This window comes from Pangasianodon hypophthalmus, chromosome 27 (assembly GCF_027358585.1).
Source record: "Pangasianodon hypophthalmus isolate fPanHyp1 chromosome 27, fPanHyp1.pri, whole genome shotgun sequence".
Lineage (NCBI taxonomy): Eukaryota > Metazoa > Chordata > Actinopteri > Siluriformes > Pangasiidae > Pangasianodon > Pangasianodon hypophthalmus.
Window position 1 is genome coordinate 5187832 of NC_069736.1, and position 72089 is coordinate 5259920.

Below are 72089 nucleotides of genomic sequence, written 5' to 3' on the forward strand. Positions count from 1 at the left end.
TGTGTATGGTGTCCTGCAATAGACTGACATTGCATCCAGGGTGTATTCCTGCCTCACGCCCGGTGCTTCTGGGATAGGCTCCGGATCCACCGTGACCCTGACCAGGATAAAGTACTTACTGAAAGTGAATGAGTGAGAGTATATATGCCATATAGTATATAGGAGTATGATTATTCCATGTTCATATACATAAAAAGTCAGAGGTGGTTAATGAAATCCAAAGTTAATTTAGCAAAAAGAGAGTTAGAAAGAAAGTTAGAGAAGAATGTGACTCGCTATTGTTCTATTTCAGGAAATACTTTAAATTTCAGACTCAGCATTGTCTCATAACCTGGACAGTGACCTACAAAAGCTGCACAATCCCCATGCAATAACATTTTATGTGCGTTTGTCATACATATGTATATCTTTCATTTCAGTCTTCTTGTTTGGAGTACACATCAGCACCAGTTTCTGAGTGATGGAGATGGTTAATGACACCAGTAACCCCCTGGTTCTTAACGGAAATGTCTCCGTGGTTGAAAAGACGGTGTACGAGTTGTGCAGCCACAAACCCGAGATCATCCTCTTCTACCTGGGCATGCAGTTTATTAACATGTTCATGGGGATCCCGGCCAACCTCATGGTTCTGTGGCTGATCCACCGCAACCGGAGCGACTCGTCGACGTCGGACATCTTCATCTGGCACCTGGCTGTGCTGGACACCTTCTTCTGCCTGATCCCGCCGCTTGAGCTGGTCAACCTGCTGTACCTGACCGCCAGCAGCACCTGGTACGTGCTGCGCTTCTTCTACGGCATCAAAGACTCGTCGCCGCTCTTCCTGGCGTGCATCTGCATGGACCGCTACATGGCTGTGCGCCATCCCATCATCTTCTCCAACCTGAAGGACCGGAGACATCGTCCCGTGTGCGCCGGCGTCGTGTGGTTCATTACGCTGGTGTATGCCGCATTGAAGTGCGTGGGCACCATCCCCAAATTCGAGAAAGTGTTCACAGTCATGATCCTGGCCACGTTTGCGTTCATGCTCTTCTGCAACATCTCCATCCTGTTGGCGCTGAGCCAGTCAGGTCCAGGCAGGGACGACATGCATCCGGTCAAGAAAAGAGCTTTTAAGATGGTGCTCATCATTTTAGCCATCATAGTCTTTAATTACTTCCCTCCCGTAGCTCTCTTCCCATTTCAGTCCTATTTCGCTCCCGATGTGTTTAAATGTTATATCCATTACATAGCTTTCGGTTTCATGGACATCAGCAGCAGCATTCAGCCCGTCCTGTACCTGTCCAATAAGAAACCGCAATGTCCAGCATGGTGCTGTGAGTGCTGCAACACTAAAGACACTGAGACTGCAAATACAACCGAGTCGTCCACGGTGCACACCACTAATGGGTAGATGGCCCTTAAGGAGAAAACAAAAAAAAAAAATCACATTTTACATATGATCAAAAGGTTTTTCTTATTTGAAACAAAAAAACTTTCAAACTGAACATGTGAACTCATCATGTAAATACTACTTGATCACATGTGAAAAATAATAGAAAAAAAACATACATTAACATGTGTATCACAAAAAAATGGACTCATTGAACTTGTGTAAACATGTGACATGTAAATAATGCTATCATATGGGAAAAAGAATTATTTATGTAAGCTAAAATATGTGTAAAAATGTGAAAATAAATGAGTTATGAGTAAAAGTCACATCTGAAAGTGCATTTCTGAATTCAGACAAACTAAACAAGAGTAAAATGAACCTGTTTAAACAAAATCATTCATGGAAAAAAAAAAATGAAAATGAATCACGGAAAAAAAATAAAAATAAAAAAATCGCATGTGAAAATTTATGTAAAAACCACATGAAAAATCAGTCGTGAAAAAAATCACATGGAAAAATGAACAAATCGTGAAAAAAAAAAATCTGACATGAAAGTAAATAAATCACATTTTTAAATCACATGTGAAAAGAAATGAATCAGTTGCAAAAATCATGTGTAAGTAAATGAATCATGTGTAAAAATCACATGTGAAAAGAAATGAATCGCTATTATTCATGTAAAAATAAAGGTCCATTTTTAGTTTCTGAAAGAACCTTTTGGTCCATTATTCATGAACTGTTTTTTTGTTGCTGCCATAACAGACTGAATAACTTTTTATACCACAAAAATTCTACATAGTAATATTTATGGTGGAAGTTTTTTAGTTCTGTGTGGCACCAACAAAAATAGTTTGATTTCTGTCAGTCAAACCATGTTTAGGTGAAAAAAACTTACTAAAGGACTTTTTGTAGGGATGGGTGATATAACCAAAAATATCATATGATTCTTGAGGGCAATTCTATGATACATTATACATAGGTTTGCTCAAAACATTATGATGTATTATGATACATAGGTTTGCTCACAGACTGCCTGCAAAACAGTAGTGCTGCATTAAAAAATGATCAAGGTCTACAAAAATACATTTAAATAAAAAAAAAATAAATAAATAAAAATAAAATATATATATATATATATATATATATATATATATATATATATATATATATATATATATATATATATATATATATATATATATACATACACACAATGTTACATATAAAATATATATAAGACTATAAAGGAGAAAAAAATTATCTGTAAAAATTAACAATTTTAAAGACTATGTTTAACATTATCTCAGCTTCTACAAACCATATTTATTAAAAAAAAAAAAAAAATCTCGATATCCACATCTCAGATTTGACAATTCATCATGCTATCGCTAGTCGCTTTGAAATCACTGGAAATAATGTATTTCTTGAGAAAACTTTTTTGTTCTTACTTAATTTTAGTCTATACTTTCACTTCTAGCTAAAACATAATGGTTTGATTGCTCCACCAGTCGCAGTCTAGAAATACATACACATACATTAAAAACAATTCTGGTAATATAAATGTTATTAATTAAGCACACGTTCAGTGATGAGCAAAAAAACATTTGATTTTTCATTTCATTTATTATGACGGAATGACAATTGCAAGAATGGCTTCATTTCCACTACATTTCCACTAAGTAAACAATATTAATCATTATAATGTGTACATACTTTTAGTTAACATTACCATCTAACCTTTCTTGTCAAGGGGAATTTGCAGTTAAAAGCACAGTATAATGTGTGCACTTTAAATTGTTACTGCACTGTGTTTGGTCACAAAGCTAAGCTTGTCAATACCATTAGCAAGTCTACAGTCATTTTCACAAGTATGGATTTTGAAAATCAGTTTAGCTCAAGACTGTAATTTAGTTTACATGGTTCCTTTACGCAGACTGATAGAGAAGGAGCACGAACAGGAACGGTGAGGAAAATACTCAATAATGCATGCCCTAAAATGCATAAAAGATGTGACAGAATTAAAACACAAAAAAAAAAAGAAAAAAAAAAAAAAGAAAGAAAAAACATATCTATGGAAATATATGCAATGTTTCATACATTTGCACTCTTAAAAGTGTGGAGAAATCAGTCGACCTGAACGGAAATCACTAGTCCTGGCGTACGCAAACATCGAAAAAAAAAAGTGTTGGCTAATATAAAAATCACACAGTCATTAAGATACACGAACAAAAATAAATTCAGCATCTTTGATCAGTACATTACAATTAGTCACCATTTGAAAAACCACTAGTCCTTCTATTAAGATTAATGACAGTTAATGATAGCATAACACTGCTTAGGTGAGTCCTTAGAAAGCAAATAGATTCCATTCAAAACAAGGAATTCAGTTTCCAGTGAGAAGAAGGTGCCGGGATCAGGGCCTCAGCAGGGAATCAAGGATCAATTTAAAGTCCCAATGAAAGGGGAGACAAATATCAGACAAATTTTCCATCTCGAAAACATCAGAAATAAAAAGGAATAATGAGAAAGTACCTCATATTCTACATTGTATTATTAAACAACATTTTCATGATACCATTTTCATTATATTCACTGTACTTACGGTTCTAATTGGCCAGTATGTGTGGTGGTTTGGGAAACCCCATTGGATGTCACTGTGGTAGACTGCTTGCAAACAGCCAAAAAAAAAAAAAAAAAAAAAAAAAAAAAAAAAAAGGCTGAAAAATCAGGTTTGATGATGTTGTTGGACAGTTACATGCTGTAGCGATAGGGAGATAACCTTTATCAATTCTGTTTGTAATCAGATACCAGCTGTCGAAATGTCCGCGATGTTCCTGCGCCGCAGTTGGAATGCAATCTTTAAACATGCTTTTCTCCCTTTTCACTTTTGCAGGTGATCTGACATTTAAACTTTACTTGTGACTGAGATATTTGCAAAAGAGAAACATTTAAGTTCAGAAAAGCCTATAGACTTTAGAACTAATTATATTATATATTATATATATATATATATATATATATATATATATAGTAGAAAGTGTCAAGATTTCACCACACGAAGGGTTTTCCCAGCCTGCCACATGTATATGTAAATGTATTTGATACCACTTCCAGTTTATTAAATAGTTTTTCTTTTTAAAGCCATTGCAGGAAACCGATTAAAGCAGTACTTAATCCAAATGGTGATCTCTTATAAGCCTCCTGCATTCAATTTATATGAGCTAATAATTAATTTTAGGGAGTGTCAAGATTTATGATCAAACCCTACTGAATGGTAATTTAACCCATCTTTGGTTATGTCCCATCTCAATGACCATTCATTCACTGACCTTCAGTAACCGCTTCATCTTGGTCAGGTTCGTAGTGGATCTGGAGCTTACACCAGGAACACTCAGCATGGAGGGGGCACCAGTCCACCTCAGAACACCATGCACACACTCATACACTTAATCACACCTAGAGGCAATTTAGTGTATCCAATTCACCTACAGGAAGGTTTTTCATTTTTTTGGAGGTGGAAGAAAACCGAAGAACCCAGAGGAACCTTAATGACTAGAGGAGAAGAAATGTAAGGTGCATGGATCAGGCAATTTCTATTATATGTCATTTACTTTAACCTGAAAACTATGCAAACCACTATTTTAATTCTAACTTTCTTCCATATGTCCACCATAATAACTTTTAGGTAAATTAAGCCTCATTACTCAAACTGTCATGCTTGGCAAACAAATATTTGGATTTTTTTTTTAAATAGATTTTTTTTTCTTGACTGTGCAATAAAGGGTTGTAAAGCAAAATGAAATGTATGTATATCACACATGGTGCCAATTCATTGGGTACAGCTACCTGCACTCACTGGCTATTGTAGCATGTAGACCTACCATATAGGTCACTTTGTAGGTGTACGATTAGTGACTGCAGTCAAGCCTTCCACACCTGCCCATCGCTGAAAGCGAGCAACATAAGTCTATTTGGGTGCTGGATCATTTTCAGCACAGTGACCAGTGCTCGGACATGAATGTATCAGATACAGAAGTGTTTCTCCCTGCTCCCTCATTCTTTACCAAGTTGGTAGACTTTTTCTGAACCAAAAATGTCCAGCCAACAGCAGTGTTACGCTCAGATAAAACATGAGCTTTGGTCTCCAGCTATACACCTACAAGATGAATCAACAAGATAGGCTTGTGCAATAAAGTAACCGGTAAGTCTTTAAAACCTCTAAAAGCTCTCAGGGGATCGTGAGTTGGAATGCCGATGATGCCACAGCTATCCATGGCCGAGAGCCAAGGGAGTAAAATTGTCCGTGCTCTCTGGGTGGGAGGGATGGAATAGTACAGACACTAGCAAATCACGCAGGTCTGCGAGCTTGTGTATGAGGAAGATGGTAGATAGCACTTTCCTGATGTGCCTGATACAATCTGCAGTACCACACACTACCATGTCAGTGTCACTGCTGTACTGAGAATGGACGACCATCTAAATAACATTTGCCCATCTGCGATCCCCTTCCATTGGATTAGTGGATGGGGTAGTGGGGGCGTTGATAAAGTGATAATACAAAGTGGCCTAAATGGAAGGTTTGCCCAACAGTTAACAAGTACACCCTTAAAAATAAAGGTTTAAAGTGGCCACTGTGTGTGAGGATGGAGTCTTCATTCACTCCATCCCTTCCAAATTTTGTACTTCATCTCCACCATGAAGCTTTTGGTCTTCCATCGACAACGACTGATCAGCACCCATCAGTACGGTTTCTTCTTTGGCGTGGAGCTGCTCGTGTCTTTTCAGATGGCTGGCCCTGCTGAAGCTTTTCTCACAGCGTACACAGGTGTGCAGCTTCTCTCCAGTGTGGGTGAGCTGATGGAGCTTGAGGCTGCTAGCCACAGTGAAGGTGCGTCCACATATTCCGCATTCGTACGGCCTCTCACCCGTGTGCATGCGCATGTGGATGCTCAGATGGCCGGCCTGGCTGAATGTCTTTTCGCAGAGATCGCAGTGGTACGGGCGCTCGCCTGTGTGCACACGCAGATGTGTTTTAAGGTCGCCTTGGCTGTTGAACCTCTTCCCGCACTGGCTACAACAATGAGGTTTTTCTCCACTATGAATCCGCAGATGGATCCTCAGGTTGCCAGCGCTGGCGAAGGTCTTAGCGCAGACGCTGCACGAGTATGGTCGCTCGCCCGTGTGCGTCCGGAGGTGCACTTTGAGCTGGTTGTGTTCAGTAAAGCGCTTAGCGCAATGGGGGCAGGCGTAGGGTTTCTCACCCGTGTGGGTTCGTTTGTGGATCCGGAGCTGGCCCTGATGACCATAACTCTTTCCGCACAGGTTACAGGAATATGGTCTCTCGCCCGTATGGGTGCGTTGATGGTTCTTCAGAAGGTCAGCTCTGCTAAAACCCTTTCCACAGTAGCTGCAGACGTGAGCTCTTTCCGAGCTATGAGTCCTCATGTGTATGTTAAGTGATGCCATGCGACTGAAGCTCTTCTCGCAAAGTGCGCAGTGGAAGGTTTTGCTGTCTTTCGGCTCTTTCGAGTTTGGTGATTCCGTCGATTGAAAAATTTCTATAAATCCCTTGTCTGGTTCTAAAGCCAATCCAACATCACCATCAAAACAGACACCAAGAACAGTGTCGTCAGTTGGATCTTCAATATCTTCCTCAGATACGCTGTGTGATGACTTCTCTGATTCATGGTGCCCCATATCGCTGGCTTCATCTTCACTCATAGTACTGCTCATATGCTTATTAGACACCATGGTTACTTGAATCTCGTCATCGCTGGCTCTGGAGTGGTCTGCTGGAGACCCAATGTAACATTCTGAAAAATTCTCCTCAGACCCTTCTACTTTAATGATCTTAGTTGTAAGGTTAACAGGGGATTGATGCTTTAACAGGCTGCTGTCATCTTCAAAGTCTGGGTCAATCTTTACGTAAGGTACTGTGGTACTTGGCACTTCTTCATCTAACTGATGTGTTTCGCTGTTGGTTGGAAGGGGGCTTGGTTTCAGTAATGCAAGCCTCGAGCTTCCTGCTCTCTTTCTCCAATCTTCCCTCTGTTTCTGAGAGGCTTTCCCTGGACCCTTATGTCCAGGTAAAGTTGGATGATGATGAAAAGTCGGTCTCAAGTCCCCATCAGCAACAACAAGATCATCATGCACTGCAAAGCAAAAAAAAAAACTGAGTTTGAAACAGTTGACATGTCAGTAGTCTTGCAAGCTATCGCTAGAGAACTTAATCTCATGTCAATGAATGTGGTGAAAAACCATTACTTTACTTCCATTACAGGAAGAGGTTACCTGACTGAAAGTGAGAATGACCAATCACAATCTTTTACCATAGCTTTCTAACAAATAATGTGATTATCTTTTTTACTGGCTATTAACACAACTATTAAGTAAAACTCTATAATAACTTAATGACAAGATGATGCAAATGTTTCTTTTCCTAGCTCAGTGAATATATTGTTCATTGGAAAAACTCACTGTGTCATGGTGTTCAAAGATCTGTTCTCCTGTTGGAAACCGGTGCATAGAAGTTTGCATATGTGGAAGTGCAAACAGTCAATCAAATTGCAGCCTTCAAGATTTGGAAGATTGTGGCCAGTGGAACGTCTAATGCTGATGACCCTTTTTTACTGAGATCTATGCTGCCACCTAGCAGCTTGAGTGTACCAAGTACACTGTACAAAGTAAAAACTAATTCAAAAGAGTACTTTGAACAGAAACTGCATTGCAATTTCTTCCCAACCATCTCTCCCCATCACATGACAGCTACCACCCGGGGAGGGTGAAGACTAACACGTGCTGTCTCTGAGACATGTGAAGCCAGCCAGCCACATCTTTTCGAACTGCTGCTTATGCTGCATCACAGGGCAGAGTTACACACCTGGAGGAAGCCGCTATCTGCCCTCTTCCGCATACATGAGCTCACAGACGTCCACGATTGGCTAGAGATTGACAGAGGAGAGAAAGTACGCCATCCTTCCCACCCAGAGAGCACGGCCAATTTTGCTCCCTTGTCTCCCGGCCACAGATAAGTTTTTAAGTAAGTGACTGTTTGTTTGCACATTTCCATATGCACTGATATAATCTAAGACTAATAATAAATAGATGTTTGTTGTTTGTTTAACAAAACCATATGATCATTCATATAATCATTCATATGAAGCATTCTCTAAGGAGATGTTTGTTTAACATTTATGGAAGGAGTCTCCAGTGTCAGTGCTTTGTAACAGCTCATAAGTTTTCCAACACAAGATTTTTCAGGACAGAGGACTTTCTGAATTCTGTATCTTTTTTTGTCTTATTCATTTTAAAAGCATGAAAAAAGAGACTGGTGAGGGAAAGAGTGCTATAACATAGCTGATATAACGCAAGTGATTACAGGAGCCAATCCCACAACATTAAATGTTAAATATAAATGGACAAAAAACATGACATGTGGGTCATTAATAAATAATAATAAAAAATTTAACCACTGGGAAGTTACTGTGGTAAAAGAGGAATAAACCACTTGAGGACATCCTGTTACTGGAAAATAATCAACAACAGGGGTTCACATCTGGCTTTTACCACCTTGCAGTTAATTATTATCCAAGAGCAGGTCTTGCTTTTTATTTATTATGAACTATGATCTACTTGTCATGCTTTTTATCGATTTATAGTTACATTTAATGTTGTGTTTCATTCCATACTTATCTTATCTTTTTTTATGAGTGAATGTTACATGTAAAGGCAATAAATACTTTTTTTCCTGTGCATTGTTTGTTTGTTTGTTTGTTTGTTTGTTTTAGGCATATTTAACTACTTACTCTTGTGAAGCATTTCACATACCTGTTTTGACCTGGCATGTAATAGCCTCTTGAGCACGCAGTTTTTCTCTCAGAGTCTCATTTTCAGATGTAATCCGCCGAATTTGTCCCTGATACTCAGCCAGAGTCTGATCTACAGAGTCCAGGATGTTACCCACAGTCGCCTTGAAGATCTCGTTCAGAGAGGACTCCAGGAAAGCCTTCAGGTTCTTCGAGTTCATTGTTGCAACTTAAACAAAAGTCCTAAACAAACGGAAAAGATAAACCGTTATGTTATGTACGACTCCTAAACACACACACACACACACACACACACACACACACACACACACACTTCCAGTGCTCTCTGGTCTCACTGGCTAGCTGGCTAAGCTAAACGTTTGCGGCTCGGTGACGCAGAAAGAAAGACGGCTGTGCAAAAACCGCAACAACAATCTAACGTTAAACTTGGCAAAGTTTCGGACATAAATACTGTAACTGTTTGGATTATTTTCCTTTTACCTTAGCTTGTGGAATAAAGGGGAACAAATCTGATAAACTGCAGGCGTCTCTGAAGCCTGACTAGTTCTGTGGTTGTCGGCTATATAAACGAGCTCCACTCACACTGACGCCCCCTGCGGCGCGGAGGACTTACTGCACTGTGTTTCTCCTTAATCACAATAACTGTCACACTGATGACTTTATAATGTCACACACAATAAACCCAAACCTAAATTAATACATTAGATAAAACAAGAAACATACAACTTAATTATTCCAATAGGCAAGAGAAAAAAATTCAACCTAAATGAATACATTAAGCAAAAACAACAACAACAACAAAAAACAACCTCAATTAATACATTAGGTAAAAAAAAAAAAAAAAAAAAAAAAAAAAAAACAAACAACAACAACAAAAAAAACCCCAACCTAATTAATACATTAGATAAAAAATCTAAACTTAAATTAATACATTAGATAAAATAAGAAACATACAACTTAATTATTCCAATAGGCAAGAGAAAAAAATACAAACTAATGAATACATTAAGCAAAAACAACAACAACAACAACAACAACAACAACAACAACAAAACAAAACAAAAAAACTAACTAAACTTAAATTAATAGATTAGATAGATCGATTAGATAAATAGATTAGATAAAACAAGAAACATACAACATAATTATTGCATCAGGCAAAAGAAAAAAACAGCATAATGAACACATTAGATAAAAATACAAGCTGAATTAATACATTAGATAAAAAATACAACCTGAATTAATACATTAGGTAAACACATAGGATAAGGTGTACGTTCACTCTATACCCATGGGTATCGAAGTGTGGTGCAATTTTATATGTTCTTTTATGAATGAGACAAGCACTATGAACTACTATTATCATAGTATCATAGTTGCCACGTCAATTTTTTAAGTATTATAGATATAAGCCTAATTGACCCATTGACCACTTGAGCACTTGGTGCTGATTTGTTTTTGTTTAAAAATTCCTACATAAATAAAGTCAAGTTGATTCCATCTGCTGTTTTAGTAAATCTTTGCCTTTTTGGTGAATTTAGAATCTCACACAAAAGTACAACGTAATTAACACATTAGATAATATATAGGATAAGGTGGGCATTATAATGTTGTTCTAAAACTGGGGTCACAGGGTGCCAATTTTTTATTATTATTCTTTTTGAATGAGGCAAACACTATCGGTTACTCTCATCAGAGTTGTTCTAATACTTAGATATTAAAATAAATATTATATAGTAACGTATATTAAATGTAGATTAAGATTAATAAAAAGGCAACTAAGTCTCCAGTGAAGTATGTTTATATTTTATAGTCTACTATAAAATTTTAATCTCATACCAAAATTGCTCAAATGAATAAATATGATGAATAAATATTTGCCTAAAATGCCAGTTGAAAAATTGAGTCCACTAAACTTAGGTACATGTGTAACAGCTGTTTGTGTAATGTACATTTTCACATAACATGTTAAGAAGACACCAAAAAAAGTTTATCTGTGCACTTAAACACAAAGATTTTGTGGAAAACATTAAAATCGGAGGAGCACTTGAAGGTAGCATCATTTCATTTTGATCTAGTTTTCATTAATTAAATGCGATGTGAGTGGCTGTTCATTTGGCTGTTTCATTTGTCTCACAAAGGTTAACAAATCTTAAATTGTATTGTCTACATTGCAAAAAAAAATTAATTAAATAATTAATAAAATAGAAATTACGCTCATTGTAAAGGTTAAAACTGCGCCGCCATAACCAGTGAATCAGTCACGTGCCTCCCTCTAGCGACAGCAATTAGTGTAATTCAGCGTGGGCGTGGCTTCAGGTTGCAGGTTGCTTCGCGACTTTAATAGGTGCGCCAATGAGGGCGTGTCCCAACCCGCATACTACCGTAATGAACCGCATAGCCATGTAGTCGGCTTATTCTGATTCTGGTTTCGGATGTAGTCAGGCGTTAATAAGCGGTTTATTACGGTAGTGTGCAGCCAGGTGTTTTCTTTGATTCGTCTGATGTTTTCAGTTTATCTTATGCTATCACTTTTTCTGGGTGGTTCTCAAAAACATTCTTCTGATGAAGATCCAGATAAGATAAAGGGCTTGATCGTGGAAGGACAGCACAGTGAGTGTGTTTGACTTCTGGAAGGCGTCTCAGGATACAGCTTAGTGATCTGCTGAATATATGTGCACCATGACTGAGAAGCATTCAAAACAAGGACAAGTGGCAAATTGCTCATCTTGATATTACTCTTGTGACTTTGGTTCTGCTTTTTTTGGGGTAGTTTATGCTCACATGTTGACTGAGGTAAGTGGAAACTACTCTAATTGCAGTCTATATTGCTGTAAGGATCATTATGTGAGCCTATTTCTCAAATGATGACTGCACTTTAGGATGATTTCACAATTAAAGATGCACCATTCCCACAATTTTAAATGCAATAGCAATATTAGGACACTAAGTTTGGGCTAATACTGATCTGATATTGACATACATTCATTTATCTTCAGTAATTGTTCTATCCTGGTTAGGGCTGTGGCGAATCCAAAGTCTATCCCAGGAACACAGACATGAGGCAGGAATACACCCTGGATGGGATGCCAGTCCATCGCAGGGCACCATGCCCACACACACACACACACACACACACACACACATTCACAGCTAGTGTAGACAATACACCTGCATCGGTTTTTGACAGGTGAGAGGAAACCAGAGTACCAGGAACTCCACACAAATAGTAACCTGAGCTCGGGATTGTACCAGGAACCTGTGCCACGCTGATATTGACATCATCCCAATAAATTAGCCGTCTCTCTGGAAACTTCTGTTGCATAGTAATGCGAAACATGAGGCCTGACGTCCAATTTTTGCTCTGTCATGTCATCATCACCCACATCACGCATACTGTATTGACAGTATAAAATACATTTGTAGCAGGTACAAATGTGTTAGAATTAAGGCTAAGCTGACCCTGTCTGAAAAACATAAAAAAAGACATCACTATAAGGTTTCATCTTTGGAGTCCATATCAGATTATTTGTTGTTAACAAACTTGTAGAACCAATAAGAAAAATACACAGAATAATATGAAGAGACAAGGCCGAGGCTGATTTCTTTCTAGCCCAGACTGTAGATCTGTGCAGCTTATTAGTGATCTTTTTCAGCCCACGTTTGGTATTCTGAGGAAACTTACCAATGTCATTCTTCATTGTTATTCTGTCACTGATGAGCCCTTGTGATACATTGCTCAACCCTATTAGTTTCATTGTTGATCTACTGATATTAGATTTTAGCCTCCCATCTAATATCACGACCAACCATCACTGGTCACTAGTTTGGATCGGTGAATATGTTAAATTTTATTTTTTATTTATTTTATTTTATTTTTTATTTTAATACCAATCCAGAATTTCAGGACAGTATCAACTCTGATACTGTTTATCAGCATCAGATCAGGACATCTATGTGTCATTCTGTTTTCCTGTCCTTGATGCTACTATTGCAGAATCATCTTAAAATAAACCATGTGGTAAGTTAGCTGCATTTGTTTGCGCAACATGATAGTTACAAGCTTTTAGCCTTGCCCTTACTCTCAGTTCCCCATGCTACATAGACAAGTAAAAGTACCAAAAATAAATCCTCCTTCTTATCATGTCTAGGCTCCTAGAGGCTCATCGGAGATGTCTATAGGATTAAGCCTAACTATGCTGTTTGGCTGATGCACAGGCCACAGTAATGTCTGCTATGAGACTGGCCCCTCAATAGATGTGTGTTGAAATCACACAAAGAGCATTGCAATATGTCAAGAAGAGATCAACGACTGGTCTAAAATCTGACATGTCAACTCTTTTGTCTGGCTGAGACTTTGGCTGATTGTTGTAACTCATAAGTGTATGCGTTCTACAGGAAGAGTTGAGGTGAGCACCAGCAGGAAATAAAGTGGGGATGGACCCGGATGTGGGTTAGATGAGGTGAGTTGAGCATGAAGACTTGTTGCAGAATCTGTTTATGGGAGTGCCATAAACCATTTTTATTATTAACTAGCCAATAAAAGTGATTTTGAGAATTTTCAATAGGGAGAAAAAGAATCTGAGAATCTACTCATACACACATCCTTATTCCAACACCACCTTAACCTTCATCTGCACCCCCTTTTTTTTTTCTCTTGTTCTTTTGCTGTAGTGGTTATTTGCAGCCAGGAAGTGGAACTATGCCTCTGTGACGCCTGCACAGAAAGTCATTGCAACGCACATCCGCTGTGCACGGCTTAGAGAGGAGTAGGAAAAAAACGGTGCGGGCTTATGGCCATTAACTGAAGTTAATAATAAATTATTAAAAAGGTGAGTCCAAGCCAATTTTTTTGTTATGGTTTATTTCAGTTATGGCCATGTTACTGTATACAGAGTTACAGCATGTATTCAGTGGTGAATGCAGTAGTCATTAAGCGTGAAGTGTGTTGAATATGAGATGTATGTCATATTGAGGAAACAAATGATCAAACGTTGAATTAAAATATCCTTTTCATTAATATCTTGACTAACTTGGAATTCATGACTAGAATAGACTGACAGAGCGATTGATCATTATCAGCATCACAGCCAAATATAGGACTTCAACTCAGACTTCAATTTCATACTAATCAGACTTTTACATCAGTATTTATCTACATTTATCTACATATTATGATATTATGGACTTATATTACTTGTTTTAAATGTCACCGCATTTCCTTTGGCCTTATGTTTTAAGCCATATGTACAATCAAGTGATATGACCTTCAGTATTCAGTGATGTTAGAACAGCATGTTCAAAGATACTGTACATGGCAGATAAGAGAGGTGCTTCTGTTGGCCTGGCATGTTTTTCTACATTCCTGTAGTCCCACTTCACTGTTGTTGGTGTTTTGGTATTCAAATTACATGGGTTAGGTTTGGTTTTGCCCTTTAAAGTGTCATGCCTATGTGTTAAGGATTAGGTACACAAAGTGGGCCTCATTTATCAAGCTGATACAAATGGATTTAGCCGTACATTGTTCACATGAGCATTTACACAAGATATTTGATATTCATTAAAATCCAGTTAGTTCAGAAAACCTGTTTATATCATACAAAAGCTTCTGAATTTGTGTAAATTTATATATAAGGAGACTTACTAATGTTTACCTCGATTAATCAGCTTGAAATTGTATATATGATCTGAGTTAGTGCGATTTTATATACGAATGGAAGAAAGCAATCCAAAAGAAATCCATAAATGACGACAAATAAGACTATACAATAAGAACAAAGTAATGGCGCCCTGTATAATGAGGAGGCGTTAACATGTATCTGTGGTAGTTGACTCACTACAGTGGCTGAGCTGCAGTATTGGAAGATTTAGCGAACACTGCACTTTCACCTTCTAGTCATCATGTTGTTTTCAGCTCTCTGTGAGCTTTGCTTTTTATGGAGTTTTGTGGGCGTGGCTAAATGTAAATCAGCTGCACATAGTTACAGAAATATTTGTATATCTGGAATTGGGAGTTTGTAGTTCAGTTTGTCCTATGAAAACATTTAAACATTACTTTGCTAAGAGATTGATAAATGAGGTCCAGTGTTTTATTAACTGGACTGCTATAGTATCAGTAGTAATAATATGGATATCTATACTTAAAAGAGATTTTTAGTGTCTGATTTACCAGTAATCACCACTAAATGTTTCTGTAGCCTACAGATGGACACACGACTTGCAGTGATCACATAGAATCAGTTGCCTGGGAAGCCATGGAGAGCGATCTCATTCTTTCTGAACAGTCTGCCTATCCAGAACCGGATAACTTTACGGCAGAAGAGCCATATTTGGAAGCCAAGCTATACATAGAGAGGGTGGAGCAGGAGAACCGATGCCAGGAAGAAAACCATGATCCATTGGCCACAGATGGACCTGAACTCTTAGAACATGGGGTTTCCATTACAATGTACCCTGTTAGGGTTCCCAGCATGCATTTCAGCTGTGCTACAGTACAGTGGGATATGCCACAAACTCCTGCAGATGCTCCATCCCAAGACTCAGGCTCAAGTGAGATTAACTCGAGTTATGGATTGAGTATGGACTGGGTAGTTAATCCTCTAGACGTGCCTTTGTTATGCCAGGAGGAAATTATTGATCTGGTACTGGATGATGAACCTGGACAGACAGAGGATGACTTGCAGCAAGGGCCAGCTATAAATATAGAAGTTAACTCTTGCCAGGTATGTATTAGCAACGTTCTTGCCGGCCATCTTGGAAATGCTCCCGGACAGTTATTTCCAGTCATACAAGACCAGGCTTCTGTTTGCATGAATGGGGAGCGACCCATAAACCTGTACCACATTGACAAAATGACATTTTAAACACAGATTCGAAATCGCTATTGAAATCTGCAAAAAAAATTAGTACATAATTCAGTGGCGTCATAACATCAAACAAACATTTTTTCGGGTTATTGCGCATACACATTTCTGATGACACCAACCTTGTTTATGGCTGTTTCTATGATAACTGATTTCCAGACCAAAGAGAGGAGGCTGACTCCCAAATGGCTTCCTAGTCCCTATATACATGGTCTAAATATTGGCTTTTGCACTCTGTGTAGTGTATTATATGGCTAACATGAAGCCATATAGGTAGCTATCTCCATCCAGATTTAGGTAATCTGGCTGTTACAGATTAATTTCAGTGCAATTCACAAATATTCATCTTGATTTGCTACGATGAATGGTGGCTGCTTTTAGCATTTAGCGAAAGCTAAAGCGCAGTGTGTCGGTTATGAGAACTTTCATAACATCAGTTAACCAGTCAGGACTGTCACAGAGACAACACACAGACCCTTTGACATCTTTTTGTCAAATTTTTTTTTTAACAAGGGAAATGGCTTCTTTTTTTGGTTATTTAAGGGAAGTACTCATGTAATAAAGATGCGATTTTAACACACTTCCCCATTCATATTTCAAGCAATGGCCTGTCTTGACTCCATACTGTGTGTAGTACTAGTCAAACAGGAAGGGTTGTGTGGTTTGGCATGTAGCACCTCTCAATATGAGTGAGTGTGAGGCAGTGTGATGAGAGGCGAAATTGTTTCCATGCTTTATTACTGCCTACAGTTGAGCGCAAATGTTTGCACTCCCCATGGGTTTGGCATTTTTCTAAAAACATCCAATTTTTTTTTCTACAAAAATAAAGGCTATGTCCTGCAACAAGAAAACAATCCAAAATATAAGAGAAACTCAACAGAACATTATGTTGAAAAGATGTTTTTCCATTGCCCTCTTGCATTTGGATGAACATGTCAGAGATTGGGCCACAGGAGGTTTGTATATTACAATTTTACAAATGCGAGGATCCAAAGGCTGTTCAGGGGATACAAAAAGTTATAAAAGCAAAGGGTGAGCAAATACAGTATTGCAGACTTTGGAACTGATTTTATTTAGATTGTTTTGTACTATACATATTTTGACATACTACTGAACCACACTGTTATGGCTATAGATTACGTTTCCTTCTCATCTGGTGGGTGTACAAACTTTTGCACTCAACCGTAAATTGCTCATTGGAAATACTTTGGGTATACATCAGACAATGACGTAGTCTCTGTTGTATTTATGATCATTTTATATTGTCTTATTGTATTTGAATGTATAGAACGTATATTATAGTGGAAAACCTAATTATCATCATTCACTCGTAGCATGAAGAATTTAAGCACCATGCATTTCTTTATCCAGAATCATATTTGTAACAGTTTATTTTAAAACTTGATAGATAGTTGTCAGTGTCATTTAAGTATGCTTTTGCTTACTGCGTCCACATTTTATATTTGTTTTTTCTCTCACAGTTATATGATGCACACACAGAGGTGCAGTTTTTTGGGACACCATCAAACGAAGATGACCAGACACCATTTACAGGTAACAGCATCTTATTTATTAAATGCATCATACATCACTGTCAATTTGCTAAATATAATGATGACATTATATACATTTTCAGTAGCATTCACCATCAGTGCTGGCCTTTTATAGCACGATGCACACCTCTTGCTATGTGACTTGCTATGTCGCTTCCTGTTTTATTTATGTCTACCTGGAGGCATAAATGCACCCACTATAAATTTCCATTTAACTTTCTATTGACGGGGGGGGGGGGGGGGGGAGAGTTCACAACAGTATAACACACAGCATTTAACCTTTTAACAGAGGTTCTCTGTTTAGTTTCTCTGAGTTTATATCTAAACAGTGTTTGTATAGGTATTTTTAAAAAAATGCTTGACATTTAAGCTTATATTTTCAAGGTTTGAAAGACACTTATTTTGAATAAACACATGGAGAATACTTGGTTTTCCCATTATAAGTGGTCTTACTTAAACCGTTGGTGGAAAGCCATTGAAAAAATAGTTACGTTTTCCTTGTGTGTGTTGTGTGATTGAGAGATATAATTAGTGCCAAATTGATTACAAAGAGCTTTGAATTAAGTCAATTATGAACTAGCAGCTAGCACCATTATAGCTAGCTAGCAAGCAGAATTTTAATATTTTTAAATCCTTCCAGTCAGGATTTTACTTTTTGCCTTTTCTTTAAACTCCATTTAGGCATTTGGAAGAAATTAAAACTGAATAAATACACAGTGAATTTAAGAATTTAACCAGGTACGTTAGTTAGCATGTCCTAACATTATTACTACCTAGTACTAACATTTAACTCCTAGTTAAAAATGTAGCTGCTGTCTTTTCTTTAAACTCCCCCATTTAGATATTGGGAGATATTATAACTAGATAAATGACGCATGAAATTAACAGCGGAAGACTATCTAATAAAATAGTAGCTACACGGTTTAGCTAACTAGCAGTACAAAACATTATGCAAATGTTATGCTGTTTGTAATTGCGTAACCCATTTCTCTTAAAATTTTTATTTCATTAAAAAGCTTATAGCAATGACAAAAAGTTTAAGTCGAATTGGTTTTCTGAGCCTAGGTAATGATTATTTTATATAAAGGAACCATTACCATGTTATACGACATCTCACCTCATAGAACTGATCACTCTGTGAAAATTCATGAATGATTAAAAATGTCGGTACATATCAGTTCTCTTACGTTCCTGTACTCTTTTCAGAGACCTCACAGATGTCAGAAGTGAGTGATGATGGTGGATTAGTGGACTATGAGAAAAACAATGATGAGATAGAAAGCCATCTCTGCATAGAGAACCCAGAGATCCAACTGGTTCCTGAGGGTTTAGAAGTTCTTGAGGAGGAATCCGTAAAAACAGAAAACAATGTGCTTTTAACTGAATCAGAGCAAGGACTTGGAGATGTGGGAGAAACAAAAGAGGCTGGGGAGCTCAATACCGAGGATGATATCAGTGTAATCATAATGACACCTTGTGTGGAAGACTGCAGTACTACACCACAGTCAGAAACAAATGACCCAGTCCTAGAACTGGATTCCAAACAAAGTGAGGAACCTGGTCTAATCCAAGAGTCAGATCCACCCCAACCAGTAGTACCACCTGATTTGGTCTGCAATGCTGTAGAGGCAGTAGAAACTGAAGATTCTGAAAATGTGGAGTTGATTATAATTGCTAACGATGAGACACTGGAGTTAGAAAATGCAGAAACGTTTCTGGAGATGCAAGAATCTGTGTTGGAAGTCAAGCAAGAGGAACCAACCTGTGAAGAGCAGATCGAAATTACAGTGGAAGTGGAACTTCATGAATGCAAAGAACAATTAATACAACAGTTAGAATGTTCAGACGAGGTGGAAAACTCAAAACAAGAACAAGAACAAGAAGAGTCAAAACAAGGACTTTTACTTGGTGAAGAACCTTCAGAAGGGTCAAAGCAATCAAGTTCTAATGAAACAGAAACGTCAGACCAGGCAAGTCAGACAAAAAGTACAGATGACATAGAAGCAAGTCAAGCAGAAAGTCCCAATGCGACAGAACACTGGGACGAGTCAGAAAGGTCCACTGAAACAGACACATCTCAAGTCTCAGAATCAAAGGACAGTAAAGAGACCAATCAACCAAACGAGCTCCAACAAACCGAGCAGGAAGACCACACCAACTGTGAACAACATCAGAACCATGACATAGACAGTGTAAGAGAAACTGAAGAAGTATCATCCAAGCATGTGCATGTGGCAGAGGAACAACAGGAGGAATCTGTAGAACCTGTGATTCCCTACAAGAACGGGAACGTAGAAGTCGTGGACAGAGAAGAAGCTTGTAAACTTGCAGAGAGACTTTACAAGCTTGACAATGTTCAGCGTACAGATGTGGTCCGACATCTGGACAAAGAGTGAGTTATTGTTAAGCGCTAATTCATAGTAATAGTCCAGTTCAAAAGTTTGCATCCTCCATAGTTTATGAATGGAAAGAAGAAAAGTACCTCTATTTTATAATTTATATAAAATGAGGTAAAAAAAAGAAAAAAGCACATGACATTTGGCAAAATTAAACCGAAAAAATCAGGTAGGATGTGTTGATGGTGGGCTACAGGGGGCTAAACTCCTTAGAGGCAGTTATCAAGGCAAAATGGGTATACCTGTTATTAGAGAATATTTATATTCTATTCAGATAAGGAGATGAAAACGAATTAATGTTAGTACACTGTTAATACACTATTTGAGCGTTTTTGTTACTTATATAATGAAAGAACATCTGTGAACCCCCAACACCCTCATTATTTGCTTCTTCATTTTGTCCTAAGAGTATACAAACTTGTACATTTTACTTTACTTATCACTGAAAAAATTTGTATGCTTTTGTTTATATTAGCAATGCGTTCAGTCGTGCTGTTGGGGAGGAGTACCTGAAGTTCTTCGACTTCACTGGCCAAAGCTTGGATGAAGCTCTTCGGTGAGATGATCCAGAAACTTCAGGAATATAGTACGTAATTAATTCTAAAATGCTAATTTGTAGTGAACTTATCTGTTTTTATTCTTTTTCTAGGTCTTTTCTGAAGGAAGTGGTTCTGATCGGTGAGACTCAGGAGAGGGAGCGAGTGCTCGATCATTTCTCCAGACGTTATCAGCAGTGCAACCCTGAGACATTCTCCTCACCTGGAGCCGTGCTCACACTCACATGTGCTGTCATGTTGCTCAACACAGACCTGCATGGACAGGTACGTTCCATTTCCACTTAATAGCCTGGATCCAGACTATGGGCTTAAAAATATTGCTGCTTCTGTTGTGTGCACATCACTTTGTAGTTCGGTTTAAGTCAATAAAATGTCCTCCTTCTGATCAGAATGTTGGGAAGGCCATGTCCCTGACTGTCTTTGTGTCTAACCTGGATGGGATGAACGAAGGAGAGAATTTCAGTAAAGACTTACTGAAGGTGAGGGGAGTATTGTAAATCATTTTAAACCTCTAGTTTATATAGAGTTGAGTGCAAAAGTTTGCATACCCTTAAGACAAAATATAGACAAATATTTTTTAATAAGATGACATTTGTTCAGGGGCACAAACGTCTGCACTCATCTGTAAAAAAAAAAAAAGGGCTTTTAAGCGGTCTTGGATCTCTTCTATGCATCATTAATCTGCAATTATTAGACTTTTTGAAAGATGCATCCTAGAGCAGCTTTTTAATCTTTAATCCACAAATCTTTTCAGAAAAAAATTATATTTTTCTCCACTGATTAATTCTTCAAAAATGTCTTCCAGAGTCTTTATAACTCAATCAAGAATCACCAGCTTGAGTGGGCAGTGTGAGTCTATCTTTGATTACAGTTTTCATCATTTCTTGCCTTGAGTTTATATTTACGCTGTCTTCTAATCACCTATTTTTGTCTTTTTGTCTAGAGAAGAGAAGGAATTGTTGAACTCTATAACCTTGGAGCAGGACTCGGATCAGGATGCGTCTCTTCGATCGAAGAGTAACCCCTTCCAGGATCTTGCTCATGACAAGAAGGCCACTGTGTTCCAGAAAGGCTTCCTGAAGCGGAAAGCGCATGCGGACATAGACGGCAAGCGCAGTAAGTGATCCAGATGTGTTTCCTTTTAGCTTTAAGATGACTTGTGTGGTGGTTTTAATGTTTTTTCTCTGTGTGGCAGCTCCATGGGGAAAGAGGAGTTGGAAGACATTTTATGCAGTGCTTAAAGGAATGGTGCTGTACTTGCAGAAGGTAAGGAGGGTTTTCTGTGTAACAATATATTGATGAATAAAGGAATATGAATTTATAAAGTCATTTAAGCCAGTGGTTCTCACAACATGTTCTAGGAACCTCCATGTAGCTTTATATATAAAAGCAAGCACAAAAATGGTTCGATCATGTATGTTTATGTGGGTTTCATCTGGTTTCTCTGGTTTCCTCCCTCACTACTGCTGTGCTAACATCATGCAAGGACTGTTTTCTTTTTCTCTTTTTCTTGGCCTTGGTGAACATCAGATAGATTTCACGGTTTTGGGTTCTGGTTGTTCTTACCCAGTTTTCTGTATGTCTTGTAAAACTTCTCTGGACCTGTCGTGTATGATTACAGCACTGATCCTAAGGTTTAATTATAAATCTTTAAGGAGATTGAAAGGTAAACTTCAATCACTCTCCCAGGTGAAAGATGCATACCAAAGGTACAAATATATCTACGCTTGAGAATACTACCCTGTGACAAGCCATGGTGCAGTATGGACCATACTTCATGCCGAGACATCATTTGGCTTTCTTTCATGAATTATTAATTGCAGAGGTTGCTGTGGCAGCTGGGCAAACTCTACGGACAAACACGCTATACATACAGACCTGTGACTGGTCATAAGAAATGCACAAGTATTGCAATGATTTCACTAGCATGCTTAACTTTCAATTTCTCTGTTCATTTTCTCTTAGTAAATATGGACCAGAATAACCAGTTCTCCCTCTTCCCTGTGTTCAATCACTCAATCTGTCTTCCTGTCACTCACGCGTCGCCATAGTGTATGTAGTCAGCACTTACACTGCATTTGACTAAAGGTTGTAATTCGTAATTTCCGACCTCCAACTACTCAAAACCAAAGAAAACGCCCCCTTGACTTGGAATTCCTATTCAGGAACGTGGAATGGTCTCCTCAAGCCCGAGTTCAGCAAGGGACCTCAAATTAACATGGCTGCTCACAGCATGATCAGTAAACAAAGTAGCACCTCTTACTTTATACCGTATTATACTGAGTTATACTGTATATACAAGTATTTGTTTTAGATCAATCAACATACAAACATATTTGATGTTAAATCTAACATTGACTATACAGTTCCCTGTTTTGAGGAGTAAAATATGTATCACTCATCACAGTTAGCTGTCTAGCTTGTCAAAAGACAAATGAAAAGACTTTCATTGTTTAAAATATACGGACAGTTTTAATGACTATATCTGTTTCTCTCTCTCTCTGGTAGGATGAATACAGGAAGGACTGGCAGAGCTCTGAGGAGGTGCTCAGTGTCCATCACGCTCTGGCAGAGAGAGCACAGGACTATACCAAGCGGCCTCACGTATTCCGCCTGCAGACCGCAGATTGGAGGGTCTTCCTGTTTGAAGCACAGTAAGCATGTTGGCTCAGATACTACTGAGAAGCTTGTCTACACCACTATCTTTTGTCTGCTGTTTGATTAGGCATCACATTCTCTCGTCTTCTAGATCTACAGAGCAAATGAACTCATGGATCGGCCGAATCAACTTGGTGTCCGCTCTGTACTCATCTCCTCCATTTCCTGCTGCTGTTGGCTCTCAGAGGAAGTTCTGCAGACCCATCCTACCTGCAACACAGTCTACACTCACTCTGGTAGACAAGTTTCTGCCCTTTTATCAGTTCTTTTCATGATTCGTTTCATACTGTAATAGAGGGCACCTTTGCTGAAGTCTACTAAAGAAAAGAACAGTGTTGATGTTTTTATTTGAGAAGGTTCTGAATATTTTACTGCTGTTTTCCTCAACCAGTTTGAGCGGTTGAACTTGCCAGTCCGACTGGTCAGAAGGTCTTGATTAATTTTCTATAGTGCTGGCTTTAATTCAAATCACAGGGTTGTATAATTGCACTTGTTCTAATGTCTTATCATTTGTATAGTAAAAGCTAATTTACAGGGACTTGTATGGTGGACACTACGTAATCTAAGGCTAATAATAAACCGAATAAAAACGTTATTTAAAAAGGAAAAGCAAATAATCATTGATGTGGTCAGTTTTCTGTAAGGAGATGTTTATTTAACATTCATGGAAGGAGTCTCCGGTGTCAGTGCTTTGTAACAGTTTTCCACCATGGGAGAGTCTTCAGGGCAGAGGACTTTGCGTTTTCTGGTTTCTTGGTGACATGACAAGTTGCATTTTTTTTGTTTTGCTAATAATAAGAGAGAGAAAAAAAGATGCTGGTGAGGGAATGACAGGTTATAGCTACGACAACTTGTTCATTAATAAATTAAAGTTTTTTTGCGTGCACAAACTGATGTGAGATAAAAGAGAATAAAACAATTCAGGATGTGCTGTTATTGGAAAATAATCAACTTCAGGGTGATGCGTCGTGCCTGACTCTGCATCACTGATTATTTTCCTATAACAGCATGCCCGATTGTGTTTTATTCCTTACTTAACATATGAGCTCACACCAGCTACCAGCTTCAACTCAAAAACTGGAGTGACTTACAATATTGTTCCTGATTCGGCGTCTTTTCCTGATGGAACAAAGTGAGCAACATATGACTAGCATTTGAAGCATTTTACACATTACGTTTATAATTAGCTCATTTGGCTGATGCTTTCATCCACACCGAGTCAGGATTAAGGAGGGTTAAGGGTCTTGCTTAAGGGCTCAACAGTGGCAACTCTATGGTGCCGGGATTTGAACTCCCAGCCTTCAAGTTAGTAGCCTTAACCACGGAGCTAACACTGTTCTAATTTTAGTGCAGTGTTGTACATGTTGGTACATCGTGGGCAGTGTGGCATCAGTGTGAATGCAGTAATATAGTGCTAGGACAGAAATGTTTATTTTAAAACAAGAGGTGCTAATGAACTGAGTCAGTGGTATTTTCATATAGTACCATATTAACAGGCGAGACTGTTTAAAGCAGTCTGATTCAACGCAGCTGCAGTGAAGTGTGCACAAACCACGATTTGACCTCATTTTTGCCACATGTTGTGAGCACCATGCCCTTATCCTGGTTACTTGCCTCAGTCATTCCTGTCATGTTTTCTAGTACCATTGTTGGGTGGTTTTTCACAGAATCTTCTGTTGGCTCATTTTCTCAGAATCTTTATCAGTATTGAGTTAAAAGATTAAAAAGTGTCTGGACTATTTAAGTAAATTATTTTAACAGAAATTAAAGATCATGTCCTTTTTTTAAATATCAGTCTGTATCAGTTTACATGACGCTTTAACAAATTTAACAGAATCTAACCACAATGCTCATTTGTTTGTATTTGTACGTTTTTTTCACAAGATCAGGTTCTTTTTTTTCATGTATGCATACTTTAAAATCTGAAGAGTTGGTGAGACTAGAGGCCAGTCCATGCAAAAAATATTACTAGTTGTGGTATCTGTACAATTTAGTAAGCAAGGAATAAATAAGGAACACAATGTGGTGTGCTGTTATAGGAAATAAATCAATAATGGGATGTTGTGATGCTATCTGAAGTGTTTTATTCCACTTACACCACAGCATTTTGCCAACAGTAACAATTTTATTTACTAAAAAATTACAAATTGTACGTTTCTGTTATGATTTATATTATAACAGCTCTAAACAGTCCTGATTGTTTATAAACCTTCAGACCAATCAGAATTCAGCATTGCTGTAGTGGATATGTAAATACCTGAACTGGTAGCTGGCAACAGAATATTTGAGCCATGATCTTTGAGAATTGTAATGATTTTTTCTGGAAATGTATTTGAGTTCAAGTATTATTTTTCAGTTATACTCGGTTATATTCTACTCAAATCCCCTAAAATGATATGATGTATATGGTAATTGTATTGCTATTTAATAGTTAAATACTTTCCACTTCCACTTCTGGATATGAATAATATGACTAATCGTGACTCTTTATTGATTTAAGGCCTTCATCCATTTTTCATACAGACGAAGTGAAAACTGAGAAGAGGAAATTTTATAATGTCACAAAGCCTGTCTATGTGCAACACAAAACCCTGTTGTGTGTGTGTGTGTATGTGTGTGTGTATGTGAACAGGAGAAGCAGCTGCAGTCACATGCCGCCATGCTGCAGTCGTTTCAGGAGGACCTGAGCGCTTTACAGCAGGGGGCACAAGAGAGCCGCAGGGCAAAAGCCAGAGAAGTGGAGGAGCACAGACAGAAGGAGGAGTACCTGCAGCATGAGGTTCGTAGACATGTGGGAGAATGTGTGTGCAACAAGCCCGTAATCTCCACCATGCTCAGGAGCAGGCTTATTCAGTGGAAACAAGATTAGATCAGATTTAGTTTAACGTGGCCACAAGATAATCAATTGAGGTCACAAATTTGCAATGCACTTTTTCGTGCTCTCATTTTTTCCCCCATTGTGAGCATTCTAATGAAGAAGCTTTTAATAGATGAACTAAACAAGCTGATCAGGTTTTAATTCATAACTCCTCACTATAAATAGATTTTAATAAGAATGGTGTGAAAAATTTAGGCTTGCTAAACTAATGCTTACTACACTTTAGGCTTACTACTTTAGGCTTAGGCTTACTTGAAAACTAGGCTTACTGGGCAGGTGAATATTGGAAATATTGACCAGGTGATGTTTTGCCAATCTTGAGCTGTCCAGTTTCGGTGAGTCTGTGTTGATTATAGCCTCAGATTCTTGGCTGAAAGGAGTGGAACCCAGCGTGGTCTTCTGCTGTTGTAGCCCATCCGTGCCAAAGTTTGATGTGTTGTGTGTTCTGAGATGCTTTTCTGTTCACCACAGTTGTAAAGAGTGATTGGGTTACCGCCTACCGGTCAGCTCGAACCAGTCTGGCCATTGTCCTCTAAGCTCTCTCATCAACAAGGCAAATCCACATGCAGAACGGCTGCTCATTGGATGTTTTTTGTTTTTGGCACCATCTGGCACCATGTGTGAAGTCTAGAGACTATCTCTGACTGTCTCTCTTTCATCTTTCTGTCTTCACAGCGATCCCGTTATGAGGCTTATGTTCACATTCTGGATGTCTGGCAGACACTCGGAAAGTCCTCCGAGACGGTCGGCGGGACAGACCTCGCCCTTTTCGACCAGGAGCTATGGAAAGGAGCAGACATTGAAGAAAAGGAGGACAGTGACGTAGATGGAGGGATGAAGAGATCTCATTCCAGTCCATCTCTCGAACTGGAAGTGGCTACTCCGCCCGTGGTGAAAGTGAGGCGTAACATCTCGGAGAGACGGACCTATCGCAAGATAGTCATTCCCCGACGTAATCGGGAGGTATAAGACTAAAAATCAAACTGTTACAGACTCATCATTCTAAAAGTGACTGTATTTTTACATAAAATCTTCATCAATTCTTCAGTACCCAAATTCCTTTATTTAAAGAGGGTTGCCTTGCAGAATGTCCCATATGCAAACGTAACTTGAAAACGTTGGTCATTTAATTGACACAACAGCACGCTCACTTCTGAACCAACTTCATGAGCACATGAGCTAACAGACCAACACTTCATTTATGTCACTTTATGTATGAAAAATATAGTGACGTTTTCATATAAGTAAGCAATCTTCACAATACAGAAGTGTCATAATAGAGTATCATTTTAGCAATTTACTCAGCGATTATTCTGAACCTACTACACTTAGAAACAAGGGTTCTACATTTAAGCTTTTTTCTAAGAGGGTGCCAAGAACTGTTTTTAAAAAAAGGTAAATTAGAGTTATTTAGAGTTATTTTTAGAGCTGGGACAAAACAATGTAAATAATATGAAGTTGAAATATATCAATTTGTCTACTAAAAATGAGTAATTTTTCCTTGTATTATGCATTGTTGTCATTACTGCTTTCAGTAAACAATGATTTATTAGTCTTATATTAAATAGTTCAGACTAAATTGGTATAAAATTATACTCAATTTTCAAAATGTACAAAATAAAAACAGTTCTTGGTGGTGGACATGGATTTTTGGACCGTACTTAATGTTTAACAAGTCCTGTTTACAACTCGTGAGTCAAATGAAAACCTTAATTTAAAAAATAATTTTGTTTATTGCAATTCGGTGCCACAAAAGTGTCATTTTTCTACATAATCTCCATTTCGTTCAAGTGTTCCAGCACTTATGTCTCTGGATTCCTCTAGAAAAAAAAATTGATTCAATACTCTTTTAAGGTTTTCATTTGACTCACCCTTGTATTTCCTATATACTGTATATTCCTCTGGAAAAAAAAATGCTCTTCAGGGGTTTTTGGGATGGCTAAAAGATTGCTCCTAGAACCCACTCTGATGGGGAAACACCCTGTTGTATGGCTCCATATCAAAACCTTCAAGAGTTCCCTGGTGTAGTGACAGATTGTGTCCACAAGAGGGAGCCTGTTGCTTGTTTGTCTGCAGTAAGTGCACTATAGACTATAATCCAAGTATCTCAAAGGGCTGAATTCAGATCACAGCGTTTCAGATCTCCTGATTTAGGACCAAAATCTAAACTTAAGTATATTATAGTCTATAATGTTTTTTTTTTAAAGAAACTTCAGTGCACTGTGTAAGCTGTGACATGATGAAAAAAATTACAGAATTACTGAATGTTCTTATTTTTTAACAGAAGAATTTTTCGAACTTTTTTTTTTAATGTCATGCACATTATTGTTTGCACATTATTAGAAATATCAGTTTGACTTTGCTATAAATAAATTAAATTTATTTTAAAGATATTTTACAGATTTGTGTCATATTAAATATACATATGCAATATTTTGTTATATTAAATGAAGTCCTGTCTTTAAAAATGTTTCTAGATACTGCATTGTTTCCCTTGAAGCAATATTTCACTGTTTCTGGAGCTCATACATTGTTTTTGCATCTATACTTGTAGTTTTTTTTTTTTTTTTTTTGAAAGGGTTCTTCAAGGTTTATTTGGATAATTGAAGGTTCTTTGCCTCTCTCTCTGAAAGGGAAACCCTCTGTTTACTCTTTTTAACCACATGGCTGGGTAACTATTGAACAGAACACACGCTGAGTTAATCTCATCCAGCAAAATGAGCTGTTTCTTTTACACAGCAGGTGGAGCTGACCATTCAATCCAAATTATTATTAAATGCTTGCATTAATACCTGTGGAGATCTGATTTAATACTCTTATTAGGCTAACACGTAAATCAATACCTTATATGTAGGTATTGATTACTTCTAAACATTCCTAAACAACATACAATATTTTAAGCCTTTAAGGATTTCCCCCATAGGGATAAGCTGAGGAATTTTTTTAGGGATCTACATAGATTCAACCTTTTTGTCTAAAAGTAAACATTAGAGGCCACACTATCAGCATCACTGTTGCTCATGGTCATGTGTTGTTGAATTCGTGATTAATTTTCTATCACATGGCTCTGACTAGTTTCAGCCTGCAAGGCTGATTTTCAGCCATTTTCTGATTTCTCAATAACAGCGACTCTGACAAGCTAAATTTTATTGTCATATTAACTTCAAGACAGATGAAAAAGAGAAGCTGGTGAGAGAACGTTTATAGCTACTTTAAGCTAAGTGATAACAGGATTGAACTTGTCTCTAGGATGTTCTACAACATTAAATGTAACTGTAAATGGTTAAAAGTATTAACTATCATTCAGTAATACATTAAAAAATGGTTAGTTCATGCCCATTGCCATGGATCTTAATCCTATAAGAGGAATAAAACACTTTGGTACATGCTAATATTTGAAAATAATCAAGTTCAGGGTGGTAACAGTCACTCGGCTTCGAGTTGGATTCGAGTTGAAAGAAAAAGTCTGTTTTTTGCAGTGGGTATACTCTGAAGAGAACCATTTCATATAAAAAAAATTAAGCAACAGCTAAACAAAGAACAAACAAGTTATATGTAACATTAGTGAGAAAACAACTCTCAAAGTTAAACTTCTAACAATGCTCTGTCCTTTTTCATGTGAACAGAAATCGCCTCACAAGATAACTGATGCTTTGTGAGCTTACTGAAGAAAAAATCCTTTGTCCATTTTCCCACTGTGTGAATTTGACCTGTTAATTTGATACACCTAGCTTATACCTACATTTATCAGCCATTTTTCCAAGCAAACCTGCAATTTGGGTTCCACTTTGTAGGAGTACAATTACTGACTGTATCTCACCTGTTGCTCGGGACAATTTGTCAGCCCTCCTCCACTCCATCCATCAATAGACCACCACTGACCAGATGTTATTTGGTGGCTCGTTCTCAGCAGTAACGCTGACATGGTAGTGTGTGTGGGGTGTCTTTATGAATGTGTCAGGTGCAGCAGCACTTTATTAGATATATTATTAGTCTACACTGCAGGTGTACAATTAGAAACTAAAGCACATCTTTGTTCATGTACAGTGTGTGTTAATCATCCTATAACCTATAACAACCTATAACTGTGTCAATTTCTGACCACAGCACTGCTGTTGGATAGTTTTTGGTTGCTCGGTGATGCTGGGTGCTGAGAATGATCCACCTGTCCAAATAATATCTGCTCAGTGATGCTCCTATGGCGGTCCCTTTGCATTGATGGATGGGGTAGAGGAAGTAAATGAGCACAGTAAATGAGCTACAATCAGTAATTATACACTTAAAGAGACCTATAGTGAATATAAAAGGTCTACACACCCCTGTTAAAATAGCTTTTTCCACCCTAAATGTGATATAACAAGCAACAAAATTCAACTGGAAAAATAAATAGGGGAAAAAAAAGAAAAACTTATACAGTAACCTGGTTGTATGAAGTGTGCAAACCCCTTAACTAATACTTTGTTAAAGCACCTTTTGCTTGTAATACAGCACTCAGCCTTTTTGGGTAAGTGTCTATCAGCTTAGCACATCTTGATTTGGAGATTTTATTCCACTCTTCCTTGCAAAAATGCTCCAGATCTTTCAAATTGCAAGAGGCTCGCAATTCGGATCTTGAAAGCCATTCCTTTGCTGATTGGATTTGCGCTTTGGGTCGTTATCATACTGGAAGGTGGAATTTTTCTTCATCTTCAGCTGTCTAACTGCGGCCTGCAGGTTTTTTGCCAAAATAGATTGGAATTTGGAGCTGTCCATGATTCCCTCTATCTTGACTAGAGTGCCAGTCCCAGCTAAAGAGAAGCAGTCTCATAGCATGATGCTGACACCACCATGCTTCACTGTGGGTATGGTGTTCTTGGGTTTAAGCTGTCTTGTTTTTTGCACCAAACATATCTATGCCATAGCCAAGACATGGAAAGAATACGAAAGATCTTTGTTACATACAAAGAGTGACCAGTACTTGCCAGATGTTTCTGCAGCTCCTTTAATGTTGCCGTAGGTCTCTTGGCAACATCCTTGATAATTTTCTGTCTTGTCCTTTTGTTAGTTTTGGAGGGTCATCTTGTTCTTGGTAATGGCACTGTGGTGCTCCATTTTGTCCACATGTTGATGATGGCCTTCATGGTAATCCTTGGTACATCTAATGTTTTGGACATTCCTTTGTACCCCTCTCCTGATCCATCCCTTTCGACAATGAGATCCCGTAAAATGCTTTGTAAGCTCTTTGCAGAGCATGTTTGCAACAGTTGGATAAAATCAAGAAGATGTCAAGAAAATCTTACAGAAACAGCTGATCTTTATTTGGGGTCAATCAGAATCACTCCATGGATGGCAGGTGTATGATAATTACTTTTGAACATGAGTTTGAATGTGATTGGTTCATTCTGAGCAGTCACATGCTCCAGTATGAAAGGGTGTGCACAATTGTATGTTTTTCTTTTTCTTTTCTTTTTTTCCCCACAAAACATTTCTATTTGTTTTCACTTGAATTTTGTTGGTTGCAATCTCATTTTAAAGGTGGAAAAAGAACTGACATGATTTAACATAGTTTTTTTCTTTCTTTTTTTATTTTTTACCTAAAAACCTGTTATTTTAATACAGGTGTGTAACCTTTTTATATTCACTCTGTGCCAAGTGACTCATTGATTCTAAGCTTGTCTCTGCTGTGAGACATTTTGTTAGCCATTGTAAGTGCAAATGTCACATTTATAATGCTGGAACTGCCCGTAAGCATATATTTAAAGGTTGCTTAAGATTATTTGTTCAGTTTTTATTGCCAAATTAAGATACTTTAAGCTTTTTATCTTAATTAATGGCACATTTTAAAAGGATAAGTATTACCTTTCCTCACTCTATTGTAGTATTTATCCTATTTATATTTATATTGCGACAGTACGGTCAGGATCAAACAACCCGCTACTTTCACAATGAAAAATCAATTTGCTATCTGAATGGATCCACTGTATGAGGAAGAGCCTTACTTCCTTTCATTTCACCAACCTGCCATTAAGATAATGCCTGATGCTGAAATGGTCATGACTGACTGCAGGAATGACTGATTGTACCTGTAGGCTGTAGTATTGTCCAGGATGTGTTGGGCCGATAAAGATCTCGTGACTCAGTATCAGATAAGCTAAATACAGGTTGTTGATGTATAAACAAATCTTAAAGAAAGGACCCCATCACTCCCTCAATGAGTCAGAAAATGACCGAACACCCACTCAAGATGAAATATATGCACTTTTGTTTTTACTCATCACTCTGAGAAAACAAGGACACTCATTTAGGCATAAATACAAAGTTAATCATCAACATACTTCGGTTAGATTTTAGATTGTGAACACAGCATGGGTTGTGCATACTGTACACTACTCTAGCAAGTAACAACCTAAAGTTATTAAAGTTATTATCTGTACTACAGCAGTGTGCATGTTTTATGTTTTCTACAGATACATATACTAACATATACACTCCGTTCTTTTCTTTTGAACTTTAATTTACAGTGTGCATCCCCTCACTGTTTTTAATGGGGGGAAAATTAAATTGTACAGCTATTTTACAAATGAGCTACAAAAAACAGAATTTGAATATGTTAAAAAAAACGTGAGTGTATCCTGAAACAACCGTTCAAAACGAGTAAAAAACATACTCAAGTATTTAAGAGTAACAAGTGCATATACATAAAGTATAAGTTCATCATTCCCAGCCCTAGCTATTTCACTAAACAATCAGTCATAAGGAAAATATTCTTGACTCAGAAAACAAAGGAATGAATACGAAGCATTGAACACAAAAGTAACTAGATAGCCCTAGATAGATAGAAATTACAAAATTTAACTAGCAAAGTACAAATCTTCCAAAATAGTAGCTAAGTACACTAATGGAGTGCTCTAGTACTGTATTTTCCACCACTGCAGATATGTAAAGAGAACATTTGTTTGTTTTGGGAACTGAATATTACAGCTAAGAACATCCAAAAGCTGTTCTGTTTTAGTCTTCTTCTTCTTCTTCTTCTTCTTCTTCTTCAATATTAATATTTATATCACGAATAGGGGGAGCACAATCCTTTGTACTGATCTCACTTTGGTAGTTATACTTAACATGGATGATTTGACTATATTATTGCTTGTGATAATGAAGGAATGTCTGTGAAATTCATACCAACAACAAACGTCTTGTTGTCATGAATTTCCTATCTTTGTTGTAAGAGTGTGCAAACTTTTTTATTCATGCTGTCACGGTTTTAATTATGGGATGTTAATGTGATGCAATCTACATCTTTTTTTTAATTGTTTTTTCTACCCTTTAATGGTAAGAAGGACTGCGAGTGTGCCACTACATTCAACACTAATGGAATTCTTAGATTTAAAGGAGGAATTCCCTCTGCGCTTTCTAATTAGCTTTTAACAAACTCAATTTCTCTCTTTTTTTGGACTTTGCTCACCTTGTTGCTGCTGTAGTTAAGTATTAATTTGATTTCTGAAAAGAATGAAACCAGAAACCAGTAACCCTTTTGGATATAAATAAAGTTGATTCAGTTGAATTCTATACAAGGCCCTCCTGAAGCAGAAACAGTGTAAGGTCATGACCAAGGCAGCTGTGGCGTGTCTGTGAAGCGTGACCGCTCCGCTGGCTCTGAGTGCCGTCCGGTTGCTCTTCTCTGGCTGTGACTGTGGTGATTACAAGGAGCCTGGGTTGCTGCTGAGCCTACAAGCACCCTGTTTTTGTTCGCTCCGTCTGCTTGGCTGAAGAGCTTTGTGGTAGCCTGTCAGGCCTGGTTGAGTAATTAAAAAGGCGCGCAGAGGTTTGCCTTCATTAAGGGCCTCGGCCGCTACTTAGCCACTACAAACAGGGTCCTCTGACATTCTTTTGTACTATGGCTAACTCTGTGGCTCCTGGCTAATCTGTCTGTCCTGAAAACACCTGACTGCTGATGCACTCTTTTCCTTCCTGTGTTCTTCTTTTTTCTATCATATAGACTCATATAGACTCCGCCCCCCTTTATTCTTTCTTTAATTTTTCTGGTATACATTCATTTGCTTTTGATTCATTTAGCCATGATTGGTGAAAATAATTTCATCGTTTCTCTTTTCACTCCTCTTTGCTACTGCATTGTTCCAGTTAACACTGTTCATTTAGTATAATCTGAATTTTTATCTGGTAAAAGGGGTGATTTTCTTTAGAGAGTAGCAGTGGACTGTGGTTTAACTTCTTTTCATTTCTGTCATTGAAAGTCCTCCAAGGCTTTTAAACAGACTTTGTGTTTGTTGCTTTGGCGTCCACTTGACTTTCAAGATCCTTCATGCTTCATGGTTTAAGGCAGGGGTTCTGAAACTTCTTGCAGCTTTTAACTGTAAAGCAAATTCCATGGATCTGCTCAGTACAGATTGATTTTATGAAAATAATCCAATGACTCAATGTGTACAAACATCATTTTGGCTGTTTATTGGAGTCATAGAGCGGTTTTTATTCCTGAACTTTCCACCAGCAGAACACATTATGTCCAAGTTGACATTATTTATAGTCTTACTCGTTTTTGAGTGGTTTGGATTAAACCTACTCCATTCAAGTTACAATTCAAACCAGCTAATTAACTGTTAGAACACAATAACAAATGTAATAACAATGATAATAGTAGTTTGCGATCTCTACCATTGTAACAAAAATACAAACAAACAAACAAAAAATTGTGGACCCCTTGGTCATGCTTCATGGACCTGGCTTTAAAACACAAACTATTTGCTAGGATTGAGAAGATGGCATGTTCTCAATAAAGAAAGCATTAACATCTGTGGAGATATTATTTAGATTTGATGATATATTCTTTAGACTTTTATTTAAACCTATATTTTTATTCTGCTGACTAGAATATGGCATTTTTTTCTTCGTTTCAAGAAGCGTTTTTTTCTTCATATTTCAATTTTCACTACAGAATCAGACATCTGTATTTTAGTTCCTGAGCAGATCTATGTATAACCACTTATTTCACAAACCAGGCTTTTTCTTTAGCACTTCTTTCAATCACAGTTGCTAAAATACCTGCTTAGCTCAGGGGCATGCAAGCTCCTGACCTGAGATTGCCCTCGCCAATTGGCCAAACTGCTTCCACTGACAACATTGCCTGGAGTAAGAGGCACTGCGGCTCACGTACACCTGACATTCGAACCACACACTGCGCCATGTGCTCTTCTTCACTAGACAAAATGGACTGAAAGCATCCTACAGATGGAACATCGCTTAGCACATGTGTGAACGGTGCCTAATATGAAGTCTCATGTGTATACAGACAGATGGCACATTTGTTACAACTGGAAATTTTGGTTTATTCATTTAAGAAAGTAGATAAATCGGACATCATGATCAGGATTGTAAAATTCCACTTTTTTTTCCAAAATTCCAATTGTAATTTTGATCATTTAGATCATACAGGGTGTGGGTGAAAATGGGATTTTTAAATATAAATCTAAATCACAATTGCAAAGACAAGTCATTTTGGGTTGAATGCTAATTAGCAGTATGTGTGGATAATAACCATGTATTTAAATCAGATAATGTGGGACATTTTAAACTTTTTACTGTTTACTTCTTGACCTATTAACAGCAGGTCAACATTTCATAAAGTAGTTACAGGAATCACCCCTTGTGTAGGAATCACATGACAGATAGCTAGGTATAGCTAGGAATCCCTTAAAATTTTTTTAACTTGTACTTGTTTGGTTGAATTATTCATTTGATTTTGCATTGTTTTCACAAAACGCTGTCTCCTGAAGTTAAAATTGTGTGGTGTTAACCACTCTTTGGTAAATAAATACAAATAAATACTGTAAAATCAAACAGTACTAAGAATTGTAAGGATGTTCAGTATGAGTAAATTGTGACTAGGTGTCCTGGGATGAGTACAGGACAGACTTTATGATTACAGCAGCAGTTTTTAGGTACAAATCTACAGTATCCAGGTCAGATTATTCACTGAAGCAAGGAGAAGACTTGTGGGGTAGTGCAAGTCATTAGGGTATGCATGTTTGACCATCCAGATTGATATCTCTATGATTTTATGCACGGTGCTCTGCCATCAACATCTCTATGAATAGTTAGCAAAATGAAAGAGGTGATAGTGGAGTACTGGAAGATATGGGAGGAGGACACACCCCTGTATAGATTGATGGAGCAGAAGCGGCATTTTTAACTCCTTTGGAGCGCCAAGAATCTCAATCTTGGAATCTCCAGTGACCTCACATGGTCCTTCCGTGTTGAGCCCAAGAAATTCGGCATGGCTTCTCACTAATTTTTATTGATGCACCATCTTGAGTGGTTGTATCACGGCGTATAATCTGTATGGTGGTTGTTCTGCTTGCAAGAGCAAGAATGCTCATAGAGCAGTAGGGTCAGCTAAAGTCATCATAGCCGAGAAACTCCCATCTCTACAGAATGTTTATAAGAAACAGTGCCTGAGCAAAATAATAATGATTAAAAAAAACTTTCTCTGTTTCAGTCATAGTCATCCAGAAAGTGCTACCGAAGCATCTGATTTAAGAACAGCTACTGTCCCCAAACCATCAAACTGCTAAAGTCAATAAACACACTGGAATAGTAATCACCAATGTCATTCACTCAACACTGCTTTGCTTACTGCTGCGAACTGTATCACTTATCACTTTACTGTGCTTGTATTTATTTTCTGTAATTGCCTTTGTATTATTACTGCACATATAATCCTCGTATGTAAGTTGATATATTGTGCTGTATGTATATACCTCCGTACTTGTATTTACACACACACACACACACACACATGGTGAGCTGTACAAATGCCAAATACAGACTCTTGATTTTACAAGCAGATACTGATGCTTGCTTTGGAAAATGTCAGATGAGGCATTTTTTCCACCATTTTTCCAAACTCAACACGTGTTTATCCAAAAATACTTTCCAGGGCACTAAAGGTTTGTGTTTAGGACCAGACACACCATATAGCTCACTGTATACTTCCTCATTCCTCGATTTTCCTATAGACACTGCTAAACACTATCAAGATCACCTGAATCATCAGATCTAAGCAGTTATGAAAGATGTATAGAAGATTATGAGACACATAATTCTTTGTTTCTCAAGAACTGATGGTCACCGTTTTTTCTTTTTTTTTTAAATAAAGGTTTTTATTGGCTATATCATGCTATATCACAATACTGTTGCATTCTCAATTCTCATTGGTTCTAATAAGTTGTCATTTCTAAAGTAACAACTTACACAGGGACTTAGTGGATGTGGATGCGCCACATAAACAGATTAAAAAACGTTTGCGATTGTTGATATGGTGATGATTTTTGTGAGGAGATGTTTATTTAGCCTGCTATATCACATCACCCCATCGCTGATTATTTTCCTATAACGACATGCTCTGTATTGTGTTTTTTGTGTTGTGCAGATTTCTAAAAGTTAAAACATCTTCGTTTCCTAATTTAGAAAGTTTACAGTGAATTTATTAATGGTTAGAATTTGTTACGAGGGCATAAATTTTTTTTATGTGAACATAATTTTTCTAATATAATTATGATTTTGTTAACATGATTTTTCAGGTTCATTAATGAAATGGTGCAAATGCCGCTAAAATCGCACATTGGAGGAATCATAATTGGTATTATTTTTTCAGTAATACCTAGCAAAAACGTAAACTGCATCATTTTTACCCAAACAAAAAGGGTTCCAAGCTATTTTTCTTATTAACCGGTACCTTGAGATGAACAGCTTCCCGTTTACCTTAGAAAACCCGTCAAAAGTCAAAAGTTCAAACAAAACAACATTTCCTAAGGGCTACATTTGATACCTGACATTTTTCAGCCAGGTAAGAGTGTATGAAAGAGTAAGTTTGTGTGTAGAGGAGGAAGGGGAGAGAGAAAGAGAGAGAGAGAGAGAGAGAGAGAGAGAGAGACAAGTGCTTTGTTTCATTTGTCTGTTGTGGTGTCTCGAGTCAATAGGACTTCCTGCCCCTGGGGTTCTTGGCAAATGAACTGGTCACAGGGAGTCATTTAAATTCTCCACAGGGTTCTTTAGAGTTTCCATTTTTTAAAACATGAGTTTGTTTATTGCAGACTGGTTCTTAAATTTCATGACCTTGTGGTTCTCGAATGTCAAGAAATATTTTTCTTTCCAAATAGCACAGAACACAGCAAATTTCTACATGATATACACATTAGATTTAGACTTAGATTTAGTGGGTAGGTGATAAACAGGATACGGACTATCCTGAGTGTAAAAACAGAAATTCCAAACACAAAATTTCTCAGTAATTGCTTTTGTCTGTAAATTTGTCTGGAATTATCAATACAAATGGACAGGGTTTCATATTAACGAGCTCTGTGCAACTATGTTAACTCACCCAATCTGGGTTAAGTGTTTCACTTGAGGCCAAAATAGCCGCCGTCACTTTTCATTTCCCTTCAAACATTAGATGACTTCAGTTTTCCGAAGCTGGCATTCACCATTTCCGCTAACAGCGTGGTTTAATTCATTTACTTGAGACAAATATTGTCTAGCAGACAATGCTAACATGGAATTTTAGGTTTGATGTTGTCAAATGCCCCAATTCAAGATTACAAATGCAGAAGTTTCCAGTTGACTAGGCTGGGACAGAGGAGCGTAAACTCTCAGACGGTCCTTCCACTCATTGTCCCACACGGCGCATGAACACACACAGACCAGACTGCCTTTTTGGCAGGAGCTTCTCAAGGGGCCTCTGTGCATCTCTTATTTGGACCCTGTAATGTAGTAGCACATGTGCCCCCTCCAAACACACACACACGTTCTGCCAAAGGTAGTTACCCTGTGCATCAGCCCCATCCTGCTGGCTTTGTTCTCCCTCAGCTGTTCCGGCCTGGTGCCCGTATTGTGCTGCTGTGCTCATTACTAGCAAAGCAATGGCCCACGCCACCTCGCTAATAGGACAGAAGAACTAGAGAGAGGGAGGGGAAATGGCAGGAACAAGGAGAGATGCTGTTAAAAGAGACAGAGCTGCACAATATATTGTGTGTTAATCTGGTTTAAGACTGTGTGATTTCAGCTGTATTTTAAAATTCATACAAAATTCAAATTCATCTCATACACTGTATGAGATCATTCCAGTAAAATCTTTGTTGAATTCTATAACCGACTGTGAGATAACGTGTTGTCTATGTCAGATTATTCTATAAAGATCCTCTAATGTTAGAACTGTAATTAAAAAAAAAATTGGTATGTATGTAATCAACCAGTGCAATCCGGGTTCGTGCACCAGATGGGGTCTAAGGCAACAATGGCATTCAAAACAATGGCATTCAAAGTGAGCTTGAAGTAGTGAGGCTATTCTTTTCTGTCTGTTCGAAGATTTTGTTTCTGTTTCACCATTGCTACTACCATATTTCTAGCTGCCCCATGGGTTTTACATAATCCTAAATCGACGAGCATGTCACATTATGCATTCTAAGATTGCAGATCTTAACTCACAATTCTTTTATGATGTGCAATTTTGGTGCCTCCATTAGCAAAATCGCATTAAAAGCTGCCTTCTCATCTTTTTAGAGATTCTAGATGGGATTAAAAAAATCTGTTTTGGTCATATACTCACCTATTTGTTTTATTACATATCATGACATATAATTGCAATATATTGCAATGTAACCACAATATGCTATTTGTGTCAGGAACCTGGTCAGATAGGTGGTAGATGGTTGCAAGTTCTACCCTTGAAATAAGCCTTGCCACTCTTGGCACTCTCTCTCCGACAGCTCATATTGATTTAAATCATCACTGGATATCTACTTAGAGTGCTCTTGCCCCCTCCTTTGCCACCCCATGGTTAAAACCTGGACACCCCACTTAGGACAGCCCTAGAAGGCAGCTTTCCATTTGGTACTATATAAGGAATTTTAAAGCCCACAAACAGCCATTATAGACATTACATCAATGGAAAACAACACAGTAGCTCTTACTTTAAAAGGTTTTTTTTGTTCACACTCAGAGTATCGTTTTGTTTATGCATGCTTGAGCACTAACCTGAAGGTGAGTGAGTATGTTCACTCATTTCCACCAACTCAAGAGTGGCTTCAGCTTCAGAAAAGCGAATGTGTTTTGAGTCGAGCGTGAACAAAGAGCGGCTCGAATAAAAAGCCAGCACTGGGTTTTAATGAGTGACTCAAGCTTAAGAGGGATATCATGCAGCAATTAAACACAGTGTCAATTAAACAGTGCGCCATTTAGCAGATGGAACAATTTAACTCAAAGCCAGGATCAAAACCCAGTGGCAGTGTCAAAAACAAGACAAAAATGAGCTGCCTACATTAACTACAAGTAGTAATACACTGCCTAGTACTTAATTATTTAGTAATTTAACTCTTGAAAATATATTCCTGAAAATAATTGAAACACTAGCTCTTGGCAAATTGTCAGTCCTAAATAAAAGGGGGAGTTAAATATATCAGACCTAAAAGCCACACTCTTTTTATTTCTTAATGCTAATTAACTGACTGTTAAACTGGGTCCTGTGTAAAGCTGTGAGTTAGTATAGGGTTATACTGTAGATGTCTGCCATGTTTTAGCCATTAAGCCTATTAAAGCTTATGCAGCCTATATAACAGCTTCAAAACATTGTGACTCATTATCTTAAAATCACAGAATTGTCAGAGAGATCCTTAGAATTTTAAGGTCCCAAATCTCTACATGTCTATCCTCTGTAAAATGCCAGGATCTCTGAATATCTAATGTATAAAATCCTTGATGTCCTCCTGTTATCCATTATAGAAAGTTTGCTTGCTAACTGTGAGTAAACTAGCTCTCCTTTTTCAGTTTGTCTCTCAGTGTCTCTTCAGTGACATCTATGTCATGATTTACACCATTTTCTCAGTGATTTATTTAGCAGAAGGCATAGCTGTTGAAACATATCACAACAATCACAATTATTTAGTTCATCACTAAGTGAATGAACTAGCTAGCTTAGCACGTAGGTTCTGTGGTGAAAAGTTACCAGTTCCCACATTGTTGTTCTCTATTATAGCACAGCACTGTTGAATTCTTGAATCTGATTGGTCAGAAAGTGTTTAATTTAACAGATTTTTTTTTAAAAAGTATATATTTGTTGATATATTGGTGTTTTCTCATGAGATGCTAATTTAGCATTTATGGAAGACGTCCTGTGTCAGTTAGTACTGGCCTACGTTTCTCTCAACACTCCTCAATCAATATATTTATGATCATCGTTCTTGTTGTCTGTATCACATATCACTACTGCTATCAGTAGGACATTTGCGAATTGTTGTCTGAGGTAATTTGATCACTTCTCTGGAATGTGATTTCATGGATGGAGTATGACCAGGGTTTTTCCAAGCCTGACTCACTGTCCAGACCAGCCCTATATATATATATCATTTTCATATATTTCATATATAGAGGTATGCTGTGGTATCTGGCACCGAGACATTAGCAGCAGATCCTTTGAGTCCTGTAAGTTGCGAGGTGGGGCCTCCGTGGAACGGACTTGTTTATCTAGCACATCCCACAGATGCTTGATCAGATTGAGATCCGGGGAATTTGAACACCTTGAACACTTTGTCATGTTCCTGAAACCATTCCTGAACAATTTTTACAGCGTGGCAGGGCACATTATCCTGCTGAAAGAGGTCACTGCCACTAGGGAATACCATTGCCATGAAGGGGTGTACTTGGTCTGCAACAATCTTTAGGTAGGTGGAAAAGTAACAACCACATGAATGCCAGGACCCAAGGTTTCCCAGCAAGAACATTGCCCAGAGCGTCACACTGCCTCCACCAGCTTGCCTTCTTTTGATCCTTTTGATTCTTTTGCATCCTGGTGTCATCTCTTTCCCAGGTAAGCGACACACACACCTGCCCATCTACATGATGTAAAGGAAAACGTGATTCATCAGACCAAGCCACTTTCTTCCACTGCTTCATGGTCCAGTTCTGATGCTCATATGCCCATTGTAGATGCTTTCGGCGGTGGACAGGGGTCAGCATGGGCACTCTGACTGGTCTGCAGTTATACAGCCCCATACGCAGCAAGCTGCTATGCACTGTGTGTCCTGACACCCTTGTAGACACCTTTCAATGTTTGTACTTTTTGCCATTTTTAGGCAAATTACAATATTCCATGAATTCAGGTTATGGTGGATCAAATTAAATAGGCCAAATGAAAATTTGGTCATCTCCACATGATGAAATTCAGCACATCACCAATGCTACATGGTTTACTTATGAACATCTTGTCAACACAGTACAGTGAATTGATGGCAAGTGAATAAGTGAGTAAGAGCTACTAGCTGATCATAGTGCAGGAGTTAGGATTTCTTGTAAAAACTGGCGGGCTGCTACTGCTGCTGTGTGCAGTTGGGCCACTTGCACCGCCAAACCATAGCCTAACTAAAGCCGCATGCATTGTAATGAGGCAACAAAGGAGGAATAATTGCAAATAAAAGTAGGTGATGCAGAAACTAATTAAACAGATGTGTGGGTTTTTTTTCAGGATCGTTGATTTGAACCCTTTTATGTGTTACGTTAAGTTGCTGACTTGAAAAAGAACATAAAAACTGGATATACTTTAAAAAAAAAAAGGATAATAATCCATCCATCCATCCATTTTCTGTACCGCATATCCTACTCAGGGTCGTGGGGAACCTATCCCAGAGGACTCAGGGCACAAGGCAGCAGACCCCCTGGACAGAGTTCCAACCCATCGCAATACACAATCTCACACACACACTCACACACTATGAACAATTTGGAAATGCCACTCAGCCTACAACATGTGTCTTTGGCCTGGGGGGGAAACCGGAGTACCTGGAGGAACCACCCGGACCCCCCCTGAATAATAATAATAATAATAATCATCATCATCATCATACACAAAAACAAATTCAGTAATTAATCAATTAATAATTTTATAAAGTTATTCACAGGTAGTAGGTAGTGCTAGTGTGATTATATAAGTTAAGGCTATGAAACAATTTTCCTATTTATTAAAATACCACAAAGGCCAGGATGTGGTTTGTCATGCTTTATTTCATTAAAAATAATTCTGTAGAAATCGATTAATCATATCTTTCACAGTACAATAAAAAGGAATAGTTTAATCACAGATCTTAGCAAAACCATTTGACAACAAATGTAGTACATATGGGAGGGAGAAAATAAAAGGTTTTCTTACAACTTCTCTTACAATGTACTAATTCATCCCCATAAAATCCACTCCTAATTATTTGTAGCATAAAAGGGATTTTTTTAATAAGGGTTTTTTACTTTTCTACATTATTTACACATTATCCCACTGACATAACCAGCAGGCGGTTTGTAATGGTATTTAAATTGACAGCTGATTTTGTTGCTGTTGCTGAAAATGATGATCAAGTTGTTCGTTGGGAAAGTAAATACATGAAACTTGAAACAGCTGCAAATGCTGCAATCCTACAAGGCGTATAAACCCGGGGAAATGGAGAGAAAGAGGAACAAACAGAAGAATAGAGCCTGAAGAAAAAAAAAAGCTGGCTCTCTGGATTTGTTCTTCATGCACCACAGGTCATGAACGCAGTTAAGGTCTGAAAGCAAACTGCAGTAAGATCTTTGACTGTTGCGCCATGCATTTTGGTTCAAAAACCTGGGGCAAGACATGATGGCTGTTTAAATAGATGGCAAACTTGTGCGTTTGGTCGAGGTGGTCAACGAAGTGAATAAATAATCAGCCAAAGTCTCAGGCAACAAAACATTTTGTCCATGCTGGCCTGTTTTTTTCTGTGTCCTTCATATCCTTTTTTCTTCAGTCGCTGAAGAGAAGATGTAAATTCCTCTTTCTGTTTTTTTTTTTATTTGTCCACAGAGTGTACCGTTGGCCTGTTAAATAGTGGGTCAAAATAATACACCTTGTCCATTGTGTTCTAGGGTAATCAAGAGCATCCCAGCAAGAGGGCCGTAGGTGGAAAGCACCCTCAATGGGCCTGGATTAAAACATTTTGTGGAAGGATGTGAAGTCGGATGTGTATCGCAATATTCGATCTTCTTCTGCTAAAGGTGATCGTATGCAGTAGTGGTGGGCGGAGCTGTGCGGGAGGCGGAGCTGTAGTAATATGGCGAGCCTGCAGGGGAGATCAGAGATTTTATGAGTGAAGAAGTTCAAAGACTAGTAAGAGTCAAGAACTATGCTTTTTTTTTTTTTTTAAATTCATGATAGTAAGGAGTATACACTCAAGAATGAAAAACTAAGCATGCTTATTCCACAATAAAAGACAAGAAGAGTCCCAGGTAAACTACAACTCATTAAATTCATAATAAGTCACAATTAGTCATATGTCCTCATTGTCAAAAGAAGCTTAGATTTCCTTTACATTTCATTAACAGTAAAGTTGTTTTAAAAAAACAAAAACTGTGGAGTTTCTTTTTTCTTTAATGTTTTATATTTCTATATAAGATATTTTGGTGAGGAAATGATATTGTTTTCCAAAAAAGACATCTCTACATTCCTCTTCACTAATACACATAATAACAAATTTGTTCATGTCAAAATTATAATTAAAATACTCTTCGAGTCTTAGATAGCACGAGAATGAAAAAATATGTACTGCTGTAACGATATCAAAATCAGCAAGATATGCAATTATTCTGGTCAATTTTAATCTTGATGGAATAGGAAATGAAATATATCTGGTTCTTATCTGTTCAATAATAACTATCATTCATTTTCATAAATCAAACTCAATTGTATAGCTTGTGAATCAGTCGACATTGTCACAAAGCAATTTTTACAGAAATCTGCATGTAGATTTAGATCTCTAAAGAGCAAGCCAGAGGTAACAGTGTCAAGGAGACAACATGAGGAAGAAATCTTAAGAGACTCAAAAGGGACCCCGCTCTCTTCTGGGTGACACCGATAGTACGATTATAAATCATTACTCTGTAACAACTGTCTACTCCAAAAAGTCAAACAGTGCTAAAGGACGCTCAGTTTGAGCAGATTGTGAATTAGAGTCTTTGTGATTATAGCAGCAGTTCTTAGGTATAAATCTACAATTGTCTTTTATAGCAAAGCGAAAGTTTTCTTCAGCAACAGCCTGCAATGACATCTATCTTGAATAAAGAAGACTTTTAATTCATCATAATCAAATCCAAGGCATAGAAATATGCAAAAAAGAAAGTTTTTTTTTTGCTGTCATCTGATCCTTTGTTGTAACTATAGCTGTAAAAGATCACCAAGTTCAAAGTTAATGGCAGTCTTGTGACTGTCCCGTAAATGTCCTCTAAAACGGCTGGAGTGAATGACACAAACTAGCTGGTTTGTCACAGTTTTAGTTAGTGTGTGTGTGTGTGTGAGGGTGTGTGTGTCCCTGAGGATAGGAATATCTCACACTTTTGACCTTATGGGAACATTTGGCTGGTCTCCACAAGGACAAAAGCTTTTATTTTTTTCAAAAACTGCAGCTTTTATATAAAAACATTAAAAGAACATTCTTTACTCATGTTATGTTTAGGGTTAGGTTTTGGTGTAGCATTAATTAACTGCATTAATTATTAAGTCAGTACACAAGGGTAGTGAGACAAAGACGTGTGTGTGTGTGTGTGTGTGTGTGTGGTCCATGGGATGGCATGTGACTGAAACTGTGTGAGAGCTGCATGACATAGAGGTCTCCTTTACTTTGTGTACAGGTCATCAGTAATTTTCCAAACGTCCTTAGAGAATAAATTATGGTTTAAGGGTGCTGTGGGTGCAAGTCTACAGAGATCCACCTACATAAATAACTAATGACAAAGGTTTACTGAAAATGTATGCAGAAAGAGGAAAGTATAGCGTTCATACTTAATTTCCTGTTTGCGTGTTGTCAAAGTAGAATCTGTGCTTCTTTGAGGTTTTTGAATGGCTTACCTAGAATGCTGGAGTTGGTGAATCTCCAGGCGTCACTGTAAGTTGTGTATGGCGAGTGTGTGTAAGTCTGGCCTGAGTACTCAGCACCTGCAAAAGACATATACTTTATAAGCACTCTTAAAACACACATGTATGCCCAGTTCATACAGCCTCATCACGTCTGCAAGCTAGTGTTACACCTGCTATAACAGATTATTATAATACAGATATAATATAAATGAGATAGTAAGACATAGATAAGTGAAATTTTCATACGCATTAGTGAGTCACTTTCAAAAGATCTGTTTAAGTGCACTGAACTTCGAAGGTTTTGATTCAGACCACCCATGCTCCCAGATTTATATAATACTTGATGACTACGTGTCTTTAAAAGGTCTTGCTTAGCTATTAATTTTAATTCAGCAAAATGTTTCATGTGTACAAACTTGTGCAAATGTTTCTACAAGGTTGCTGCATTTTGACTTCTATGAATCTTAACACTAACGTTCCCATGATATTTAACTGGGAATATTTTATAAGTAATAATAACAGTAAGAATAGCATCATAAAACAAGCCATTATTTAAAAAAATGCACCTTGCAGGAATGTTATTTTAGGAACTTTCATAGAACATCTGTATTTTATGTATGAAATGGCTAAATATGTGAGCTGTGAATGTGAACTGAAGTAAATTAAATTTGCACAGACATAACATTAGTAACATAACATATGTAAACATTACATAACATTTCTAAACATTCCTACAACATTGCTGCAACATTTTGCGTTCGATGAACATTAACACTAAAGTTCCCATAATGCTAGTTTTTTTTAAAATGTGAATATTGTGTAAGTAACATAACAGCAATAATAGCATCGCAAGATGAAGCACTGTTTAAGCCAGGACTTTGCAGTAATATTACATTTAGGAATGTAAGAACATTGCTAGAATGTTCTTAGAACGTTCTAATAATGCTCTCTGTAGTTTATGTATGAAATGTCTAAATAAGTAGTGAATTTACATGGACTTAGATTTTAGGCTTACACACATTCTTAATCTGGTGTCATTATATTTTTTTTCTTTTATAAAATTTAAATATATTTGAGGCAAATCACATTTTACACATCCTGGATTATACAGAGGGCGAGAAATGGGCATTGACATGTTTATGCTAACTATATGCTGATGAGTGAAAATGTACATTTTAACCAAATGTGGCTAAACAACAGCAAATATTCTTCTTGGTTAAATCCACCAGCCACTCTGAAGCCAAGGCTGTAAAAAGTGAATTATTTTGAAGAATGTTATTATATTTGGTATATCATAACTATAAATTTGAAGAATGAATTTCAATTTAAGTGATAAAAGTAATGCAGACTCTGGTTTAAATTCACAGCTGGGACAGGCGGTACTTTAATTTAAGTGCAACAACATAGTGAAAAAGACACTTCAGATTTATTTGTGCTTGTAAATCGATTTGCCTGATTTATTAAATACTGTCGTTTAATTTGAAGGGATCATCTACTACATAGCTGCTTTTGCACTCTCTCAGCTGTGAGGTTTCCTTGGCACTTATGGATGCCTGTTTGTCCTTCTTCCGCCTTAGCACATCATTCACTCGGCGGTTAAGAGCGTCGTGTAAACCATTAATCCCGCGACCAGGTGGAGGGCTGGGAGGGTAAAAATCCCTCCGCTCACTGGTGCGTACACCTAGCCTCCTCCGGCGTCCTTTCTCAAGTGTCACCCCCACCCCCCCTCCCGCTTCACCACCACCACCGCCGCCGCCACCACCACCGCTCTGCCCTCTTGGCTTCCCTCTTTCCCCCTCCTCTTCCTTCTTTAGCCCTTCATGCTCTTGCTGTTGCTTTTTCTTTTTTCTTTTCTTTAAACATTCCAATATCTAATTGGTAATTATGTCAGCTGGATTGATTCCCCCCGTGCTTAGCCTCCCTAACTCCTCCCCCCACCACCACAGGCTCGGGGAGTAATTGTGTATGAACGCTTCCTCTCAGCAAGCCCACCAGAAAAATAATAAATCAGACCCTCTCATTTCGCGCTTCGGAGAACAGACTTCAAATAAAAAAAAAACAGAGTGGCTCGCTGCACCGCACCACACCACACCATGCCGCACCACACCACACAGACTTCCTAACAGACCAATTCCTTTTTGTCCTTTCTTTAGCTTCCATAATCAGTATATGTACATGTACATGTGTACACATGCTGGATATTTTTTAGCCCTTTCCCTAAGAATAAGACCTTCATGGATGCCACCCATCACTATTTCACTTTTCCCTTTGTGTGGCCTCATAGTTCCCATGGCAATGTGTGGGCTGGGTGGTGTCAAGGGGGGTGGAGGTTACGGGCATCAGGGTCCGCCCTCTGGCGCGATGCAGTTCACCAAAGCGAGCAGGGTACTCATTAACCCACCTCTCCTTCCTGTTAAGCATTCTCTTTCTCACTCTACTTCCCTTGCTATTCTTTATCATTATCTTTTTTTTATTCTCTTTCCCCTAGCCAATCTCATCTAATACCACATTATCCTCTAATCGTATTCTATTTTTACAAAGACGCATGCATCTATGAAGTTTAACATTCGCCTCACAATCCAGATCCAGGACAATTATTAATTTGTGAAGTGATGGAATATAAAGTGTGTGCTTTAAGACAGCATCAGTACCTGCTACCATTCCTGTGATAGCCGAGGACGAGTAACCTGTCTGTCCTGATGGGATGTGTGGAGGATATCCAGGGAGGGTGGAGCTCACCATGTCTCGCCCTGTGTGTGTAAAAAAGAAAAGAAATGCTTATATTAGTGTTTTATGCTGTGTGAGGTTGTTTTAGCATCCTAAAGATGGATTATGTTTCACAAAATGTTGCTGAGGGTGCTACAGTGTTGGACCAACCCATAAATTAATGGGAAGTAATGCAAAATAAGATGTGAGAATATATACCAATGCCCAAGACAAAAAGACCTCAATATACAGGTATATATTTGGCACATTGGAATATTTGCTGTTAACAAATGTTTTACTTTTGGACTTTTGTGGAACCGAGCACAAATGGTCATAATAACAGATACAGATAGTAATATAGATGAAGATGCGAAGCTGGGGCTGATTTCTTTCTAGCCCAGACTGTAGATTCATGCAGCCTATCAGTGACAGTCATGTCAGGTGATTACCCTGAGAGATTTAATCTCCATTTGGGCTGATAATTTCCTGACACATCGGTAGCACATCAGCAGTGAGAAGGTGCACATGAAATACAGTCATGGATGTAATGGACATTGATTATTTACTCTATTGTCCTTTTTTGTGATGTAATGCACTGATATTAGATTTTCATCACTGGTTCTAAAGGTAGTTATAGCTAGCTAGTGGCAGGGAATTGGTATCTGATTCTTTAAAAAGGAAGTCTGATTCTTTTTCTTTTTACCTGTGATGAGAGACTGGCTGCCGAACTGGCTGTACACTGGTGCATGATGGGGAAATGAGTTGAAGGCATGAGAGAAATGCATGGAGCTGCTGCCACCGTTACCCACGGACACTGGCGACGGAGCTGAAATGGCGCCCATTTCCAAGAATGCAGAGTTGGCTATAATGTTGGGCGAGGGGCTTGAACTGGCCCCGTCCGGTGACATTTCCTGTTTCAGGCAGATGGGAAGGGGCTGTAGAGCATCTGAGGTGGAGCCGTGCATGTGATGGACAGGCGGGAGAATGAAATAATGGTGTTAACTTAAAATGAAAGTGAAGTGGCAATGGGTTTTCTAAGTAGCAAACAAAATTGTGATTCAAGCATATGAAATAATGGAGAACTTTGACTGACACATGATGTGATATGCAAACCTCTGCACCTGCTTTTATGGGTCATCGTAATTAGCTAATTTTATTTCATAATGCATGAATGAGCATGAGAGGGTAAAGCCACCCACTTAGCACAGTGACCGGCTTATTCATGCATAGGATTATTATGACAGGTATTGTGTTGAGAAGTAATTGGGTTGGTTTTAGAGGAGGTTTTTTATCTGGTCAATCATCACCTGTCACAACCGTGTAGCCCTGGTGTGTTGCTAGGTTTCGGCCAATGGCGGCGCTGGATGTTGCGAGGCTGCTCTTGCCTTCCTCCAGACTTCCATTAAGGAGAGAGAGGGGATACAGAGACTGGCAGAAAAAAAAACGGCAGAAAATAAAATAAATAAAATATAATACCAAAAAAGAAAGTATTATAACGGTAAGAGATGAGAGATTCTTGTTAATATAGAGATGTTACTAACACTGATTTCACTAACATTTCTTTATACATCTATTTCTTTATGCCAAGTTATAATGGGAAATGTTGAGTATTTAGTCACGCATATATTTGAATACACTTCACGTATGGTATGTCACACTGTATAGTGAAAGTCCTCTCCTGTGCCATATGTACCTGCTCAGTCTTGCCAGCAGTGGTGGTACCGAATGTGTCTGAGGTGTAGTGGTGCCTCTCGAAGCCGCAGTCCAGGTGCTGCGATGAGAAATGTTCAGGCCTCAGCTGCTTCCTGGGTCCACCACCACTGCCCTGAGAGTCCACGCTGTGCCGACAGCTCTCCTGGTCACCTGGGAGAAGATACACACCATCAGATGCCAATAAGTCAACGAGTAACTGTTTGTTGTCAGTGGAGTTGGTTGGTAATGGTTACAGTGCACTGTACTGTAGTTGTATGATTACCTTTGACATACTGAACAGAAAAGTAGGGGTGCCTATGAATAAAAATGTAATTATAGAAGGACATTCATCTTGTTTGAGCAGAATACATGCAAATAGAGGCATTGAACTGTAGCTGCACTTGAGACTAGGGGGGTTCCCTCAAGGGTGTGTCTTTTGGATCTTTTTTACCTTTAAATCTTGCCTTTAGAGCTTATTTCAAAGTACATAATTAGATGTTAGGGCTCAGAATGGTTAAACAGAATGGTGTGACAGAAAAGTATTCTTGTTCTGGCTATTGTCAGAAGATTGGGAGTTCGTGTCGTCACGATGCCACAGCCATCCGTGGCCGAAATGTAGAGAGCAAAATTGGTCGTGCTCTCTGGGTGGGAGAGATGGCACACTTTCTCTCTCATGTCAATCAGAGTGACACTAGCCGATCATGTGTGTCTGTGAGCTCATGTGTGCAGAAGAGGGCGGATAGCATTTTCCTCTGAGAGTGTTACGCTGCTCTGTGCCGTGCCGTGTATGAGCAGCAGCTAAAAAACATGCGGCTTCATGGACCTCAGAGGAAGCACATTTCAGCCATCACCCTCACTGGTTAGTAGCTGTCGTATGATAGGGGAGAGCCGGCTAGCAGGTTGGGAATTGGTGAGCAAGTTAGGGAGAAAAAAGTGGAAAATCCCCAAAAAGACAATATTCCATAACATTTTGACCCTCAATAAGGACAAAGCATGTTTAACTTTTTTTTTGTTTTAAACCTTTTATATTTATTTTCATTATCCTCTATTTCTATTTTCTTTTTTATAGAGATGCAGACATCTATAAAGTTTAATAGGAGTCTCACAATCCAATGCACTTTTGCACATTTTTTTCACTTTATATTTTTTTGATTTATATAATTCAAATTAATATCTGAAAATATATTATGTGGCATATAAATAACATGCTAAACAGTCATATAAAAGCTTAGAATTCAAAGGTCTTGGCATACTAAATGTACAAAACATACTCTTAAGAGTGACAAGCAAAAATACAGTTTAGTACCTTTTTTAAGCCTTGTGGAACAATGTTATTCAATAAAATGAACTCATAATTAAATGATACCTTTCATATATTATTTTGAATGCTGAAAATATTTTTAAAAATATAATGACTTGATGAGTCATTATGATTTGAGGTTTATAAATTATATATTTCTTTTTACATACTACAGACTCAGGTGTACTTTGCCTGCACGGCTGATGCAGCACTTTTGGCTGAAACATCTTGTTTCTCTGGAAACTTTGCATACTACGCTTCATTTTTACTACATCCTCTATTATTGCAGAAGTAAACTGCAGTTACTTCCTGGATTCGTCTTCAAATACTGTATATATGTGTATATGGTGTCTAATTTATTTTTGACAGTTCATTTTTTTCCCTGTTTGTTTTCATTTAACCCTGAGAGGCAGCAGTTAACTATTATCCAAAGTGGACTGTGTTAAAGTGTAGCGTGTGCTTACTGTCGTCATGACTCCTCTTGCCGTCTGAGCTGGCCTGTGGAATACCCAGCAGGCCGCTAATGGAGTAGGTGGAACCCAGAGAGTCGGACTGAGGCGACTCGGGAGGGGTGACTGCTGAACTTGGAACTGAGAAGAAATAAAACAAGCATGAATAAATATGAAAGGCTGGAAATAATTAACAAAATGTTAAACACTGGGAGGTTTCAAGTTGAGTGTATGACTGCGGAATTAATGGCACCTACTTAGTGTGTGACCTGGGCTGAGGCTTTTGCTCTCCAAGGGCACGTTAAATGGCTGTTGCACCTTGGTCCGGATGATCCTGAAACACATCGGAACCAATGGTGTTAAATATCTTAATATTAGAAGATGCCATAGCCAAAAATGAGTTTTGCTCATTTTTCTTAGAGTTTCTGTGCATTTCTTCTCCATGTGTTACCTGTTTATGGAACTGACGCTGGGCACCGTGTCGCTGTCACACACTCCCTCGGCCAGGAGCCTGTCTCTGATCTCCCAGGCGAACATGGTGGGATTCTGCCGCTTGTACTCTGCTATCTTGTCCACCACTTTTGGGGTAGCCACCTTTGGCTTCGAGCCACCGATCACTCCAGGTTTTATGCTTCCTGTCTCATAGTATCTGAAAGGGCAGAGTTGGTCAAATTAAATAATTTAGTAATAAGGCATTTCTGTTGAAAGTTATGAACTTTCACACAGTTATATGAAGTATAATAACCGAGTATGAGCATGGTGTCATGCAGTATCTCACTGTCAACACCTACAATGGACTTATTAATTTCCTCCTAGCCATATAGAAAAGTTCCTGATTTGATTGAAATGTCCTGACTTTTTTGTAGACTCCATACCTCATATTGCCTTTGAGACTTTCTCAAAGACACCCTGAACTAAATTTCTGGCCTCTCACCTGCCCAGGATCTTGCTGACGCAGCCATGGCTGACCCGCAGCTGACGGGAGATGTCGCAGGGCCGAACACCCTGGTGAGCCATGTCCACAATGCGCTGCCGGATGACCTCCGGGAGCGGGCGTCCATTTACAAACATGCCGCCTAGTTGATTAAGACCCCCATGCCCTGGGGGAGAGAGGGGGATGAATATACATAAATGTCATGGTACCTGTACTGGACCTGACTGCACTCTGGAAGGCACAGTCTGATCAGTCAGGGTGAAAGTACACCTGGTATGTGACATAAGCACAGACTTGAAAGATTTATCAAGCAAATGATGACAAACGAATCCGCAAATAGGCTGGAGAGTCATTTGTGCAAATAATAAATATATTAATTTATTTCAGTTCTCGAAAAGGACACTCAAATTTGATTTCTGTTTTGTGAACAGAAATAAAGTCAGTAACTTTGAAAATTAAATCATTGTTTAGTTCTGGCTCACAAAAGCTTATGCAAAGCCTAGAATACACTGAAAATATGTGAAAAATAGCCTGAATATGTTTCATATTAATCTGGCAAAAATAAATAAATAAATAAACATAGTATGTTCTAAGTATTAGCTTGCATGTAAATAAGTCTGTATGTTACCAGAAAAAAACCTAATGGCTCATCCATTACACAGTGTCTGCACTTTACATGGACACAACCAAGGACACTTTCTTTTCAAAGCAGTAATTAAAAAGAGGAAAGTAATCACTTATGTTAATTAATTATATCTTTAAACAATATGAATTCTGTCACAACTTGGAGATTATTTTAAAGCCAAAAATTTCGAGCAAAATTTTATGAAATGTTATGAATGATTAAGGTCAGTGTTAGTGGTTGGAGCTTTTCTTACGACTTAATTCGTGTGAAATTTACGAATTCGCTCTTATTATTCGTATCAGTTTAGCGTTATTGGACAATTTAGCGTACATGTTTAAAAAAAAAATATTGCAAATTTTTTGCTTAAATCTAACAAGCAATTTTTTTTGCCAGTTTACCTAATAATGGTTTTGTTGTAGTTTTTATTTCGAATTATACGTTCTATAATTTTGTAGTAATAGTAGTAATAGTAGTAGTAGTAGTAATAATAATAATAATAATAATAATAATAATAATAATAATAATAATAATAATAATGTCAAATTGTAAAACTAAAAGATATCATTTTGATTAAACTATGACGCTCATATTACAATATTTACAATATACAATTTACATATATTATAATACACGAATGTTACAATATATATTTTTTAAAAAAACTAATACAATAACCAGTTTGAAACAATGTCCTGTGTCATATGAATAAATAAATCTCAACTAATTAAAAGTTAATAATGAAGGTAAGCTCTAGGCTTATTCCAGAGAGAGATTTGTTTTAAATATATAGTTTTATAAATACTCATACACACACCAGTCAGAGTGTATAATAAGACTAAAGTTATATTTAAAGCGAGAATAATAATAAGGGAATAAAATAGTCCTTCTGTGGTGAGCATCAGTAACTCGCTTAGAATTTCGTTGCTTTTAATTTCGCCTATTCAGTACCTTGTGTCTCCTTTTAGCTCTTTTTTTCCCCCCAGCTTTCATTTCCACATCAAACGGCACCATTAACGCTGCTAGCCGAGTGTGTAAAACTCCTCGCCAAGCTTCAGCAAGCGGCAGGATATTAAAGCAGAGCCACCCCAAGGGACCATGCACCATCTCTCTCTCTCTCTCTCTCTCTCTCACACACACACACACACACACGCCAGCATGGCCTGGAAGCTGTCTCATCATTTATTTATTTTTTTTTACAACAATATAGCATTTTTTTATTTCTTAGATCCGTCATTTAACGGGTTATGACGTAATAATATGAACAGTATTATTTTTAGAAATAAATCTGTAAAATCTACTTTTTAAATCTAATATGAGTATACCTATGTGAGCCATTATAGGCCTAGCTTTCCTACTAATAGTAAATATCACATATCTTTATTCACCAGACTTTAAAGCTGCATGTTTGGTGAATTTGATATGAGGAAATTATAAGCCTGTTCGGATAATTATGAAAAAATAATAATAATAAAAAAGAAAATCTGTAAAGTCTCTACACAATCAGTTCAGCTAATAAATGACACAGCTAATAGCTAATAATCAATGCAATTGCGGTGAATTATTATTATTATTATTATTATTATTATTATTATTATCCGAGGTAGACAGAAGATTAAGAGGAAAATGCAGGATATTTGTGAAGATATTATGTTATCATTTCCTCAAAAACTCAATTTCAGAGAGAATTAAATCTTTTTCACAAAGAGAGCTGTTAGTGACAGGAACACATTGCATCAGGCTATAAATAAAATGTCATAATTTAACCTTTATTATTACATAAAAATCCAAAGTGGTCCATTTCAACCAGGAAGAATTGGCTTGTTTTAAAATAGAAATAAGAAATAAATAAAAATAAATATAATACAGAAAATAATTCATGCAACTGATGTGCCAGTGGATTGTCTCTATTTAATATAGAAATACTAAATTTGACTACTTCAGTCTGCCTAGAGAAAATGATTTTAAAGATGTTTTTAGTTACTTTCTGTCACTTTATATTGCATCTGTGCCAGATGTTAATGTTAAATATTTTAAGCCTTAAATATTATAAAGTTTTAAAGCACACACTGGGGCAAGTTTCAGCCTTCAAATCATACGCACAAAAAATATGAACTAAAACACACAGGAAACTTTTAATGCACATAATGCACTATCACATGAAGTCTCGAGCTCATGATGAAAATCTGGCAAGACAAATAGCACCAAAGATTTTTTTAAACAACATTCTTACAAAAGTAACGTTATCTCTGGAGAAAATGATGCATTTTAAAGCCTTGTCAAAGAGCAAGATCACTGATGAGTCTTTTCGGGTTTTTACTGGAATGAATTCCACAATGATTATAGAAATGTGTAGGTCGCAATAACAGAATGTCTCTAGCAGTTTTATTATGATTCCTATTTTTCTGCGTAGAAATTTCCTTACATTACAAATGCATTTTAAATATGGTATGGAATATCAAACAAATATGTTTATTATAGCTAATTAAACAACTATTTATGCTGACATGGCTATTAGTATTATGTCCAGCTTACACTATAGATCTTAGACATTGCAGAAAAGACAGTAATTATTTGAAATCCTTACATCTACTTCCTACAGCCTGTTTTACAGCCTGGTTTAGACATTAAAAATGATGATAGAGATTTAAAACTGCACAGAATAAACATGTAATTCGTCTTGTTTACCTCTGCCGGATGTGTTGGACATTGCTCAGTGCTGTGGGCCGCTTAGTCCTGGGGTAAAAGTCGGAGTGGCACTTTAATTTGCTTGCTTTTAGTCCATATGGGGCCTCGCCTGGTGTGGAAACGCTCCTTTAAATGCTCTGCAAAAGGACATAGTGGTCAACATTGATTTTTCTAGTTAAAAGATGTCTTAATGATTATTGGTGGATGTCTTAATCTGTTTTATGCCATGCCGCATTTTATATTATGTCTGTTTATTATCCTGTTTTTTTTTTTTTATTGTTTTTTTTGTCGAGTTTAATTAAAGCCCGTTATTACTCGATTGCGTTATTAGGCACTAGTTTTAAATGAGGTTACTAACATAGAAGTTTGCAGTTATTATTATTATTATTATTTTTATTATTATTTGGATATCACGCAGGCATATAGGCGACCTCGAATAATCGATTCAACCAGTCGTTAAGTGTAGTCGCGAAGACGCAAAAAAATTAAAAAATAAATAAATAAATGAAACTGTTTAAGAAATTAAACAAAAACAAATGGAGTTACCTTCTGCGTCAGACTTGGGCGTATTGTTCCAGGACAAACGACGCGCGTTAAAAACAAATCTCGAATTATGTCCTCAAGTCAGTTCGGAAAAAAAGTGCATGAAGTATTTGAGCTTCTCGAAACAAGAGCACAGATGTGTACGAGCAGCTGTCAGGCGCGCGCGCGGGAGTGTGTGTATGTATGTGTGTGTGCGCGCGTGTGTGTGTATATGTGTGGTTTTATCCCGCCGCCTCTCACAGCACCGGCCCGGTGACGCGATCCGGTCCAGCTATTGGATGATGGATGTGGGTGGGCGGTCCGTGTGGCTTGATGGCGTAAGAAAGGGGGCGTGTTCTTGGCTTGGCTGGAGATCTGTGGCCGGGCGGCTGATTCGGCGACAACAGATCGCGCAGTGACCGAGCGATACGTCAACGTTTGCGGAAATATTTGTCAGTGATCCGGGCTGTTTGCGTTCAGCCTGTCTTTGATTAGATTTCAGAGAAGATGTGACACGACTCCCGGGGCTGTGTGAACGCCGCCTCATTTAGGCCTACAGCGTGCATTTTTACACACAATTTAGTCCTTGATTTGCAGCGATGTGTCATTACTCCAAATAGGCCATATACTGTACTATACAACTCCTATCTCAAGCAAACTACCTGCAGTAATGTCGTGCACGAGCCAGCTATCTTATGCACATGCTGTCTAATCACAGACTAAGATCTTTTAACGCATTATTAAAAAATAAATAAATAAAAAGTTATTTTTTTAACTCTAATAATAAATCTGAGAGTGTTTCATATACACTCTCAGAATAAAACAGTACTAAACTGTACCTTCCCTTGTCTTTTACCTTTATTATAGGACATAAAATGGTATAGCTGCATGAATAGACAGTAGCTTCTCTTTAGTTGTTTTAGAGTCAATCTTTAAAGGTGCACATGCATCCAGGAAAAAGAAAATACAGACTATGTACATATTTATGTGCAAGTATGTACCAACATGAAAAGTACAGTTTCCTTTTTCCTGAGACTTTAGGGACACAAGTAGTGCTGGAGAAATGTATAAAAATGTATAAAACCTATACTAAAAAGAATATAAGCTGTGTAAGAAATGCAAAGTTGTATATTATTATTATTATTATTATTATTATTATTATTATTATTATTGTTATTATTATTATTAAAGGATAAAAGTGTAGGCTTACTATCTGTGACAGGCTACATGTGCAATGGCATTTGTGTCAAGTCTTTTTCTCCCAACTATGTATGTTTATAGCTCTTGTTATTTTTAGGCACTGTTTGAAACTAATTCTTCATCTGCACCGTGTTGCACGCGCGCCGCGCTTCGTGGAGAGAGAGAGAGAGAGAGAGAGAGAGAGAGATCCAGTCAGCGGGGTGTTTGGACTCCTGTGAATTCTGACACGGTTAAGCTTGTTCTTACACCTCTGTAAAACAAACAGAACACCTGAAAGCGCTCCCCGCTGCTGTCCCCGTTTCTCCACCCGAGCCGTAGGCGCGAGTTATTGCCGTCTGGCGCGTGCGGCATAAATCGTCTTCATAATCTTCATAAAGCGCCTCGTGCGCCTTCATAAAAAGCATAACACTGCAAGACTTACTTCAGACCTGTTAGGCCAAAACTGACTTTATGCTTGAGGATCTTTGGCTCTATGTGTTGGAGTTAATGAATCTAGATTACATTCATTATTATATATAATTAATATATAATGATAATGATTATATATCATTATTATATTTTATATGTATTTACCTTGATGCAAAGTGCGCAAAATGGAGGCGCAAATATTCGCTTCCCCAAATTGTTATCTCGGTGCCCCACCAAAGGCCCGTTCTTTCTTATTCAAGCCATGTGGAGCTGAACAAAAGTGTGTGTTTTCAAATAAATACAACAGAGTCAGGAAGGATTAAAGCACATCATAACAAAAACAGAGGTGGAAAATTCCCCTTAAAGTGTAGCCAGAGAGAATGAAGATGACTTGCCTGAGGACGAGCTGTGGGCGAGAGAAGCAGAGGTTATCCAGAGTTTACCATGGGATTAAAACTCCACGATGGTTATCTAACCTCAGTGTAAAATCAGAAGAGGTAAATAAAAATACAGTGCAGTAGATGGAATGGGCTTCTGCTTTTCTTGCAGTATGTCAGTGATGTCACTGAGGCACGCTGGGAATAGTTTTCCAGCTGTTTCTGTTTGTAAATGGAATATTTAATGACATTTGAACCAGGTCTAATGTTGTTCAAAAAAGACATGCTGCAACTCAGAGAAAACTAGGCAAGTAAAAGTTTAACTTCTCTAAGCTGAAAGTGGTATGAGGAGTGAAAGAGGAGCAGGATTTTTTTATTTATTTTTTTTTTTTTTTGGAAGTATAAAAATGGCTTCATGGTTCTACTTACCAATGAAGGTTTAAAATATATGGATTTGTAGTAATAAGTGTAGATATTCACCTTCTCATCCATGCAGTGCAGTTCACACACACACACACACACACACACACACACACACGTATTTATATGATAATAATTTATAATTTAAAGAAATAATAGAATGTAGAAAATAATCAGGTTCTAAAATAATAATAATAATAATAATAATAATAATAATAATAATAATAATAATAATAATGGAAAAGAACTAGCAATATGTATTTTAAGTCTTAAAACTGTGCTCATTTTTGCCAGTGGTGTAGTCTAATAGAAATTGAGAGGCCACTGGTTCACACATAGCATACACATTTACACATTAACTTATCTGTAAGACAAATAAGGTCAAATGTCGCTTAAAAAAACAACAAAACAAAACAAAACAAAACAAAACAAAACAAAACCACCTGAATGTTGAAATGAGCTTTATCTTATTCAGCTGATTAAATAACACCTGACTAGTATTTCCTGCAAAACAGGAAACAGGTCTACAGAATTAAAGCAATAAAATGTGCAGAACCACATTAAAGAAATAAAATGTGCAGAACATTGAATTTATTTAAAAATGGTAATGAATTGCCAATATAATATTATTTGTTGAAAAAAACTTAAAACTTAACTTAAAAACAGTAATAATAATAATAATAATAATAATAATAATAATAATAATAATAATAATAATGAAGTGAAGCCAATTTAAAGTTTTTTTTTAATTAAAGTTAATTTACAGCATGTGTTTAAAGAAAGGGAACTGAAAGGGTTTTAGGAAAGGTTTTTACAGCCTGTGGTATACAGTAAAATAGCTCTGTTCAATCAGCGAGTTAACTGAGGGTTAAAGCCCATTTCCTCTGCTGTGTGCTGTGTGTGGACTGGATGGAGATAAAGTGAAACCTCGGAGTGTGTGACCTGCGGGACTCAGGAGCATCGGGCGTCTCCCAAAATGCAGCTCCTGCGGCCTCGTATGGAAATAAGGGGGCAAAGGGTCATGTTGTTGCATCTTTTCGTCCCAAAACGAGTCCACAATACCGCTATTGTCAGGTGCATTTAGTGCGCAAAAACACGGAACATGAAAGAGTTCAGCCTGTAGCCTACACTGCACCCTGCACTACACTTTACAGGAGTTCATGACTGCATTACTGCTAGAAATAACTGATTAAACAACCTACAACAGGAGCACATTTTAGTCCAGTGTCTTTCTGCTTCAAATCTGGATAGATCTACCTTACTCCCTTACTCAGAAGATTTATCCCCAATATGCACTCTCAGAAAAAAAAAAAAACCCTGTACCTCTCATTGTCAATGGGATGGTAGCATTATCTTTTGTACCTTTAACATGTATCTTTCACCTGGACATAGTGTACCTTTAAAAAAGATTTAAGGTATATAAGGTACTCTATATGCACCTTACCATCTTAGAGATAAAGGTAAAAAAGGTGCCCCATGCAGCAAGAAGGACTGGACAGCAACAACAACTACAGTTTAGTGCCCTTTAGTGCAGTGTAACTTTATTTTTTTCTTTTTATTTTTTTTGCAAGAAGCAGACATTAATATATTAATTCATAAGGTATAAGAAGGAAGACGTACAAGTAGTCCTATATATAAAAATAGCACATATCCAAAAACACACCTTACCCACTAGCCTACACAATGCACTAATTGCATTTCATAGTCATTTCATAGTCACATGTGAACACATATTAGGCCTATACCGAATAGCCAGTGTGCTAAAGGAAATTCCACAATGCACTATTTACGCAGCCTACACTGTAAAGGTGCCTTACTACATTTATATACCATTCCCTACAGCAAAGTGTTTTTTACTGGTGTTCTGTATGGTCCATACTGGGCTTTGCATGTTGGACATTCATCTATGCCTTTGGCCATTACTGCACAATGCATTATGGGTAGCCTGTGCCCTCTAGGATACATTTAGATATTAGATATGCCTACTGCCCTACTGGTATGACCAAATAGTCAACACCTTTGGGAGTTGATGACAAAAAGCAGAGTATAGGCCTACAGATTCAAGATGCAAATGTAATTCCACTATGTACTTCTTTGGCAGAAAAGGTGTCTTACAATCTATTCATACAAATGGCAAACTGGATTATGGGTATTCTGTACCATCTGCATTGTGGGATTTCATGAGCATGCTGGACATGAATCTTTATGCTTTTGGTCATTGCTATAAAGTTGGTCATTGCTATAAAATTGTGTACTAACTGGACATACCAGTAGTGCAGTAGACCTAGCTAGTATGCAAATCTTTTTAAAGATGGTACAAAATAATGCATTTTACAGTTTGTAGGGAATAGAGCACATGGCTGGTGTACCACTACTACTGGTATTTTCCATCTGGCACTTCGCTGAGAAACTAACCTACATATGCTTTAATATAACTAACACATGGCATAATTTCTAAAAATATATATTGTTTTTGTCCATCAAAAAATACTTTAACGGATTTTAATAACAAATAAATAAATAAATAAATGAATAAATTAAACATCGTGCTTGGTGAGGTTTAACAGGGAAATGTGGCCACACCCTGGTTGATTTCCCGCCCTTTTCCTTTTCCTGCTTGTGACGCATCGCCTCTGCTTGCCTTCATGTGTCACTCGGCGAGATGAATGAGGCGCGCATTTAACCCCACTTAATGGCAAGTTTTATAAATCTACCCGCATGCTTGTCTCGTCGTGGTCAACGAGTCGAGATGAGCCAGATAATTAGATCATAATAGCAGGCGAACCGCCTCAGTATTGATGAGTCCATTAGCTTTTCGCAAACATTCGTTGGTTCTTCAAACAAGGCCATATCCACTATCAACTTTAGATGACTATCGCTTACTCGAATGTCAATTTTGTTTTTTTGTTGTTGTTGTTTTTGGTTTTTTTTTAAAAAGAAGTTTGCCCTAGGATAGTCCAGACAAACTTTTTCAATTAGAGTAGCCCATTATGTTTTTATTCATGTGGCTATACATCTTTTTCTGTCTGTGTAATTACCTGTAAAATAGTTTCATGTGTAACATGAAATATGCATATATAGGCAGAAATATGTGATTTTCGTCTAGAAGGACCTCTTTGTTTTCTTTCCCTCCCCACACACTCCGCAGATTTCACTATTTCAGCTTTTTAGCTTTTCTAGTTAGTCTTTTTTTCCCTTTTCCTTCAACAACCCCTTCTTTTACCATCTGCTCCTGACTCGCTTCTTTTCGGTGCCCATCTTTCTCTCCTCATCTTCCTGTGTTTTGTGCGTACTTAGCTCCCCCTTTATCTTTGTCTGGGTCTAGTCCAGCCCTCCTCATTGTTCCCCTTTTGCCTCCCATTTCCGCTCTGGGCTTTGCCCTCTGACCCCAAACCCTGTTCCAGTCTAACCCCCTGCTCCCCCAAATCTGCTTGCTCCACCACAGGTCGCTCTCCCCCAAGGTTTGGGGGTCTTAGAGCTGTTTTCTGAGAGATGCCCCCTCCATAGGCCACTGTGTGATGGCCATTGTGCAAGCCACAATGGTGCACAGGCATTAACAGCCATTAGCAAAAGAGCGGCTCAGCCCTCATTGAGCTCTACATGCTCAATTTGGGATCTTCCTGACCTGACATTCTTATGTGAAGATCGGTTCTGCTTGCATTTTAGGGTTAGAGGCTTTAGGATGAACTCCAGGGTCCAGGCTCATAATGGGTCTAGATAAGTGTGTGCAAAAGGGAAGCATAAAACTGTACTAATATGTCAATGTCTAAAAATGAGTCTTCAGGCATATTCTAACAAATCTTCCAAATCCTATGCCATGTTATGTGACTAAAAGAGATGGAGAGTTTTTTTTTTGTACTTGGTGGCAGGGTGTAAAAATTAAGAGAGCCTTTCAGTTGATTGACAGACCCTCTACTGGGGTGAGTCAGCCCATGAGGTGTTACCATGGTAACTGACATTACACTGAATAGGATACAGTAAAGAGTGATGAAGTTTTATTTGTATTTGTTTAGTTAGCTTTTTTGGTTTGGTGGGGAGGTTTTGTTACATTTTTTTAACCTTAAAAGCACTACTCATTCAAATGTTAACTTAAGATGTCAAACTGTGCATAATCAAAACAATGCATTTTTACTAATTAGCTCTGGTCTTTTTTTAAGCCATATCCAGCTTATTTACTGTTATGCCTAACTACTATATGGGTAACTAGTATATATTATTTAGTAGCTGCAGTGAAACTAAAAGAAAAATGTATGGAGTTACAAGAGTGAGGAATGTATGTCTGGATTTGCCAGTGAGTCTAAGACATTTATTAAACCAACTTGTAAAAATACATAGTTTCATATATGTATTATTTCATTATGTTTCATTATGTATTAATTCATCACACCTGATATATTTTAGATATACTCGTCAACAATATAGGCTACAAAACCCTAGTTATGTATGTATCTCTGGTTCTGTTAACTTTGCATAACTGCCAAAGGCAGTGAAACTCAACTGGATAACATGTGCCAACAATGTCACAAGAAGCAGGACTCACCTTAGGACTGCCTTGAAAGGTGCTCAGAAATCTTTGCTGCAAACACACCACTGGGATGGGCAATGTCAATCGTGTAGAATCTAGAAAAACTATAGGGAGATGCTCCAGTAGCAGCAGTATAGACTTTCAGGAATGGCCATCTATTCCTGCAAGACTAGCTAGTGCCCGAACCAAAAAGGCAATTTTCCCATTTCGGTTAAGCATCCAGCATAGCAGGGGCCTTAAGGGACAAGAGGATGAGTGTGAGATTCCACACTGGGTGCCTATGGGATTTTGGCGATTAGAGGCACCTCAACCCTTTCAAGGCTGTAATAAGCCTCTGAGACCCCACAGAGAGGTGCCATCCATGGTGCTGTGGTGTTCCACGATGGCTGCCCCATACACCTTTAAGGTGGATGGAGATTTGACACTGCCCGGCAGTCCCTGAAGAATACTAGTATCTTGGGAATTGAGCAATACATTGGGTCCAACCAATGAAGTGAACACCATTTGCAGAACAGCTTCAACTTAAGGGTATACAAGCCCCATGTGCCACTCGCCATTGCCTTCAGGAGTGCTTCTAGGTCACAGACTTGCAGATTCAGTCCAGTTCAGTTGCAGATTCAGTCCAAGGGGCCAGATCCACAGAGACATTTGACCTGGCTGATGGTAGAAATCTTTCCATCCATTTGGGACAACAGATCCATGTGTGGAGGAAGCTGCCAGGGTGTTCTGACTACTAGCAAAAGTAGTAATGGAAACAAGTGCCAGCCACAACAGGTACATGAGCAGGACTCTGTGGATTATTTAATGAATTCTGTGCAATGTGGGAAGAATCAGCATTATAGGAAGAAAAGTGTATAATAGATGGTGAGGTCAGTCATGGGCCTGAGCATCCTGTCCCAGCTGGCCGTCTGATCTGCCAAGGAGCACCATAATCAGCAGTATGTTGACTTGGAATAGCTTCACCTGCATCATGCTAAACTTTTCCCAGATGGTCTACCACTTTTGGGTTCTTTATGCCACTCCCAATGAACTATTGGACAGTTCCAGAAGATGATTCCAAAACCTGTGCCCTCCTATCCAGGGCTTCCTTGGTGGCAGGTCTGTAGAGTGGCCCTATTGCTGATTTGCATATATCCAGCAGAGCGGGATTTGCTAAGCACACTAGACATCACTCATTAACCAAGTTGGTGGGGAGTTGCCCCATGTGCCCTTGGCCACAGAACCTGTATGCTAAGCAGGCTAGTTAGCTGACTTATGCTAATGTTAATGATGAACAGTTCATGGTTGTTGGTATTTTGGTATATTTTGACAAGTTTTGCTACTGTACAATAAATCAGCGAGACAAACCAAGACTAAAATACAGAACTCCAACCTGGATTGTGACAAACACAAGCTAATTTAATTAACCAGTTAACTAGCTGGCTAACAATTTGGGATGGAAGGAGGTCATGGGGGCATTTTCAAATTACACAATAATGCATATTCATAGATTCTGGCAATTTAATGAGTGTAAAGTTGTAGAAATGTTCTTAGACATTACAACATATTAAACAATTTAGCTACATTCATTATTTTAAGATTAAAATGACATATTCAGGGGTACCTTGGCTTCTTTTGTCAGTAAACTCATTTTGTATTCACTACATCCTCACCATGCACACTGCTGTCCTGGGACAGTTGTTCTTCTTTTTGACATGTGTTACTTGTCACCTCTCTTGTCAGCTGTGTAGTGCCATCTTGTCCCAAACATGATTATAATGATTACATTGTCAGTTCTTGCTACTCAGACAACAGGGTTCTGACACAGCTGTAGATTCAATTACACAGTTAACATGTACACTGTCAAATGTTTGTCAGCCCTTGTCTGAAGCTTGTGATCTTACTCTGAAGAGCAATACATGGACCTATGGCTGCATTTTCCCAATCCTGCACTGGCCTTTCATGTTTTCATCTCATGAAACCTTGTAAATGAGTAGATAAATTAAGTCAGATGTGTTGGCCATTGGGAATACATTATAATGTGGTGTATGGGTGTTTGATGACCAACATTAGGAATCATTGTCACATTGAGTTGATTGCTGTCATGGAGGCACCATAATTAGACTTTAAATTAGCAATCATAGAGTAATGGGTTTTTTCCTACTGATCCTACTGACATGTTCACTGATCAGTGTTGTGACATTAGTTTCCAATATACTGTATTTAATGCAACTTTGTTTGTAATATATTGATAATAGACACCTTTGCTGACATAAAAAATATTTGAAAGGGGATTGAAAAGCCAGGCACCACTTTTACATGGAGAATGATTGTTGTGATTTTATTTAGACTAAGGGATGTTGTTCCACATCATGGTTTCTCATATTCATTCCTGCCCCACTTTTATACCAATACCTTTACGAAATCAGAAAAACCCTGAAGATTTCTGGCAGCTACAATCATTATGTTAGTAGGAGTATTGTATAAGTATTGTAGTATTGTTGCAGTAATGGTCTTATTTTGCTAAACTGCTGAAGCATTCCCATTGGCTAATGGATCCAGAGTGATGAAGATTAGCTGGGCCAAATAAACAGTGACCCAATCAAAATGATATTTGTGTGGCAGTCTGGGAAAACTGTTCTCGATGGCAAAATTTTGACATTTTCTACTATGCAGTTCTGAAAACTACTGAAATATGTTGCTGCTTTACATTTATTTCAACCATTAGTAAAGCTCCGAAAGACTCCCTGTCTACCTCTACATTCATGACATAATCTACTTATGGAAAAAAACATTACTGACAAATTGTAAAGAATTACAAGTTTATGATGTTAAATGATTTTTCACTGGTTATCTGCATCATCCAAATCAGTCTCCTGAGGTAAAAGTCACTCGCAGCATTTAACAAACTGGAGCCTCATCTTCTTCTCTTCACTTGACTGATCACTGAGCGACATGAGATGGGGGTTCCCAGACTGCCACACATTTGATTTCACTATGCGCGTGCAGCCTTAGCTTTGCTTTCTGCAGTAGACATTAGCCAGAAGAGTTTATTCTGGAGTCACAGAAATCTAATGCATTTTTACCAAATTTCTCTAGTAATTTTTGTTTAAAAAGATAGCTGCTCCTCCTCCTTCTCCCTTTTCTTTCAATGGCCACTGGATACTGTGATCGTGGGTAGGTCAACCATAGAAAGATATTCCATCAGTGAACGAGTTTACATGTATGAAATGATGTGATCATTGCAAAATAATAATAATAATAATAATAATTACTTTAGTAATATGATAATAAGGAACTCAGAAGTCTCAAGAATCTGATTTCTTTTAGTCTGGATGATACAAGTTAAAACTACTCAGTTAATTCTAATTTTTTTTTTCATTTTTTGTGTGCTTCATAGTTACAGACAGGCTTACTTCACTCTCTGGTTGTGTTTGCAAGCACATCTGTGGTGGACAGACAACCATCATGATATGTTTTGACACCTTGTCAATCATATGATGATGTCATGGCATTACTTCGGGGTATTACTCCAAACCACAACATGGATTGCATTTGCTGGTAAAAGAATATAAAATTTTTCTAGACTCAGACATGATCATAATAATACAATTTAAGATCTTGTTTTTTCTTGCAGTTCTTTTTATTAAAATCTATACGTTTGACATGCCATATTTATAAAATGTTTCATCTTTTCAGCGCCACAAAATGTAGTAAAAGCACAGGACAGTAAAAAAACTCAATCTCCCCCTTAGTTTTAAAAGCGTCTCTTCTGTCATTGAATTATTTTTTTTTAATCTTCCAGTCAACTATGTTTATCACGTTTATCGTACGCAGTAAAACAAGAATGTGCTTGATATGCTAATTAGCCATGCATGTGTTTGAAGTCATTAGGTTATAACAAGTGAGTGAGCCTTCACTGCCTGCTGCAAATTTATGGCCAGGGAACCCTGCGGAGATGACGTTTAACGATCCACCGACATTTTTACAAATGGCCCTGTATAATTACGATGTAATTGGCCCTTTACAGTTGTGTAATTCACTACCAAGCGCACTGTCAATATGTTGTTTGTTGAGGGCGAGAAGGAAGGTTGGACTCACTGACCCACATCGAGCAGTGGTGATCATGTCAGCGACTCGTGTCCGGGGTCCAAACCAGAGTGTTGTATGAAGGCTTAAGTGTCTGAATTGATCCAGGGCTGTTTTGGATTTGTGGTACTGTCTGGGAGAAAATAAGTTGTAATGGTAAGGAAATGACAGATATGGAGACAGAGCACAAGACTGATGAATGAAGGAAAAAACAGAAAGAGAGAGAGAGAGAAAGAGAGAGAGAGAGAGAGAGAAAGAGAGAGAGAGTTAGAACGTTCCTTGCTGTCTAGCGTGTCAGTTGTGTGTCACCGGCAGATTTGCTGGAGCGGAAGCAGATCTTTTCCTTCAGTGACTCTATTAATTTACCTCATTTATCTTAGCCCCCCCTCCTCCATAAGTACTCTAGACCACAGTGAATGTACGAGTGTGAGTGTGAATGTGTGAGCTTTTGCCTCTTCACACGCACCAGTGTGTGTGTGTGTGTGTGTGTGTGTGTGTGTGTGTGTGTGTGTGTGAGAGAGAGAGAGAGAGAGAGAGAGAGAGAGAGAGAATGTGTGTATCATAGGGGATAAAAACACAGCAGCTCCCCTTTCCATTCCCAGAGGACAAATCCGTAGCGGAAAAACTCATTTTCCTGCAAATAGTTTGTCAGTCGAGCTAGAAGGAGTGATAAATTATCACAGACGCTAGGTGAGGGAGGGTGAGAGGGAGAGCTTTTAGGCCCTGCCTCTTTTCCTTCTCTCTTTCTCTCGCTTTTCCTCTTTTGGCTCTCGTTTTCACACATTCACTCTGTTTTCCATTTCATCTCCTATCCTTCCCCTTCTCTCTCATTTCAAAGCATCATTCAGTCAACTGCTATGGCTTTCTATCCTTGTGGTTTTTTGCACTGTTGTCCACACACGTCAAGTACGTCCCTAATGTCCCCTCTCAAGCGATAAACCGAGGGGCAGCAAAATGGATTTGTTTTCGACTAGTAACACATCAAAGAAATAATAATTCTGTAGAGGGAAAGTGGCAGGATGATGAATTGGGTTGACGGCTAGATCACAGTGGAACAATGGAGAGAGAGAGAGACAGAGAGAGAGAGAGAGAGAGAGAGAGAAATAAACAGACACATAGGCAAAGACAGACACACAAAAAGAGAAAAACACATAGACAGGCATAAAATCAAACATACAGTAAACTATAGCTTGAGGTATGAGGTTGCTATGAAAAAGTCTCAAGAACATGTACATAAATGAAAAGAATTTATATTAGAAATACCACACTGCTGCTGAATTCTTGAATCTGATTGGTCAGAAGGTGTTGATTAATTTTCTATCACAGCAGCTCTAGCAGTAGTTCTGGCCGTAATTCAAATCATGGGTTTATATTAATGTGTTCATTTAAATCCGAAAGCATTTTTGCAGTAACAACATACACAGGTACTTGTATGGTGGACAATTTACATACTCTAAAATCAGATTTTAAAAAATGCGTTGTTATTTAACAAAGGAAAAGTCTAATTGTTTATATAGCAACATTTTCTGTAAAGAGACCTTTGATTAACGTTTATGTAAGGAGTCTCCAGTATCAGCACTTTGTAATAGTTTGTAAGTTTTCCCTCATGGGAAAGTCTTTACAGAGAAATTTGTACTTTCCAGTTTCGTGGTAGCTTTGTCTTATTAACTTAAGAGAAAAAGAGGCAAAAAGTGAGGGAAAAGTGTCACAGATTCCTCCGCATTGTTCATGTTTTCGATGAACAATACCCCTGCATTGCTTTGTTGTTTATTTTGTCATGTGATTTTTGTTTTGATCACCCTGTCTGGTGATTGGTGTTGACCCCGGTTGTGCTCACTTATTACATGTTTGTTTACTGATTAGTTTGTCTATTTATACCCTTGTGTGTTTTGCGAAGTCTTGTCATTTGTTTATGCCATTTGTATTTATAGTATGTATGACCTGCGCTTGTTTTCTCGATTATGGTTATGGATTACCTTTGTGTTATGTTGTCTGCTCTGACCAGTGCCTGGAATATGGACAATGATTCATGGATTTGCGTTAATAAAACACACACTGAATTTACGCACTTGCGTCCTGTCTCTGATATTCGACTGTTTATAGCTGCTATAATGGAAGTGATGACACAAAGTGAATGTAACTATAAACTGATAAACAGTATGATATGTCATTCTGTAATGAATACTAAATTATTAGAGTGGGCAAAGTGCTGTTGTATAAGAGGAATAAAATACTTTGGGATTCTTCATTGGAAAATAATCAACTTCAAGGTGATAGAGTGACTCCGCTTTTGTGCTGGGCCTGTCTTTTTCTATAACAGCATGTCCTCAAGTATTTTATTCATTACTTAATTACTTTCATTACTCCCATACTATCTTTATACCCTATAAAGAATGCCAGGACTTATTAATGTGCATTGTCTTATTTTCATTGATTTATTTAATTAGAGGCAAATCCTGAATGTTATGTTTTTGAATACAGGACTACTTCAACACCAAAATGTTCATGTTTCATAAGAAAATAATAAGAATTCACACAATCCAACTCATAGAAAGTTACAAAAGCCTAAATCATTTCTTACGATTACATATATTTAAAAGCCAACAAAATCGTACTCACTCTTGATAATTCACAACATGATTGGCTTGAGTGCAAGAAGAGCGAGCACCAATTGAACGGAAACTCATAATAGTTACAAAGCTGAATCGGACGACTGGTCAAAACTGTTGGCTCCACTATTTTTTCTTTTAAATGATGGCGTTCACTGCTTCATTTCCCTTCATAAATACAGTTTAGTTAGCTGAAGTGATTTATGAAATCTTATCAGGGGCCATTTGAGCTGTAATCAAGCAAAAGCCCTGAGCTGTGACAAGCCTTGTAGATTGCATTACTTTTAAAGCACAACTAATACAGTCTGTATTATTTGACTTACTTTACTTTATGCATATGGACAACATCGCTTAAAAAAAGTTACAATCTGTCTAGAGTCATTATACGGAGAACAGTAACATGTGTTCTGAAGTAGATATAAGTAGATAGCGAAATGAAATGTGTATGTGGAAGTGTGTATGGGTCAAAGATGAGTACTTGTTAAGGAGGAACTATAGTTGCAAATAAAGTGGATTCACAATAACAATTTTGCAACTTCATACATAAAAAAACCTTTGACTTTTTTGTGTTTTAAGTGTTCTCTGTCTCTCACATACACATACACACATATACGGAAGCTACAATGAACTTCTTTTGCATATTTTTAACCACATCACACCTTTTTGTCCCTCAGACTTCACCATACAGCATCTACAGCATGCTTTCCTAACCTCCTCTTTGGATAAATGTCAAAAGCATGAAAATCACATTGTCTTTCCCGGCCACAGGCATGACAGATGCTTGTATATAGGTACATATTAACTGTACATGAGCAACACTAATTCATTTTCAAGGCTTTTAAACCTGTCATCTGTATAATCGCTGTACCATTAAACCTTGTGTATACTGTATATGGAAATATCAAGGACATTTGGATGAACACAAACAGCATTTGCTACTTTCTATAACTTATTCACCTTGTTTTTGTGGCTGCGTTTTATGACAGGGTCCCAAAATGTGCAGAAAAAAAACCATGAAAGTGAACTTTTGTTCATTTTTGTGTCATTGTGGTTGCTCAGTGAGGATTGCTACATTTTATAAACCTTAGACACAGAGCAGTTTGGATTGGTTGTGCATATTATAATGAAAGCACACAAGATGGCTGTAATTGCAATCATCATCATCATCATCATCATCATCGCAACCAAAACCATAATCATAAACATAATCATAATCATTATCATCCTAATGGCAATTGTAATCTCTGGCTGAAATGCTATATTCATACACCTGCTTTATTTAAATACTAACCCAAGACTTTTATTGGCGCATATTCATTTGAGGCACCATATGCACACTTTGCTGTTAATCGTATCCCCAGATCCCGTTTTTTGTTGTCGCTTTTCCTACTCTTCTGTTGTCGTGCTACTTCATTTTATCAACACCGCCCCCCCCCCCCCCCTTATTTCTCTTTCTACTGTCTCTCTGGTGATTGATGGAGTGAACGGAGAGAGGCACCGGAGCGCAGAGCAGCGTGTGGCCACTAGTCCGAGACATCATCCTTTCCCAGAATGCACCAGGAGAGA

The 72089-nt window shown here is 37.9% G+C and overlaps 4 protein-coding genes across 12 annotated transcripts; 2 read left to right on the forward strand and 2 right to left on the reverse strand.

The window, feature by feature from the left end:
• Positions 1–424: 424 nt before the first annotated feature.
• Positions 425–1390, forward strand: LOC113531544 (G-protein coupled receptor 4). Its single transcript, XM_026922332.3, has one exon. The coding sequence runs from the start codon at positions 461–463 to the stop codon at positions 1388–1390; it is 930 nt and encodes a 309-aa protein (XP_026778133.1). The 5' UTR covers positions 425–460.
• On the reverse strand, positions 1256–9801 carry LOC113531542 (zinc finger protein 436). 6 transcript variants are annotated; one of them, XR_003403260.3, is made up of 5 exons: positions 9679–9801; positions 9200–9420; positions 4702–7524; positions 3975–4036; positions 1256–1396 (listed from the first exon to the last, which is right to left on the reverse strand). XR_003403260.3 is itself a non-coding variant. In XM_026922329.3 (3 exons), exons 2-3 carry the CDS (start codon positions 9396–9398, stop codon positions 6029–6031), a joined length of 1695 nt encoding a protein of 564 aa, XP_026778130.2. In that variant the 5' UTR covers positions 9399–9420; positions 9679–9801; the 3' UTR covers positions 4058–6028. The 6 variants fall into 6 exon arrangements, 1 of the variants encoding a protein (XP_026778130.2); XR_003403263.3 differs by lacking the exon at positions 3975–4036 and having other exon boundaries at positions 1272–1396; positions 5254–7524; XR_008301107.1 differs by lacking the exon at positions 3975–4036 and having other exon boundaries at positions 1276–1396.
• A 1867-nt stretch (positions 9802–11668) lies between these two features.
• On the forward strand, positions 11669–28642 carry LOC113531499 (PH and SEC7 domain-containing protein 4). The gene is made up of 16 exons (XM_053230606.1): positions 11669–11994; positions 13597–13661; positions 13873–14030; positions 15396–15920; positions 17543–17615; positions 18821–20006; positions 20486–20566; positions 20660–20831; positions 20957–21046; positions 21373–21416; positions 21511–21683; positions 21763–21833; positions 23076–23221; positions 23317–23461; positions 25858–26004; positions 26779–28642. Exons 4-16 carry the CDS (start codon positions 15453–15455, stop codon positions 27070–27072), a joined length of 3090 nt encoding a protein of 1029 aa, XP_053086581.1. The 5' UTR covers positions 11669–11994; positions 13597–13661; positions 13873–14030; positions 15396–15452; the 3' UTR covers positions 27073–28642.
• Positions 28643–43128: 14486 nt separating this feature from the next.
• On the reverse strand, positions 43129–57143 carry pax8 (paired box 8). Of its 4 annotated transcripts, none has more exons than XM_026922505.3 (12): positions 56941–57143; positions 56395–56531; positions 53085–53226; positions 52602–52799; positions 52408–52484; positions 52166–52291; positions 50403–50572; positions 50017–50137; positions 49413–49655; positions 48655–48753; positions 45995–46081; positions 43129–44213 (listed from the first exon to the last, which is right to left on the reverse strand). In XM_026922505.3, the coding sequence occupies exons 2-12, from the start codon at positions 56414–56416 to the stop codon at positions 44143–44145; spliced, it is 1356 nt and encodes a 451-aa protein (XP_026778306.2). In that variant the 5' UTR covers positions 56417–56531; positions 56941–57143; the 3' UTR covers positions 43129–44142. The 4 variants fall into 4 exon arrangements, with proteins under 4 accessions (XP_026778306.2, XP_026778305.1, XP_034156318.1 ...); XM_026922504.3 differs by having other exon boundaries at positions 53085–53250; XM_034300427.2 differs by lacking the exon at positions 56395–56531 and having other exon boundaries at positions 53085–53250.
• Between the last annotated feature and the right edge of the window lie 14946 nt (positions 57144–72089).

What these genes read in the sequence shown, in the direction of transcription:
- LOC113531499 (XM_053230606.1), top strand. Translation starts at nt 15,453, where the DNA reads ATGGAGAGCGATCTCATTCTTTCTGAACAGTCTGCCTATCCAGAACCG. An exon ending in GGACATAGACGGCAAGCGCA is followed by an intron (nt 21,684 to 21,762) that starts GTAAGTGATCCA and finishes TCTGTGTGGCAG; the next exon opens with CTCCATGGGGAAAGAGGAGT. An exon ending in AGGAGTACCTGCAGCATGAG is followed by an intron (nt 26,005 to 26,778) that starts GTTCGTAGACAT and finishes CTGTCTTCACAG; the next exon opens with CGATCCCGTTATGAGGCTTA.
- LOC113531544 (XM_026922332.3), top strand. Translation starts at nt 461, where the DNA reads ATGGAGATGGTTAATGACACCAGTAACCCCCTGGTTCTTAACGGAAAT.
- pax8 (XM_026922504.3), bottom strand. Translation starts at nt 56,416, where the DNA reads ATGTCCAACACATCCGGCAGAG. An exon ending in GTCAGCAAGATCCTGGGCAG is followed by an intron (nt 52,800 to 53,084) that starts GTGAGAGGCCAG and finishes CTGCCCTTTCAG; the next exon opens with ATACTATGAGACAGGAAGCA. An exon ending in AGCGTCAGTTCCATAAACAG is followed by an intron (nt 52,485 to 52,601) that starts GTAACACATGGA and finishes GATGTGTTTCAG; the next exon opens with GATCATCCGGACCAAGGTGC.
- LOC113531542 (XM_026922329.3), bottom strand. Translation starts at nt 9,398, where the DNA reads ATGAACTCGAAGAACCTGAAGGCTTTCCTGGAGTCCTCTCTGAACGAG. An exon ending in TACATGCCAGGTCAAAACAG is followed by an intron (nt 7,525 to 9,199) that starts GTATGTGAAATG and finishes TTTGCTTTGCAG; the next exon opens with TGCATGATGATCTTGTTGTT.